This window comes from Saccopteryx leptura, chromosome 4 (genome assembly GCF_036850995.1).
Source record: "Saccopteryx leptura isolate mSacLep1 chromosome 4, mSacLep1_pri_phased_curated, whole genome shotgun sequence".
Lineage (NCBI taxonomy): Eukaryota > Metazoa > Chordata > Mammalia > Chiroptera > Emballonuridae > Saccopteryx > Saccopteryx leptura.
Window position 1 is genome coordinate 155,848,728 of NC_089506.1, and position 72,089 is coordinate 155,920,816.

Genomic DNA, 72,089 nt, shown 5'->3' on the forward strand with positions numbered 1-72,089 from the left:
AATTAAATTATTGGTTAGACAACATTGCTTTAAAAATGTCATTTTTAAATGAAAAAAAAAAAGAAAGTAAATTTAAAATGAAAAAAAAAACTCATATTGGAAGAAAATGCTACTTAAAATTCTACGAAGTCCTTAGAAGCCAGTATCATTCAATATTTTCATTAAAAGCTTGAAGTGAAGATTTTAATACTAATCAAATTTATAAATCATTAGGAGAATTGCAATGTTTTTAAAAATTGGAATTAAAATATGAGCCTGACAAGTTGGAAAAATGGGTTAAAAACAGTTTGTTCAACAAAGGAAAAAATGTGAAGTGGTTCACAGAGAAAACAGGAAGTACTATAAAAAACTAATGAGAACAGAACAGCAAATGGCAAAAGAGAAAATGAAATGTGTCAATAATACAAAAACTCTGTAATACATTTTATGCTTCATTAAATATAGTGTTTAACACAATTGAGTGAATTCCATTTTATTGTTTTCACTTAGTAGCAAATAAAGTTTACTCTAGCAGTATTATGTAATAAAAGAGACAGAAATTATATCATTCAGAAGAGAAGAATGAATAAAAGGTTTTAAAAGAAATCCTTTCACTGCAAAAGTTACAGAGGGAAAAAAGAAGGGAAAGCAAAAATGTTGGAACTCTTGTATAATATATAAACGGAAAGTAGTACCAGGTATAACGGTTGAAACTTTAAGTCTTAGACCTTGGTTTAAATCCTACTTCTTCACCTTTCTTCTGTCCACAAAAATAAATAAATAATGAATAAATAAGCATGATTTGGTAAGGCACTTCACCTTCTAAATTTCCTCATCTGCACAATGTAGAAAATAATGATATCTAGGATTATCAGATTGTAGTGAGAATTAAGTAAGATAATAGTGCAGTTTACATTGGTTTCTGAGCTCATTTCTTCCATTAGGAGAATTTAGTTACAATTATGCTTTTTGAAAGTCCCAAATGGGTAATACTAAAATAGATCTTAGCAGTGGATTATTTTAAAACTAAGTCATCCTTACACAACAATTAAGGAAATGGTCTAAATCAGATTCCCAAACCGGCAAACAGAGTTTGTGTATAATATTTTATTCCATTTCACAAGGAGAGCCTTTGTCCTTGAGCAAAACTACAGTTTGTTCTCACTCCTTTTATCTTTTGTGCCTTAAATTTAACTTCTGAGGTTTCTAAACTCAACATGTTCTTTCCTACCTAAACCTGTATATCCTCACTTATTTCTCATTCTAAGTACACACAGATAATTTGCAGTCTACTTTTCTCTAGTATCTTCGCCCAAAGGCCTACATTTTTTATCACTTGTCTGACTGCTTTGATCAAAATTTGGCTGTCCTATTTTGCATATAAAATGTGAGGCACTCTGAGAGATGTTGGTAGGACATCTGGGGAAAAAGTAGACCAATAACCTGTAAAACTACAACTAAGTGCACTGTGTCACATATTTTAATATATACATTTATCAAAAAGGTTTTCATGTAGCCTTAGGCAAATTTACTAAAGAAAGGTACAATTTTTCCAATTTACTGGCCATCTTCATGCCTAAAAGAGAACAAACATATGATACACGTGGGTGGGTGTGCATGTAAATCAATCATGGCGGGCACCCAGCAGTCTTTCATGATTCCTGAATTCTATGACTGAGACACGGATTATCTGAAGTGTCAGAGGAAGAAAAACCTGGTTCCATGTTATTCAAAATAGATCATTTAGTAATATGAAGGCTGTTAACAAAAATATTTATATAAGAAAAAAGAAAATAATCCAGACTTCATCTGCAAATAAATGAAATTGATTCTTCAAAATACATTTTTATGTGCAATGTGAGATTTCAGGGCTGGAGACAGCAAACATCTTGATATCAGGCAAGAAAATGATGAAGGAATTTTCACTAGGAAATTTAACAGAAGTAAGTCCAAACCTAAATCTATTAAATCCAACACTAAGTTCTTCCTTTTCCCCCCAGACAAGATATAGATTTGGGGGAGCCCTCTGCTAACCACAAAGCCCCACCTTGCCCTCAAATATTTCAATGCTCACCTTCGCCCTTCCTCAAACTCAGCTAAGAGCTCTCTCCATTCTTCCCCAGGACTCCCCTAAGATGACCTGATGACTTGCTTGCCTACCTGCCTCTCCCCCAAGGCCGCCATTTTTCTCTGAGGTGGTCCTCACTAATGAACTTTCTCCCTATCCCAACAGACAATAAAATCATCTCCTTAATTGTCTGTCGCATTTGGGGATTTTCACCCATCAAAAACCTGTTCTAACTCATTTCTCAATTGGTGACAATCCATCGGGACAATGGCTCAGGCCAAAAGCCTTCGAGTGACCTTTGTCCCTTCTCTTTCCTCTCAGTCATCCCCATTGGATCTTTTAAGAAATCCTTTTCATTCAAACATTAAAATATATCCAGAATCTAACCAGTTCTAAGCAATTTCTCTGCTACTATCATTGGTCTGAGCTACTGTCATCTCTTACATTAATTGTTAAAATAACCCTCCCCCTAGCTCTTGGCACCACCCTTCCCTGGCTGTAGTGGATTCTCAACAAGCGACACGATGAACTCCTAAAACTCAGATCATGTCACTCCTCTGCTCAAAATTCTCCAAAGTGTCTTTACATACCAAAATTTTCAAGTTTTTTGGATAGATACCCAGTAGAGGGATCACTGGATCATATGGTAGTTCTATTCTTAGTTTTTTGAGGAACACCATGTCACCCTGTTAAATTTATTTTTCTAAATTAAAAAAAAAAAACTTTTTAAACAAAATTCTCCAAAGGTTCCTAAAATCAGTAAAAATCCTTAAAATGGCCTTTAAGTTCTCTGTGATCTGGACCCTCATAATGTCTCTAAACTCCTACAACCTGCCCCTCCCTCTGGTCACTCTGTTCTGACAAACCCGGCCTCTTTCTCCTTCTTGGATTTGCCAATCACACTCCCACCTCGGGATCTTTGTACTGACTGCTGCCTTTTCCTTGAACTCCCTTCCTTCCGAGAGCTCCATAGGTCACTCAACTCCGTCAAGTGTTTGTTCAGATGTCACCATCTCAGTGAAGCCCAGAATGTAAGTAGGAAATAAGACTCTTCAGCTCTCTGTACTATTGAGGATAGAGTCTTGATTAGGCTAGAAGAGGACCACAGATTTAACTTAAATTTTCTAAAAGTAATTCTTAAGTATTTCTTTCACAACTAGTTCATTTTGAATTCCTCTATTACACTCATTTTATTTATCAGTGACTCAAAACCTTTATGGTGAATCTCTGTATTCTAATTCCAGAACTTTATAATAAATAATATGGAGCAGTGAAGTCTAAGGAACAACTGGACTTTAGAATCAGAAAGACTCAGTTCAAGTCCTGTACCAGCCATCTTTTATGTAACTTTGATCAGGTTTTAAAATCTTTCAACCTAAATTTCGGCCTTTATAAAAAGAGAACTATGATCTGTGCTTTAGAGAAAATTGTGAGGGTACAGTTAAATTTTCTTCCCACTACTCCCCAGAGAGACACCAGGTGTTGCTCCTAATAGTAATTAAATGAATGCTACTTCTTTTTCTTGCCTTCCAGAGGTTTGGGAACAACCAAGAAATCTCCTTTATTCAAACACCAAGTGGGAATTAAAGAACTCTGCCTTAGCTTGCTAAAAATGCTCACAGAAGGTGCTTTCTGCCACAACATCTTTTTTTATGTGAGAGGTAGGGAGGCTGAGAGACAGACCCCCACACGTGCCCGACTAGGATCCACCCAGCAAGCCCCTTATATGGGTATGCTCTGCGCATCTGGGGTCCCTACTCTGTTGCTCGGCAACTGAGCTATTTCAGCACCTGAGGCAAAGCCATGGAGCCATCCTCAGCACCCGGGGCCAACTTGCTTGAATCATTTGTGCCATCACCCCATAGCTGTGGGAGGAGAAGAGAGAGAGAAAGAGAGGTGGAGGAGGGATGCAGAAGCAGATGGTTGCTTCTCCTGTGTGCCCTGACCAGGAATTGAACCTGGGATGTTCACAAGCTGGGCTGATGCTCTACTACAGAGCCAACTGTCCAGGGCCAATTTTTTCTGTTCCTTGAACACTCAAATATTGTTCATATTATTAAAAACAATCACAAATGGAGACCAGACTTGAAAATTCCCCAAGCAGAAAAAAAAACGAAAAGAGTTTAGTCATACAAGCAAAGCTTAATCTAACTTATTTTGGAAGACAAGGGAAGCTAACCTGACCTGAGTCATTTCTTGCTTATACCTCTGAAAATCATAAGCAGAAATTTAAATTGTTCCCCAAAATTGACACAAGGTAACCACTAACCAATTCTCTTTCATGTAAGAAAATTCTAATATTGTAACCAATCACTGTGAAGAATAAACAGTCACTGCTTTCATACTATATAAGCTGCTTTATGACAGTATACCTCTGAGTCTCAATTCCTTTCAGGTTTTTTTGAGTGTTCCTGGTTTTCTGTCTTTCTGGTATATGCACAATATATTTTTTACCAATTATTACTTAAGTGATTCATTGATTTTGTTATATTATCTTCTGAACTGTTGACAATACCTTGAGACCTTTACCTCTGCCTGCAGCCCTTACCCCATTTCACAGGCCTTAGCATGCTATCTCGGAAAGGCCTCCCCATTAATGCTTTTTTCTTGTTTGTTTTTCACTACCATGAGCCCCTATGCCTTAAACTTTATACCATTATTATAGTTACTTTGTTTATTGACTTGTCCACCTATTTATTTTCCTACCACTAGTATGTACATTCTGAAGAGTGTTTTTCTGAACTGTTTACAACAGTATCCCCAGGACTTAGAGACTGCAAGGCTCAGTGGAGGGTGCACAAAAATTTGCTTAACAAAAGAATTAAACGAAAAGATTCTAGAATGGGTCAATATCAGATCCTTTCTGTCAACAAGCAAGCATCTTGGATGCTGACTGCTTACCGGGAGGTCTGGGGGTTGTGCACCTCCATCTCCCTCAGGGGGCCCCCCACATGGGACAAGGGAAAAGGAAGCTTCATCTATTTCACATAGAGCCCTGCACCAGTCATGCATTCCTCACATTCTTTGTTGACGGACAGTCCCAGCTGGGACAGCTGAAGAGCACATTAACAACTCCACCGCGAGAGCCTAGCCTCTGAGAATCCTTTTTTAATACACTATGTTACTCTTCTTCTGAAAAAAAGCCCCACTCTTAAATTCAGCCACATTTGTTTCATTCAAACTTCTGATGAACATGAACTGTTTTCATCTCTGGGTTCATCTTCAGGCTGGAATTTCAACTTGCTTCTGGCATAAACACTCCCTGGGCCTCTGTATGTGGCTTGGGCAATTCGAAATGATAGGATGAGAAAACACGAGAAGAAAAATAAAATACTTTTTATTTTTGTAACTGTGCTTATTTGAACACTGGTTTCTTTAATCTCATTATTTCACTTTATTAAAATGAGTTAAAGTATATCTCCTTGGAATTTTCTCTAATATTGCTAAGATATAAACATATCATTTATATATTAGAATTCACCTAATTGTTTTACTATTTAAATTTTTAATTGGTAGTATTTGCTATTAAAATTGAGGGTATCCAACTTCCCAAATAGCTTAGATTTTGTGGAATTTTAGAGATTGTAGTGTATTCCATTCTGTCATGTTTTAATAATGTTCTTGCCTCTGTGTATACAAATGAGTACGGGGATAGAGTTTTTGCCTCCAAGAGAAACTATAAATTACTATGGTAGGTCTAAATTGTTTCACAGAAGAGTAACTTCATGGTTATTTATCTCTCTAAAAAGGTTCTTTTTCAGTTTCTTAAGTTTATTTTTATAGAGCAAATGCAATGTAAAAAAGTGACTATTTTAGGGATATTTTTTTTTATTTTTTTTATTTTTTTTATTTTAGAGAGGAGAGGGAGGGAGGGAGGGAGGGAGGGAGAGAGAGAGAGAGAGAGAGAGAGAGAGAAGTGGGGGAGGAGCTGGAAGCATCAACTCCCATATGTGCCTTGACCAGGCAAACCCAGGGTTTCGAACCGGCGACCTCAGCATTTCCAGGTCAATGCTTTATCCACTGCGCCAGGGGGATATATTTTGCCTCTTAAAACTTCTATAACAAGATCTAAAAAAGATAGTGTGTGTCTGTGTGCATGTGTGTGTGTGTGTCTACAATGACTGCAACTGAAATAGCAAATACAATAGGGAAAAAGGCGTGTTCTACTATTTTATACTGTCCTAAATGGCTAAAAGATTCATGACAATAGCTTTTCTAATAGCAAGCAGACAAAACAATAGCTTTTCCTCTGGCACATCAAGGAGATTATTATCTCTTTTCCTTTTTATCACATATTTTTTCATATTGGCTTTATTAATATAATATGCATTTATTTACCTATTTTATTGTGTACACACATAGGAATATTTTGGAATTGCAGGATTTCTCTATAACATCAGGCTTTCATTGCTGATAAAATATAATAGTTTTCATTTTCTAAAAAATATTCTTTTTTAAAATTGTCCTTGCTATTAGCTATGTGTCCAGAGGTATCATTTTTAAAATGCACATTTTACCAGAATTCTTTACCTTTATCACCATATGAACTAATGGTTCAAGACAGCTATTTTACTTATTTTATAAAGATTTCATTCCTTAATAACCTTATAATCAGTACTACTAATAGTTAAAATAGTGTATTTTGTTAGCAATAATAATTTTCAGACATTATGAATACATAAAGGAATTATTAAATCGGGTATCAATCTGAAAGTAGAGAAGAATTTTAACAGAACATGCAAAAAAATCAAAATAAAAAATACTAGAAAATGAATCCATATGCTGCTTAATAATTTAGTTGACACCCCCAATTTACAAAAGGAGAAACTTAGAAACATCAAAAGTAAGCAAACAGCCCTGGTAGGTGGTTTAGTGGATAAAGCATCTTCCTGGTACACAGAGGTCACAGGTTTCATACCTGGTCAGGGCACGTATGAGAAGCAATCAGTGAGTACACAACTAAAAAAAATGGTACAACTAAATAGAGCAGGGGTCCCTAAACTACGGGCCCGCGGGCCACATGTGGCCCCCTGAGGCCATTTATCCGGCCCCCGCCGCACTTCCGGAAGGGGCACCTCTTTCATTGGTGGTCAGTGAGAGGAGCATAGTTCCCATTAAAATACTGGTCAGTTTGTTGATTTAAATTTACTTGTTCTTTATTTTAAATATTATATTTGTTCCCGTTTTTTTTTTGTTGTTTTTTTTTTACTTTAAAATAAGATATGTGCAGTGTGCATAGGGATTTGTTCATAGTTTTTTTTATAGTCCGGCCCTCCAATGGTCTGAGGGACAGTGAACTGGCCCCCTGTGTAAAAAGTTTGGGGACCCCTGAAATAGAGCAACGAGTTGGTGCTTCTTTCTCTCTCTCAATCAATCAGCGAGGAGGGGAAAAAAGCAATGCAAAGAAAAGTAGCAAACTGCCGTGGCCCAGTGCTCTGGTGCTTAAAGTGTTCTCCTGACATGCCAAGGTTGCAGTCCCGTCAGGGCACATACAGGAAGCAACCAATAAATGTACAACTAAGAGCAACAAATCAATGTTTCTCTCTCTCTTTCTTCCTCTCTCTCTCTCTTCAAATCAATAAATAATTTATAAAATACTTTTTTAAGTAGCAAACTATGACCTTGACAACTGGAGAGTTGGATGTATACATTAGCTAAACATTTTTTTTTTTTTTGTATTTTTCTGAAACTGGAAACGGGGAGAGACAGACAGAGTCCCGCATGCGCCCGACCAGGATCCACCCAGCACGCCCACCAGGGGCGAAGCTCTGCCCACCAGGGGGCGATGCTCTGCCCCTCCGGGGGCGTCGCTCTGCCGCGAGCAGAGCCACTCTAGCACCTGGGGCAGAGGCCAAGGAACCATCCCCAGCGCCCGGGCCATCTTTGCTCCAATGGAGCCTTGGCTGCAGGGAGGGGAAGAGAGAGACAAAGAGGAAGGGGGGGGGGGGGGTAGAGAAGCAAATGGGCGCTTCTCCTATGTGCCCTGGCCGGGAATCGAACCTGGGTCCCCCGCACGCCAGGCCGACGCTCTACCGCTGAGCCAACCAGCCAGGGCTTAGCTAAACATTTTAATAGCTCAAGTTCTTTCACCTTTGAGTGGAAAATCAGAAGATGGTGTGAAGACACATTGTATAATCAGAAGGTTTCTTTGCAGTCAACAGAGAAATGTGAAGTCAGTTATACTGAAAAGTGATTTCTTGTTCTTTTTCTATCCCCATCTTCGGTTTATTTTGGTTGGTGTGAAAAAAAAAAAGAAAGATAAAAATGAGATAAGAGAAGAAGTTATGAAGCATTGAGCAAGACAAAGAATTTTGGGAGGAAAATATTAGCCACACATTTTTACAAATGGAACATCTAGGGCCTAATATAAACATTTTTAGCATATATCAATGGTGTAGTGTGTGTGGCGGGGGGGTGGGGGATTACAGATTGATACAAATGAAAACAACATAATTAGACTAGCTCAAAATATGTATTTCTCCCTACTATGGTTTGAAGAAACATTTTTTCCCCAACGAAAGTATACTTAAGAATTCCCTGTAAAGGGCAATTTTTTAAAGGGTGCATTGCTATAAAAACTAAACATTTCTAAAATTATTTTCTTGAAATTGAAGAACTAAGAGATTTGTAGCTTAAAAATTCATACTTCATTATGAAATATCGACCTTTTTTGTCTTGGTTGCAGAAAAGATGCCACAAAAAACAGTGAATGTTATCTATAGGAAGAAATAAAGCTCAAGCTTCTAAAGTATTATAAATAGTTAACTAAATCCTGGAAAGTATCATAATGCTAAGAAAATATTAAAAATATTGAATTAATTCATTTACATGATGACTGAAAAGATATCATCCAGGTTCCACTGCCCATTTTTACGGGAAGGGGTGGGGACATGGGAGGTTCTGGTATCTTTTGCCTGCTAGTTATGTTCTGTCCAAAGCCAGCTTAGCCCTGGAGTGGCGAAGGAACCAGGCTGCATCAGAAAACATCCTCCAGGCTGGCTCTCTAGGCTTGCTTTGAACTCTTGCTCATCATTATTTTATGTGGCAGCTTGGCTTTATGTTGGTGAAAGGGAAAAGAAAAACAAGAGATTGCCTTTAGGTTCTAAATCAAAGTGCTGCTCTGGAGATTGATGGGGTGGCTTTTCAAAGGCAAAGCAAGTGGGGACATTACAGTCCCTTGTTCCTGTGGACCAGGAGCTGAGGGGTTTTATTTTTTTAATTCTCAGTAGCGAAAAGCATTTTTCAACATATCTAACATTAGTCCCAAAACATCCCCAGTATTTTTTTTTTCAATTTGATTGGCACTTGGAGAAGATAAAGCAAATGGGAAAACAGTTTAAAAGGAAATTTCCAAAGGGTGCGGGGAGGCGTCCCTTGTCATAGAATTTCAGAACCGGGAGGAACCTCAGCATTGCCCCTAACACACTTGGTTTTGTTAGTGACTTCAAGGTCCAACTACGTTAAATCAGTTGCCTAAGCCCTCGCTGGAGTCCCACTATCCTCTCTACACTGCCCTATGCTGCCTCTAGCGTTGGGCCAAGAAACTATAAGGAAGAGTGAGAGGGACGGAAAGCAAAGAAAAAAGCTGGAGAGGGTCAGGAGATACTCCAAAGATGGCAAAAAGTGAAATACCTACATCAAAGTGCTTGCACATTGGCCTGGATAAAGAGAAGCGGCCTGCTGGTCCCCGGCGATGTACGCACGGAACAATAGCTACCGCTGAATGCCTAGGGTGTTTATTTTCAACTTTGGAGGATCAGCCTAGGAAAGAAAACTAATCCTTTTTCCTTTCGTCCTCCACGCCTTCTACTTTTATCCAGGTGATTATCGTTCCTCGAATATTTTGTGGACTTGTTCTTTATAACACATTTCCTCACCTGTGTCTTAGGTGTCTTTCAATCCTCTCTAGACCCCTCATAATTCCCAAATCATTGTCCTGGGATTTGTAAAAGTGTAAAAACTCAAACCACATTGGCACCTTAGGTGGACAGGAAAGATCGCTAGATTCCTTATTTCAGTGGAAGTCCAGAAGACCATTCCTGCCACCCACCCACCCCCATGTAAACACACTTGGAAGAACCCTCAAAGATAATTTATGGAGAAGGAGTGCGCGTGTAGCTGCTGCTGGATGGCCAGAGAAAGTGATGGAAAGGGGGCAGGGAATCGTACTGTGCCTGTACTGACGCGCGGAGTGAGTCTAGTCTGCGTGCGTCCGCTGCCTTCCTGCCCCGGCGACAGCCACGGCTGGCACGATCACCAACCGGGAATTCGTGGTGCCGCGGGTGGGCATAGGCAACGGGGCAGCCTGAAGGGCGGCGCGGAGGGTGGCGCTGGTAATGTGAAAAGCGTCTTTGTGTAGGACTTGGTGGGGTGAAGGGGTGGTGAGAGAATCCTGAGCCGGTACTTGGAGGCTGGGGCTCTGGAACGCCGTTACTCGCCACTCTCTAGCCGCGCTGGAAAGATCCGGGTAGTGCCGGCAGGTGGCGGTATGGTGCTGGAGGGATGGGGTGGAGTCTCCTAGATTTGGTCTTTGCCACTGGAAGGGAGAGAAAGCAGGATGGAATTGAAGGGTTTGCCTCCCCGCCCCCTCCCCTAGGTGGCAGAGAGTTCGCGCTGGCTGGAAGGGTACAGCCCCTCGCCTCCCGTCGCGTTGGGGAGTGGGGAGAGCGGCCTCCAAGGCGGCGACTCCCTCCAGCTCCGGAGTACCGCTGCCCCCACCTGGAGCGGAGAGGCGGGCGCCGGGCTGCCCTCCCTCTGCGCCCCAGCCGCGTGGCTTGCGGCTTATTTTCCCAGCTGGCAAGCGTCGCGCTGCAGACAAGGGAATGCCTGTGGTGAGTTGTTTATTTTGTTGAAGTTTGCGGTGGGCCAGGGGGACATGGGGGGCAAGCGGCAGGCAACGGCAGGGACTGTTTTGTTTAGGTCTCAGTCCACCTGTGTGGTATAAATCTGCCAGCCTCTGGACGGCAGGGGGCCAGGGTGAGAAAAACCCAGCTGCTCCAAAAGGCCCCTCTTTGCCACTTGCAGATCTAGAACCGCGTCTAATTCTCCACCAGTAAAGTCTGCTAGATACTAGCTTACACTACCCCCAATGCCCTGAATCAGTGGGGACAGGGCTGGCGCTCCTAAGAGCAGTCAGCAACCACGACCTGGGGACAACTGGCATGGAATTTCCTCCCCTTGAGGACGGGGGAGCTGGGGTTTTCATATGAGGAGCAGGAACTTGTTTTGGCTGCTTGTGGCATGAAGTCCGTTCAGGGTCTGCCCAGTACTACAAACAGGGATCCGAGTTGGCCAGAGTTTCCTAGACTTGAGGCTGCAGGGAGGTCGGCGGTTGCATTTGCCTGAAGAAAAGCCTAAATACATTAGCAAGCTGGTAAAGCTTTTAAGGCCTTTTCGGGAATGAGTGGCTGGCTAATGAGAGGTTAATTTTGTTTCGAAGGGAAGGCTGCGCTTGTTTCCTGAGATAAATGGACAGGAAGCGCATTACCTCCGCGCGCTGGCAAGGGGCTCCCAAATGCTTTTTGCACCTGCCGCTTTGAGCAGTACGAGCCGCAGCGGAACCCGCAGGGATCGCCGGGGCCTGCTGTGTATGCTCGGGTGATGATCCTCCCGCACGCCCGGGGCCCTCTCATTCCGGGGGCGCAGCGCTCACGCTGGGCTCTGGGGCTCTTCTCTCACACCCAGGTCCTGCGTGTTCCGGAGCTCGGCGGCCCCCTGATCCCGCCAAGCCCCCTCCAGGAGCGGAAAGGTTAAGAATGATGTAAGTACAATCCAGGAGCTGCTTGCATCTAGGCTGTCCGACTCCCGGACTATTTCAGCCCGTTTTTCGTACACTGTGCACTCGAGAGCGACGAGGGAGCTCTTACTTAGAATGGGTTGCACAAACCGCAACCCCAGCACAGATTTCTGGGTCCTCTGTCCTAGTTGATCTGTTAAACAGATAGAGACCCTCGTATTATAATTCTGGAAATGAAAATGTATTGAGGGGACAGGAAAAGAAACCGCATCTTGTTTAGAATCCATAAATGTTGGCATGTGTTTATTCTATCCATTGCACATTCATACCATTGCTTTGCTGAGTCCTCTAATTGTACTGTTCTGGCCTCATCTTTCCTTCTTGAAAACAAAGATGAAAGGAGAAAGAGTACAAGTAGCAAGAAACAGTGTGTATGTAGGTTGTACAAGCTGTCACTTCATGATATTTTTTCTTATTAAAATGCAAAACTTTTATAAGTCATCGATTTTATGTTTGTGTCCCAGCTCCTCCTCAGCTTTCTTTGTGGAGTCTTAAAATCCTGCTTAACTTGCAGCATAGGAGCTGGAGGAGTGGATGATCTATAAACGACCATTCACCACATTCTTGCTTCCAAGCGGATTCAGGATCTTGCTAGCAGTCCGAATTTACCCAGCAAGTGTGTCAACTGACCTAAAATCTTGAAAATAGGAACCAACTTGTGCTTTAATTGTGAAAATTAACATTTTCCTTTAGCCAACTGAACACTTATGCAGCAATAAAAAGTGAATTGTTAGGCTTATAAATCTTGAGCTTGTCAAATTTTACAACAGAGGAGCAATAAAGCTCCTTTGAAGAAATGAAGTTTTTCCTCTAGAGCAGTTCCATTTCACACCAGGATTCGCAGTGACTGGAGGGCGCCCTCTATTGATAAGAAAATAGAGAGCACCCGTGTACTTAACAGGATGGGGGAGGGGTGTGGGGAGAAGACGAGGAAGGAAAAAAATCAAAGAAAGTCACGGAAAACACAAACTAAACTGAATGTTATCCTTATACCTTGCTTGTGTGTTTTTAAGTATGTTCAATTAAATGAGACGGTTCTCTCATAGCGGTGGAATTAAATCGGGTTAAAGAAAAAGAAGCATTTTACTTTTGGTCTTTGTTAGCAGAATACTTTGAAAAAGTTCACATTTGATTACTTTTAAAAGACGTTTACCAATAGTTCATTAACTTTATTTCATTGATAATATGTCGTAATTGCAAGAGAGTAAATTTTTCGTCCACAGTATTATCCAAAAATCTATCTGATAACCCCCTCAAAAAAGTCATTTCTCCAGGCAACGCTGTAGCTATTATTAAGCATATTATGGATGTATGCAAGGCTTGGAACATATGGGCAGTGGAAGGTGTGTTTACCAAATCATAGTATGTGATAAGTAATGAAAAGTTACAGTAAAAATATAGGCATCCTTCATTAGGGATCTAGTGGTTTGTAAAATCTATAGTGTTTCTATTAAGTAAAATGGAGTGATAGAAGATTTGCCCTCAATTATCCTGGTCCATTGATTAGCACATTGTAACATGTGGAATATTTACGTGCCGTGGTTGATAACGAAATTCCTAATTAGAGATTCTGAGTAATGTAGCGAGTAGAGTTGCCTATTGCGATTTGGATATACTATAAGTGAACTTAAAATGGTAACGTTGAGCTATTTGAGGAGCGGCAAAGGCGAGGGCAGTCTGAAGTGGCTCCCAGCCTTTGAGGCCATTTTAGAGATTAGATACCGCTTCACACCTACTGATAACAAATTGGAACCTATTATCAACCTTTTTTCTGACAATTAGTTTTTCCCCTTGTTTTTTGGATCCATCCAATCACAAAAGTAGAAACTGACCAGTCATTGAATTAATCTGCTATTAGACTATGAAAATTTGTGGAAAAGCCTCTGAGCAACAACAAATCATGGCATAATTACTCTACACTGCGTTAAAAGCTGACTATCCTCATTAATCTAATTACACTGTAACCGAACACGCTGAAGTTCTCCCACTCTCAGACCCCTCCTGGCTGCTTTCCGGAAGGGAAATGTCAAAGGAACAAGAACGCCAGAGCCTCGCACAGCTGCCTTTGAATTCCGCCGGGAGCTGGCAAATACCTTCCCAGCCCATCTGATCTGCTCCGGACCACATTCTGAATCCCAGTCTGATTCCCAAAGTGGCTGGATACTAGCTTTACCAAACGTCCGCGATAAGTTCTGCAGATGTGATGGGACTTGCCGCAGGGTAAAAGCCCGGCTTCCTCCGAAGAGCCGGAGACCAAGCTGGAGGTGGAAGGACAGAGTGGGGTGATAACAAAAAGTAAACAAAAAAGACTTGGATGAAAAGTTGAACCCATAAACATTAATTCAAGGGAAGGCCAACGGCCGGTTCCTTTGTAACGCCGGCCAGAGACCGTGGCCATCGCCTGTTTCTGTTTGGCTCAAGGAAACAGTAAATCGCGGGTGGATGGGAGAAAAGAGAGCAAGAGAGAGGCTGGGCTCCGGCGCTGCAGACAGGACCTGCAGCAGGCGGACACGGAACTCGAATTACACTGAACACGCAGAGGGGGCAGGAGGCAGAAGAAGGCGCGGGGAGGGGGGGGGGCATTTTGGGCCCTGCGAGTGCCGGGTTGAGCCCAGCGGACTCACGCTCACAGCCAATGGAGCGGGAGGGCGGGGGGTGGGGACAACGCGGATTGGCGGGCGAAGGGCGGGCGGGGCGGCAGTGCGGAGCTGAGATTGACTGACCCGGAGGCCGCTGTGCAGATATCCGGGCGGCGGGCCGCTGCTCGGTACAGCTGGGTCCACACCCGCAGAGCCCACGCTGGCCGGGGCCAGGGCGCCCGCGCGCTTGGGGCAGGAGTCGGCACTCGCTCACAGTCTTTGTGTCTTCTCTCCCTCCCTCTCTCTTCCGCTCGCCGCCTCCGGCCACTGCGATGCCGCCTCACCCCGCTGCCGTCGCTGCCGGCTCGCTCCGCCCGCGGCACGCTGTTCGCTGCGGCGGTGGCGGCGGCCCATCTCCGGTGCGGGCCTGAAGGAGGAAGAAGAGGAAGCGAGGCGCGTCCCCCGGCCCATGCCGCAGCCACGGCCCCGGACCCGCCACGGCGCCCGCGCCGCCGCCCTCGCCGGAGCCCACGAGACCTGCATGGACGGGCATGGGCTTGAGAGCAGCACTTTCCTGCGCCGCCGCCGACGCCTCCGCCACCGTCTCCGGGGCTGAGCAGCGCCGCCGCCCCCGGCTCTGCCCGCCTCCCCTGGCGCTGCTGTTGCTGCTGCTGCTCAGCCTCGGGCTGCTCCACGCAGGTACGAGGCGCGTGCGCGAAGGGGCCAGCCCCAGGGCCGAGTGCTTTGTTCCCAGACACCCCGGTTCCCAAGGCTCTAACCGGGCGGGAGGGCGGTGTGGCTCGACGGGAAAGGTCTCTGGAGCCCTTGACTTGCACCTTAGCCGGGCTCGCGGCGCAGCAGCGGGAACACACCCGCCGACAGTGGGGCGCGCCCCGGACGCGGAGAGGCCTCTCCCCCTCCCTCCCTCTGGCCTTCCCCGCCTTCTGCTCAGACCGTTGATCAATCCCCCCCCCCCCAACAGCCGCTTATCAGAGATTTAGGGGGGCGGAGATGCAGGGGGCTGCGCGCCCGAGACAAACGTTCCCAGTGCGGTACTGCTCCCCGCATCGGTGTTTACTGCAAGTCAGGCTGAGATCAGGTTTCCGCCGCCGCCGCCTCGGAAGAGAGACAAGGAGCCTTGTGCTGCTGCTCCGGAGTTGGGGGTGGCGGCGAGGCGTAGAAATCGCACCAGATGGAAAGATTTTCACCAGAGTTTGTAAACTAGAAGGTTAACTACGAAGTAACTTAACCTTCCTTTAATTAACCTTCCTTATCCTTAAACAGGAATTTCTTTCGTATTTGCGAAAGCTGTTTTCTAGCTTTCAGTCTCTTTGGGAAAACTCATGCTTTGTGGCTAGCCGCGTGTTCCAGGAGGGGTTGACAGATACTCAACTTTCTGGGTGTCGGTGCTTCCCCTATGGAAGTAGCAAACTGTTCTTAGCGAAGTAAGCCTGAAAATGAACCTTCTAGCCTGTGACACTATTTTGTTGTTTAAAATACTTTCATTAACAGTGTTAAATGGCAAGTTTACTATCTCAGTAAAGCTGGGAGAGGGTGATCTAGGATGCTTTTTACAAACAAGACCACTTCTAGGAGTTTGTCTAGACAAAGGGTTTTTTTTAAATCCCAACTTGAAAGATAAATTATCTTTTAGTTTGAGAACTACAGAGTTAGATAAATTTCCTCCCAGATCATTTTGTCCTGTATGTGTATGACAGCAGTCACAATGCTTTGCCTTGGAGAATCCTAAACTTGAATGCCTCCAGATGTGAGGAGTAATTTTCATTTGTCATTCATACCAGTCCGTGCTAAAAATCTGGGAGGTCTTTAATTAATGGGGGGGAAACGTGGCATTTGAGGAGAAGGCTTCATTTACTTTGTGTAACAGCATTGTGATGTGACAGCTGCATTTTAACACTGTCACTTGGGAAAATGTAAACTGGGGTCTTAATAAAGAGCGTACTGGCTAGATTTAGAATGATTCAGGCTTTCAGTTAGTGACTTAAAGCCTTAGAAAGTTAGTCTGCTTTCGGTTACATGGAGAATTTTTTATGACTTGTGAAAAGATATATTTGGGATTGTTTTGTGTGAATAATGTGTCCATAATGTCCAAGGGTAAATTTCTTGAAATGGAAATTGAACTGCTAGGCAGGACTGTGTTCCTCTAGACTGCTTGGGTATTGTTTCCTGTAGTTGCCGTGGGGTCCCATGACAAGATTGGAATGTGGTTCTTGAAGATTTCTTTGCTGGCCCTTGAAAGACCTAAGAAATTGTTTTAAAGGTTTAGAAAATTAAGGTGCCTTAGTTCAAGAACTTGGAATATGAAACTCTTCTGTGTCTTAGTGTCCCCTCACTAAAGTCACCAAATTCTTCCCCCAGTTGCTGTGGTGAGGGATTTCTGCAGACAACTTGTTGGAATGGAGCAGTTAATCTGGTTATAGAGAAGAGGGCTCTTTTTGAGAGATTTCTTTGAAGAGCAATGCTATTGAAATGCAGAAGTTGTTTCCCAGAGTGGGGAGCCTAACAGAGTGCTCTTTGCAGATGGGCTACCATATGTTTTATGCCTGGATCCATATAATTTTCCTTAGAACCCCATATGGCTCCACATTTCACATAATTCAGCCTTAGCATATCTTGCTTCCTTCATTGTAAACTGGTGATTGTGCTGCAAATTCACACGTGTGGTCCTGGCATTGAAAAAACTATCTTAAATGGTGAGGTCTTTAGGTCTGAATCTTTAACAAAAGCTCTAGACCCGAAAATCCTTTAGCACTTTCGTTAAGTGGAATGAGAATACTATCACATTGATCATAGATGACCTGACTCAGAAAGATAGAGATCTGTAACTGCAGGTTTTGAATTCTGCTTTTGAGAAATGAAGAGTACTTTTATTTGCTTTTTTTTCTCTTAAACAAACCTCTGCACTTCCTGACTGTAGGTCCAATATGGGAGTTACTTGCTTACTCACACACTTCATGGTCTTTCTTCTTGGCTACATCCTTGACATTGTTTCTGCTCCGCATTGTCTTGGCATTTTGACAGGAGGTTTATTTTACTGCCTGTAGCAGGCAAAGTGTGCATTGTCTTTATAAATTCGTGAAACCAGGAGATTTCTGGGTGTATAAAGCAAATTAGTCGTTCTACAGGAGCCTGCAGTAGGGCTGAAACTGTACTTTTTCTCTAGTTAGCTTTCCTCCCTCGCATCATCTCTACTCCAAAAGGCTGTTAGAAACTTGATCCAAAACGAACCCAGGGAGTTCTGTTTTATGTGATATTTCTCAGAGGGATCAGCACCTACTTGCTACAAATAAAGGAAGGGGGTGAGAGGATAAGGAAGGAACAGAAAAGGAGCTGGAATCTAAATTCTGCTTCTCTTCCCTCCCAAACAATTGCATCTGCATTTCCATACTGTTCTGACTTTTGATATTTTATGACTATTTGAAATAATTATAAGTAAATGTATGTTCAGATAGATTTTATAGACCATAAAAAGAACAAATAGGCACTGCAATTTTAGCGGAAAGTTCTTGTGCTGCCATCTAATTGTAGTCTGAGGGCTGTTTGTTACTAAGTGATTTTGACCCGGTTTTTGTTTCTTTGCTTTCTGCTTGCTGTGAATCTGATCTAGAAGGGAAGGAAAATTGAAACAGTAGTTACTTAAGTCCTTTTTTAAGCTATCAAGTACCATTTTGAGAGGAATTTAGATGTCATGTGTGTGAGGGGAAGGAAAAAGGATTGGAGGAAAGGCACGATTTCCTGGGCTTTATACCAACTGTGTACGATCAGCCAGGACAAGGCCTTAAAATCCCTTTGCCTGACTTTTCCTATCTGTTAAATGGGTTTAATGACTTTGGCAGCTGGGGCGGGGGGTGTTGATTGATTTTATTTTTATTCCTACATTTATTATTCTTTTGTTTTTGATTTTTTGAGTAAAAATAATTGAAAATGACTTGATCTACTTCGTAGAGAGAAATTCTATAAATTTCAGAGCTGCTTTTGTTAACTTTGCAATGAGAAAACATAAAATAGGCCAAACACATGAAGATGTTTTCATGATTAATGTTTTAATTTTCTCTTTTATTCAAGTTCAAGTGAATATCTAATCAAGACTACACACAACATTGTTCCCTTTTTGTAGCTCAAAAAGTGGTCATCTACCCTTTTCTCTCCAGCTAAAGCCAGCTATTTAATTTAGATTTAAAAGCAGTTTACTACTGAAAAGATTAAAATATCTTCTAAAATTATCTTTATTTAAAAATCATTCTTAATAAGTCTTTATTGGATGAAGTTCTAAATCTTGATATTGTCCTGAAGTTTATTATGCCCATATCTTTAAATAATTACATATTTAATAGTACTCCACTGACTTGACGTTTCTCTTACCTAGAATAGGAATTGTAAGATTTTATGCCTGAAAAAGGTTACAAAGTTCAATTTAGAACAACCTCCTTATATCTCAGATGAAGAACCTTAGACTTGAAGAGATGGTTTAGAGACATATAAAGAATGTGTAACAAAAATACATGTTACCTAGTTCATGTCTATAAAATTTGATGATAAAGGTTTTTTTCCCTCCAGTAATTCTGGTGTTCCCACTTTATGGAACAGAATAAAAAATGATTTAGTGCACATGACCAGCCTAGTATTGACAATTCTTATGATTTTTGTGCTTTGAGAGGTTCTATAAATTTTTATGTGAGAAGCTAGTGACAAAACATCATTTGAAAACTGACTTTTTAAATATGCAGTAAGGTAGTAATACTTGGTTTTTCATTATTTCATTACTTTGCTTTAGTCATTAAGTTTATATGAATTGTTGATTTAAGGGAAAAATCATTTATATATACTGTAAGAATTCTGTTGTGTTTTTTAAAAAATATAGTTGGAATCATCTGTGTTACATACAGCGTGGTTTCAGTGTCATTTTTGGCTTAATGTGCTTTTACAGATGAACTGTTTGGGAGCTGGGCCCCTCAGGTGATATATGGTAGGGGAGCAGTAAATGCATAGCGTGGTCAAATTGCCACTTGATTTTTTTAAGAGAACATTTACACTTTGTAAAAATCAGTCTCTATACAATTTGTTGATAAACATCTGTCAGGAAATACAGAATAACGTAGTGCTTGGATTTTTCTTTCTTGTTATTCTTCCTGGTAGCTGTACTGGAATCAGGTAAAGGTGTTTTAACCAATCATGCTATAATTTAGGGGTTTCCCCTACCTGAGTTGTGGAAGCTGTAATTGTGGTTTTGTGCACAGACAGTGCTTTCCAAAGCAAATTACTTATGCAGTTTTCAGAATCAAAACAAAGAGTTCACATCTTTGGCTTGGCCTTAGAGCAAAGAAATCTTTTTCAAAATCCATAAACAATAGCAAAGTTGATAAAATATGTCATTTACCATTTTCTTGTATTATTAGCCTAAGAACACTTCACTAGGCTCATGTTCATTTACCATGGCCCATGCTTTAAAGTTTTAAGTTAACTGATTGCATGTACTTTTTTTCCCAGTGGCTTAATTTGTGAAAGACACAGAAGCACAATGCAACCATATTTCTGAAGGCCTTCTTAAAATAGGAGTATATGAAATAGAACAAACAGTCCCCAGAGGAGAATGTCATTTTCTCATGTAGCTCAGGAAGTTATGAAGCATTTAAAAAAATGTGTGGTCTTATCTTCTTTCCCGTAGGTGACTGCCAACAACCAGCCCAGTGTCGAATCCAGAAATGTACTACGGACTTTGTGTCCCTGACTTCACACCTGAACTCTGCCATTGACGGCTTTGACTCTGAGTTTTGCAAAGCCCTGCGTGCCTATGCTGGCTGCACCCAGCGAACTTCAAAAGCCTGCCGTGGCAACCTGGTATACCATTCTGCTGTGTTGGGTATCAGTGACCTCATGAGCCAGAGGAACTGTTCCAAGGATGGCCCCACATCCTCTACCAACCCTGAAATAACTCATGACCCTTGTAACTATCACAGCCATGCAGGAGCCAGAGAACACAGAGGAGAGGACCCGAACCCTCCTAATTACCTTTTTTGTGGCTTGTTCGGAGATCCTCACCTTAGAACTTTCAAGGATCACTTCCAGACATGCAAAGTGGAAGGGGCCTGGCCACTCATAGATAATAATTATCTTTCAGTTCAAGTGACGAATGTGCCCGTGGTCCCTGGATCCAGTGCTACTGCTACAAATAAGGCAAGAATACTCTTTTTCTTCTTATACCTTTCAGGTATCTTTTCAAACAACTTTGGAAGTGTGATACAAAAGACCTAGTTTAAAAGTAGCTTTGCTCTGTCTTCTTGGCAAGCAATATTAACAGAGTGGATGAAGGATTAAATGAAAATTAGTAAGGAATTTCTTGGTGGAATTTAGGGCTTATAAAAAATGTGGGTGTAAATTTAAATAGTGCATATGTGTTTGCCTCTTGAGGAAATCCTTGTTTCAGATTTATCAGATGACTGATTGATGTAGGAGTCCCAAAGGCAGGAAGCTATGGAGCCTGAGGGCAGCCACCTGGAAGCTTGCGTTACTGGAAATTTGGAAGCTATAGTAAGAGGTAATGACTAAAAGTCCGCTTCCCGATGGCAAACGTTCAAGTCTTTTAGTTACTATCCTTGTGATGACCAAGGGTATTAGAATTGAATATTGCAGAGCAGTGATGTGTAACCCCCAAGTAATCTCAGGATGACAATTTTAGTGAGAAGCTGAGGAGAAAACTGATCAAACTAAATGACCATGCCTGCCTACCAGTGTCTGGTTTTTTGATTGGTTGGTTGGTTGGTTGGTTGGTTGATTTTAAAGAAACTAATACTGAATACTCTAAGCCAACATTAAGGAACCAGTGTCTTCATGCAGTCATTTTCAACCTTTTTCATCTCATGGTACATGTAAACTAATTACTAAAATTCTGTGGCATGTAAAAAAATATAGTATATTTTTTGCCAATCTGACCTATAATTTTGATTCATTCACACCAGACAGTTGTTGTTGTGTTGGATGTTGTCATTTTTTTTAACAATCTAAGGGAAAACAGGTCAGCGCCCCTGACTAAGTAGTCAGGTATTCCATGATTTAAAAATTCTTGCAGCACACCTGTTGAAAATCGTTGTCCTTAGTGCAAGTGGGTGGACAAAGAGCTGTGAACTGGGTTTGCAACTGCCATTCAGCACTAACTTTATCATTAGTAAATAAAGAGGTCAAAAGGGTTTTCCACAATAATAGTGTCCCAAGTAACCAGCTTCTTCCCTGTCTCCAACAGTCACAAAATCACATGCAGAGACTGTCTCATCTTGTTTAGTTTCCTTTGTTTATTTTATCTATTCATTAGTTGGTTTAGATTAAAATGTAATTGACAGCCTGATCATGCAGTGGTGCAGTGGATAGAGCATAGGACTGGGATGCGGAGGACCCAGGGTCGAGACCCCGAGGTCACCAGCTTGAGCGCGAGCTCACCTGGTTTGAGCAAAGCTCACCAGCTTGGACACAAGGTCGCTGGCTTGAGCAAAGGGGTTACTTGGTCTGCTGTTGCCCCCTGGTCAAGGCACATATGAGAAAGCAATCAATGAACAACTAAGGTGTCGCAACAAAAAACTGATGATTGATGCTTCTCATCTCTCTTCGTTCCTGTCTGTCTGTCCCTATCTGTCCCTATCTCTCCCTCTCTCCGACTCTCTCTCTGTCACTGTTTAAAAAAAAAATGTGTGTGTGTGTGTGTGTGTATAAAATTGACAAGGATTAAGTTTTTGTAACACTTTGACTGTTCTTTTGATTCCAGGCCACCCTCCCTTGACCCCAAATGCATGTGGCATATTTTTTAAGTAAATTTAAATTATTTTACTTGGCATTTTATGGTGGAGAGAGTTTTACACACCTCTGGAGATAACTTGAGATACCTGGGCTGTCACAAATCTAAGATTATAAGTCATTGCTCTGAACAAAGATTATTACAGTGGTGTAAACAACTTAGGGGAACTCCAAAATGTTTACTCTTGAACCCCAGGACAAGCCCAAGGTGGCCTTTCCAAATCTGCCATCTCAAATAAACTTTTCTTTCTCTGGTTTGTGTAAGTATGCAAGTCATTTTTCTGTCTATATATTAAAATATGCATTTGCTACGTTATGATGTAAAGTTATATAATTATGAAGTTTTAAGACAAACTGTGGCCATAAATCCATCATTGCTGCAGAGTCAGGTCACAGATCTTCAGATGAATCTTTGGGAAAACCTAACACTGGAAATTGAAGAAGACAGTTCCATTGGGAAGGGAAAATATCATCTTCGATTATGCAAATAATTGAGGTTTTAGAGGGGTAGCCTTCAAACAGTACTATCAAGATTTTAAGTGTTGTGTGCATGGGAGAGTGTTGGTTCAATGGAGCAGTTGACACTCAAGTATTTTATTTATGTAGATCATTCCATATGAGTGTGGTTGAGTATCATAGATCTCAGCAAATAAATAAATAAAAGGTACAACTTTGTTTTCTCTCTGTCAGGGATCAGAGGTTTTACTTACTCCAGAAAGGGAGGGTGGGGTTCTTGCCTTCTAACATAAATTCAAGCCAGTGATGAGAATGCGTGGTCTTTAATTGCACTGTTGGAAAGTATTTCCCAACATCTGGTGACCATGCTGTTCAGCAACAAATTACTCTATGGCTTCCCGACCTCTAGTAGTTGGGTTTTTTCCTTTTCGTTGTAACTCTCTGCAGAGCCCTAAGAAGCACCTGGAAGGTTGAAGCTCTATCTCCCTGCTGGTATGACCTGTGCTGATGAAACCAAGAAAAGGCCTAGAATTTTGCAGTGCAATTTCCTTTTACCTACCCAGGGCCAAAAGAAAACCTTTTAAAAATTCTAAGCAATGAAAAAATGATGGTAATAAAAATAAAAACAATATGAGGCAAAAGTACTTAAGAAATAAGTTCAAACAAAAATCTGATATTTTCCCCCTTGAGGTCCATGTAACACTTTAAAAAAATCTTTCAGAAGACCTTTTTGTATGAACCCCAGCTTTACTGAAACCCTAGACACACATACGTAGACCAGCTATTGGATAAGCTAGCACTGCACATTGCAGATACTGTATCACCCTGTGATAAGCATCTCTAATGACCCATGTGCTCAGAGTCAATAGCTTTAAAGACTGACCAGTGGTATTGATGAGGCTGGCCAGCTGTGGTACTGAAATTGAGCTTAAACGTTTGTTTATTTCTCTGCCTTCAGCACTGAAGTAAAGCACTACCTTGGGTGTTGGGTCATTGAGGTCCCTAAAACAATTTGTCCTGGGGACCCGGCTTCTTGAGCAGGTCACCCTCAAGTTTATCTTTGTGAGCATTACCTACCCCTAAGTGGGTACTTACCTTTCCCTCATTACAAAATACAAAACTTGAGGGGGAAAACATCTAAACCAGTGGTCCCCAACCCCCGGACCAGGGACCGGTATCGGTCCGAGGGCCATTTGGTACCGATCCACAGAGAAAGAATAAATAACTTACATTATTTTTGTTTTATTTATATTTAAGTCTGAACGATGTTTTATTTTTAAAAAATGACCAGATTCTATCTGTTACATCCATCTAAGACTCACTCTTGACGCTTGTCTCGGTCACCTGATACATTTATCCGTCCCACCCTAAAGGCCGGTCCGTGAAAATATATATTTTCTGACATTAAACCGGTCCATGGCCCAAAAAAAGGTTGGGGACCACTGATCTAAACAACAAAATGAAAGAAAAGTGAAGTCATCTGTACTCAAAGGGCCATTTATTACCTAAGTCTTTTCCTGTTCCACACACCGGCAGTGAGTTCAGGGCCGCTAGGCCTGCCGTGCTTGGACAGTGTGGCCCATCTCCCCTTCTCTGCTTCCGCTGCTGCCTCCCTGGGAGATGCAGGCTGGCTGTGCATTTGTCGTGGGGAGTGTCTGTGTGCTTTCTCAGAGCCTCCGGTTTTTGTGCCCTCTGCCAGCCTGTTAGGCTCCTTCTCTTCGGAGTAATCTGTGTGGTTAGCCACTTTGCCAGGTAGGTGTGTTCTGAGGCCAGGGCTGGCTTTTCATCTCTGCAGCCCAGGGGCTGCAGGGGTTTCTGGCACACCTACACACCCGGGCTGAGATCCACATCAGCTCTGAGCCATCTTCCCCACCTTTGGCTGTGAGAGGCGCTTCAGACCTGCAGGCTCTCGGGTAGAGAGACAGAGGACAAGCTTAGAACTGGCAGAGTTGGCTACCTGGAAAAGAAAAGCAGTTTTTGTTTGGGAAGAGGAGGTAGCTCAAACTAGGCCCCAGAGAGGACACAACTCAGTAGCTCTCGTGGGCCTCACAGATAAATAAACCAGGTCACATGTGGCAATGCTTGACCTCTGTGCCGTCTTTTCCACATTCTCTCTGCCAGCCCAGTCTCAGCTCCTGGGTACTTATTTCTGTATCTATGATCTCAGCTTAAGAGGGCTCAACAAAGATTGGTTTGTGCCATGATTACAGAAAGTGATTTTGATATAAATTATTTTATGAAAGGATTCTATACTTTGTAAATATGCTGTATTCCTAATAGCATATATTAAAATCACCTGTTTCTAAAGTTCGTTTAAAATTATTCCTTTTCCAAAAAATTTCAGGAATGCACTTATTACACGCCTAAACAATGGCAATATTTTTAAACTATTTTCTATAAGTAATTTGCATACCTTTGCTCTACTTGTCCTTGTATTTTAATGTAGTCATGTCCTTTCCCATCAGTGCAGCTTTCATATTGTATCCTTAAATCTCAGTGAGACAGAATGGCGAGTCACGGGGGTCAAGTGGGAATGACAGCAGATTCTCTGCTCCATATGAGCGAAGGTGGTTTATCGTAAGGCAGTTCATATTTGGGGAAGAGTTGTGTTCTTTTTGCTTGATCAAGCCCCTGGCTGTTGGCCAGGTGTATGGACACTCAGAGGTGCCTCATGTTCTTGCTGCTGCCATGGGCCACCAGCTCCTGGTCATCCCTTGGGCTGTAGCACTCAGCTATCCAATACATGGGGAAAAGGCTCTACCCATCAGGTATCTATATGTATTTAAAAGTTCATAATTATCCCTAATTCTTAAACTGTAGCTACTTCCTGGAAATACCTGAAAACTTCACTGGATGATGATACTGGAAATGTAGGAAGACTTAGTTCGTTTGGTTCATCAAACAGTAAACTCAAGCTGCTCCCCTGTTTGCGTGTAGGGTCCTAGAGCTTGTGTTGGGTTCTCCCTCTCTCCCTCATGCCTCTTAGCGTGTAGCTATTGTTCTACAACAGGATGTGGGCATGTAAACCTGTGTTGTGGGTCATCCTGTTGGTTACAAAATCAGAGACAGACATGCCTGCATTGCAAAGGCTTTCAACTGTCATTTTAAGCATATCTCGGGATCAAGATTTAGAAATCTGTCCTCTTGACCCCAGGCCTAGGGCATAGTTTTTGTAGCCAAGTTTTTGTAACCCATTATGTTTTTGTGTCTTTATGGAGACAATGTGTGCTACCCTGTGAACTAAGAAAGATGCTCCATCCTCCCATTGACAGGATTGTGTTTTGAATATTTGGATACTGTCCTTGCATGCAGTGTTTTAGAGGGGACACATGGCATTTTCTTGGGTAATAGAGAGCCCTTTCAGAGAGCACAACTGCTTTGCAGCTACAATGTAACCAGTCTTTAAATCTGAGATCACCCTTTTTTTGTTATGACTTATCTTTTACACAGGTACAGTAATTCTTGGCATCTCTGTAAGAGTTGCTCCTTGTCATGATCCTGCTTGTTTTGCAGAAATTACCGAAAGAAAGTTACAAGACCCATTGAGGTATATTGGGGAACAGATGGGAAAGAAGTTTGCAATTTGTAGCTCCCTGCTCAACTGTATAATCTCTCTGATAAAGTGTATGATTAATTTTGTGCTGCATTTCAACCAACAAGCATTAAAGGACCTAATGTGTGGGGGAAATGCAGAGATGAATGCAGTCTCTGCCTCACTCTAAATGCATTAACTAAAATTTGCAGCAGTCAGTGAATTGTCAGGCTTACGTGTAAAACCAGCCATTTTCAGGGTCTCTTTTTTTGAACATTAGTATCCTAAATTCATAAGCAGGTTCCAAATACTGCTACGTAGCAATTTGTTGCAGGTGTCAAAAAGGGTCAGAGAGGAGGATTGCTGGGCCCAGGGCACACTGCTCTGCCCTGGTCGCTTGTCATGGGTCACTTTTTTAACTCCTAGACTTTGACAGTCTCTCTTTCCCTCCAGCAATGTCAAAGCAACCCCTCATTTATGCCCTTGTTTCCTCACACCCCTTCAATCTAATAGGGTCTAGAACCCTGACTGTCGCTTTGGAAAGGTTGTTGATCTTTGATTTAATCCAAAAAGCTTTCTAGAATTTGACTAGCAGAGTTACCAGTTTTTAAATTTATTTTTCAGGACCCTATCTCATCTTTAAAAACTCATAAAAACATGTCTTAGATATCCTTATCCTCCCTGAATCTATTTATTGTAGAAGCTATCGAAACGTTAAAGAATAGTTTTGAGAAGAGCAAAAATCAACTATAATTTCAGGTGGTAGTGTTCTTATTTGTCCATTTCTGTTTCCTGCATAGCCCTTTGTGTACTGGATTATAAGGTTTTAGGCCCAGGAACTACTGAATTTTGTTTTATGCTGTTTGAGAAAATTGCCTAGAGGTAAAAGGATTTTCAAGAGTGTGTGGGAAAGGAAAGTAGAAAAAAGAGGAGGCATTATTAGCTGTATGGCATACACATAAGTATAAAAGATGATGAATGGACCCTGGCCGGTTGGCTCAGTGATAGAATGTCGGCCTGGCATGCGGGAGTCCTGGGTTCAATTCCTGACTAGGGCACACAGGAGAGGCACCCATCTGCTTCTCCACCCTTCCCCCTCTCCTTCCTCTCTGTCTCTCTCTTCCCCTCCCGCAGCCAAGGCTCCATTGGAGCAAAGTTGGCCCTGGCGCTGAGGATGGCTCTATTGCCTCTGCCTCAGGCGCTAGAATGGCTCTGGTAGCAGCAGAGCAACGCCCCAGATGGCCAGAGCATCGCCCCCTGGTGGGCGTGCTGGGTGGATCCCGGTCAGGCGCATGCGGGAGTCTGTCTGACTGCCTCCCCGTTTCCAACTTCAGAAAAATACAAAAAAAAAAAAGATGATGAATGGACCTACCTTGGTTATTCTTTGTGCTATATTTTCTGAACAAGGTTCACCTATATATATTGTCCACATGCATTAAAATATTCTCGATAGTGAGTCTTTTACCATCTTTCTATTCTTTGGAATGAAGAGACAAAGCAGATATTAGTAGAAACTGTCTAAAAATGCATAAAATTTGTATCTGTGTATCTTTTAAGACCTGTATTTTGAATCTTCTGGTCTGTGCCTCTCTGTCTCAAATGGGGTTTGAAAGCAGGAAAGGACCTTCAGAATCCCGTTTGTAAGTGAAATGAACTGAGTGCCTGCCCTGCCCTCGCCAGGCAGGATCCCATGCGGTGCTGTGGGCCTCTGCTGCTTTAAAACCAATCTGCACTCCTCCGTAGTTTAAACCGGAGGCACAAGGCCAAGTCTGATACACGGCTGAGAGTTAGAACTTGTTTTTCTGTCACATTTCCAAATGTCTCTTTCTGCCCTGGTAAATTTTCTTTGAGTCAACATTTTGAGAGGAAGGGGCAAGAAGGAGACATTTGATGGTTGGTGCTTTTTTTGTTGGCTTCAGTTAACGCTAACCAAACAGTTTCTGCCCGTGTGGAATGTGGCGTGTACAGAGACTTACCTACAGTGGTGAATAATGAAAAATGCTACCTTACCCATTTTTGTCTTTATTTGTTTTGTCTGCAGTAGAACTTGCTCTTCCACTGTTTTGAATTTTGTGTTCTTGTTGGTGGGGTAACTTAAGGACTTTTTAAACTACTCAACTTGTCAGTAAGTGATAACTAACAGGACTAGCAACACCCACCTGAGATACAGATTTTAACTAGACAGCTGTGCCATGAAAACGCAGTGCTGCTGGGTCTAGAAGGAACTTCGGGTGGGCTTGGTTCTGTGGAGAGAGAAGTTTTTCATGTTCTTGTCATCTGGTTATTTTAAGAATTGGAGCCAAAAGAACATCTGACTAATTCTGTTGGGGTCCTTCGGTGTTGGAACATAGTATTGTACACTGTGGATAGAATCGATATGACAGCATTTAAACAGTAACTTTTATAAACCCTGAAATGGGGGTCAGGGTTTAATCTTTCCATTTTAGGATATGTGTGAGCACATATATGCTCATGTGTTAGAGTGGGTAGCCAGTTATAAAGGAAGGGAGTTAATAGAAGCAGATATGAAGCCTAATCTCCTAGGGCTGAATAGGGCATTATGCCTGCTTCCTTAGGAAGTCACAGCATCCACAGGCTCCCCAGGCGACCGCCACAACCCTCCGCCCTCGCCTTCCTACTTATTCCCAGAAATCTCAGAGCAGTCTGGAGCAGGCAGGAAAGGCCTCCCCGGGGACCAGCCAGCCAACACCAGGACTGTTGGAGTTGTGGGGGAATTCCTCTGCTCGGCACATGCTGAGGAGAAGTCGAGATGGTGCAGGGGAAGATCCTTCTCCTTGGAAGCATACCCAGCCTGGGAAAAGGATCAGATTGGACGAGGACAGAGAACCAGAAAGGTCTAGGAGTTCGATTGATTGGGGGCACGGCCTAGCACAAGCCAGCAAAAGATTAGGAAAGAGATTGGTCAATTTGAAAGCCTGAGGTAATAAAATCAAAGCTTAACAAAGGCCTCTTGCTCAGTAACACACGTTTGTGCACTCGTGTATTATCTCTGTAGCAGCCATGTGGGCCCCACGCACTGGCTCCATGTGGGTGTCTGCGTGGGCAGCACAGCACTGGCCTGAGCACAGCTGGGCGTGGAGACGAAGCTGGCAGGCTGGGGACAGAGACTAAGCTTTGGCATGGACTGAACCAATGGCACAGAATTCCTGGGCCCTGGTCCTTCTGCTGGGCTTGATGAAGTCAAGGCTGAACTTCTTCCACAGCTGGACAAAGGGAGATGAGGGAACCTGGGGGCAGCACTTTGTTTCTATTCCAGTAAATCTGGACCACTACATCTCATCCTACCATAGGGAGTCCCCAAAATGCTTTTCTTATGACTGTGTAGAAGGACCCCATTTCAGCCAGGAACACACGCATGCGCTTACGTGGTGTTGTGTCTTCCCCTCTCCCCACCTCGGGATTGAAGACAGAAGAATATTGTTTTTGTAGTGTTCCAGTTAACTGGCTTCTTGAAATATATGGTCATGGTCTCTAACCATCTCATTCCCGAGTGTGCTTTTTTTAAAATAGCCCTGAGAACTTGAACCAGAAGTGATAGAGTGTAAGTGTATTGTGAACATCTTCAAGCCCTTTTACTTTTTTAATCACCTCCCAAAACTGATAAAATGATTAAAAAGGCTGTGACTTCCTAATCCCCATTGGTTTAGGAAACAGCTGTGCTGAACCTAGGCCTAGAGCATTCGCCCAGGGCCCAGCTGGGGCCAGGGCCTTGTGGCCCTGCCCCCACACCCCGTGAGGGGAAGATCAGACCTGCCAGAGCAGATTCCTACCCCGCTGGCCCTGGCTCTCAGCTTTCAAAATACTTTTAGCCTCTGGTCTGAAGCTGCATGGTAGCCTAGGCTTGTAATACCGTCCATACTTGCCTAACCTCACATCTAGAAACTTAGTGAATTCCTACATTTGCAGGGCCTCTTGTAATGCAACGTATGAACACAGCAAACGAGAAGTTCCCTGTGGAGTTCTCTGAGTGGCTAAGGCTTGAAGGACCAGAGGCCTTTTCCTCCTCGTGCTGGGCACAGCCTTGCTCTGGTCTGTACGGGGAAGGTAGCCAATTTCCCTGTCTCTGAGCCTATTTATACTTCCAGCCTTCCTTGTTTTAAGTGTACAGAAATTACTCTTTGGAAGTCAACATTTTTGTGCCTGTCCCTTTTATGTGTCATCCTGGGCCTACTTCCCTTTCCCTCAGGCATGCTCTTTCCAGCCTCTGAGCCGAAGGCTTCTCCCTGGACCACCCTAGCAGCCTCAGCTGTGGGTGTCCTTCCCTGTGGTTTGGTTTCTTCTTTCGCCATCTGCTGCCAAGAGCCCCTCTAGCAGCCAAGGCAGCCCTTGTTCCTGCATGCATTACCTGGGGCAACACTGAAGAATAAATACGGGGGAGCCGTGCCATTCCTCTGGATTCCTGTCAGGGTTCCTAGCACAGAGCTCTGTGCATGGAGAGAGACTGGAAGGGTAGAGAATTCATCTTGATCTCTTTTGAAGGGAGCAGATTCTTAGACTCAGTCAAGCGTCAAGCCCTAAAAGGAGTGTAGGGAAAGGTTTTTATCTGCCACCCTCTTAAACAATGTGCTGTCTTCCTGTTAGTATCTTGTCTTAGTCCAATTATTTAACAGAATATACCATTGTAGGTCTTACATTCAGTCTTCCTGTAGGTAGATATTTGATATATAGGCTGAGCAGTGATTGTAAAAGTTCATTTCAGATCATTGAGTTCACATTTTCTTAGCAAATTTTTTTCTTTAATTTAAAGGAAAATTATCAGTGATATCGATTATTAAGCAACCAAACATTTTTTATTAAATATGATACATATAAATACCCTCCTGGGTTTGTTCAAAATTATTCAAACAAAGTTATTTTAGGTATGCTCTTTATTCACCCCTGCTCCTAAAAATGGGGGAGATGGTTTTCCCATCTTTTACAAGGAAAGGACAGGCACCTCCCTCCCAGCCTGTGCGGGTGGCACAGCTCCCGCTGTGGCTCATGCTTCCCAGGTTCCCTGTCAGGTGGGGGAGGCGGTGAAACACTGGAAGGATGGGGCCTTCCAAGGCCTCTACTTCCATTTGGTGATTCCAGGTTTCCTAGGCTTTGACTCCATCAGTGAAGACTGGGCATTGAAGAGCTGAGATAGAGCATGCGTCTTTCTTGGAAGCATGTCCTCTTGTTTGCTCCCTCCAGAGGCCTGAACATAGAGGCTGTGTCTACTTAACCTGTGTACGCGGCAGAGGCTGTGAGCAGTGATCTCTTATCCTCCCTCAGAGTCACCCATGTTTTCAACTTGTACTGCACCCAGGGGATCAGCTGAAGGGCACATACTAGCTAATTATATGAAATAAAATTCATTTAGATTCCTTTAACACAGGCCAGATTTTAACTAGGTACAAATCAGAATTGTTTCCCTGTGTTCCAAGCTAATTTCCGTGACCATTTCACTTTAGTTTGCTGGCCCATTTTAATCCAAGAGAAATGAGTCCCTTGATCTGAAAGTCCAGTTCTGGTATTTGAGGATTCCGGTAAGGTCCTGCACTTCTGGTGCCAAATATCCTGATTAAACACTGATAAATGTTTCTTCCAAAATGCAATAAGCGCAGATAGTTAAGTGCACAGCCTTTGGGGAATTCTGCTGTTTGAAAACCTATGCCCAGCACTTTACAAGGCTATTGAGCTTGGGGGAAGATACATCTGTATCTTGGCAAGACAGTGCCTGGGTTTTCCTTTTTGTTGGCTACCTCACTTTCTTCTAATGTACTTTCTTCTTTTTTTCTTTTTGTTGTTTGCCCTATCCCCATGGAAAGGATATGCAGATGCTTCTAAATTTTGATATTTCACAGCAAACCTTAAATCGTATTGCCTTTCATGTGTGGAAAGGTTGATTTGTAGCATCTATCTTTCTCTTACTAATAGACCTTGTGGGTGGTAAAGATCTCAGGGAGTGAAACATTAAAAATGAATGAGGAGAACTGAAGTGGTTTGTCTGAGGTAGGGTTTGAGAGGGACTGGGTGGGGGAGGTTTAACAAAAGGCATTGATGTTTTAAATGCACAGAAATGGCATCCATCAATAATAAATGGTGTGGCGCAGAACAGACGTGCCAAACTGAGTTATTACGGCATATGGGTCTGTTCATAGAGAAAAGAAAACAGCATAGCTGGTGTTTTTAAATTATCTGTTTCAGAGCTTTGGAATACATTTTTTTTTTTTTTTTTTTTTTTTTTTTTTTGGTTTGTGTTGTTGATTTTTACAGAGACAGAGTCAGAGAGAGGGATAGTTAGGGACAGACAGATGGGAACGGAGAGAGATGAGAATCATCAATCTTTAGTTTTTTGTTGCGACACCTTAGTTGTTCATTGATTGCTTTCTCATATGTGCCTTGACCGCGGGCCTTCAGCAGACCGAGTAACCCCTTGCTCAAGCCAGCGACCTTGGGTCCAAGCTGGTGAGCCTTGCTCAAACCAGATGAGCCCGTGCTCAAGCTGGCGACCTCGGGGTCTCGAACCTGGGTCTTCCGCATCCCAGTCTGATGCTCTATCCACTGCGCCACCACCTGGTCAGGCTGGAATACAATTTTGAATACCCTCTTTTTATAATGCTCTGATAAAGTAAGAATTATTAAGAAAGAATACATTTTTTCTGAAGAGGAAGACAATCTGAGAAAGAATATCTGGCCTTTTATGACAGAGTGGGTGCTGTTTAAGAGCTTGTTTTGTAGTTATATGAGGAATGAAATTACATTACAAAACTTAAGTCATGTGAAACTGTTACCTAGAGTTTTCTGCATTTACACTGATAGTGTTTCTAGATACAGGAGACCCCTCTCATGCTGTGAGATTGATTCATCAGCCTCAGCAGTTTGATTCTTGAGCTAATTATCTACATAGGCTCTGTGAGATTTTACTCAAAAGAAATACAAGAGAACATCAGCTTCATTGCCTCATGGAGAAACTCACTCCCAGGAAATTAGACAGGCAGATAAAAATCTGTTAGTTCAACTGGAGTATTTTGTAAGTGTAGATACCAGTGCAGAGATCAAGCTTTGAGTTGTACTTGCTCTCAAGGTGTGTCCCAGGCAGCAGAGGACAGTAATGTGTGAGGGTTTGAAATGAGTCCTGGGTTGAAGTTAGTGTGCTTACTGAAAACAAGAGACTTAGTAAGAAGACATGTGGAATGCTTCCACTTTTTTTAATTGAATTTATTGGAGTGACATTGGTTAATAAAATTATAGGTTTCAGGTATGGAGAAAAGGATGCTAAGTGTAATAAACCAGTCAGAGAAAGACAAGTACCATATGATCTCACTTATAGTGGAATCTAATAATTACACTCATCTTAATACTGACCCTTGCTTGCCTCTTTGAAACTTGTGTGAAATTGAATCCTCCCAACAAAACTTAATTCTTCTTTGTTTTTCCTAAAGTGGACAGAAAGTACTTAATTCTTGAAAATAATGTCAAGTTGGTTTAGAGTTGATGTTTGTTAGACTAGAAAGACCAATTACTTAGCTGTTGTAGAAGAGTTCTTGGAATCTTTGGGTATGTTCTAGTTGAAAATGAGGATGATGATTATATGAAAAGTCTATTACTAGCTCTGACTTAGCCCTTTGTATTAACCTTTCTGCTCTCAGCTGCTGAATTTATTTGAATTAATCTTTTCACCTCCAAGGGATCCTAGCTTGCCTTAAAAAAAAAAACTTGTCAAACTGTCTTTAGAGCCACCAAATAAATCTATTTTATAGTCCCATTAGATATCTAGCTCAAAATCCCATAGTTGGATGCACAGCAAATTTCCTGAAATCATCTCTGGTACACCACCTCTGGGTTGTTAAGAAGGTGTTGAAATGTGAGAAGGCTGGTAGTGAAATTAAATTGTGGCTCAGGATAATTAGGAAGGGAGAAATCCAAGCATTTTCATAGTACATTGTCTGGCCTTTAGTTGCAGCTGCAAACAACGGATATGAATTTAACCAGTTGTTACAGTGCAGCTGGTTCAGATCTGGCTTTATAACTGGCTGAAGTAAAATGAAATGGCTGGAAAATTCCAGTCAAGTAACACCAGTGGGAACATGTGGAATTAAATAGTTGTGAGCAAATGCTGGCTGAGTGGAGGAAAAAAACTTCAGACATAAACTTGAGGGTGGTGGTGAGGACTTGTAGAGAGAGGGGTGGGGAGGGGCCGGGCCATTTTCTGGCCTTTTTAACAAGGGTCTATTGTTTTGATTAGTCCCCTTGCAGGAGGTGGTTTCCTCCATCCAGAGTAATTTGTAGAGTGTTTGGCCTGTCTACCTTCCTCCTTGACTGAAGTCACCTGATACTTTTTTTTCCCCTCCAAGAAGAAAGAAAAATAAGCTGTTACCTCAGTTACTCACAATAACACAAATCTCAAAATGTAGTCTCTTTTTTCTTCGGGACAGTTTTCCCACCTGGTGTGAGCCAGGAAGCCCTGTCTCCTCAGTCCTCTTCCTTACACCACCTGCACCAGCTGTGGAGGCCAAGGTGCTCAAAGGGTCCGGGTTTTTTTCTTGTTAATATTGTTCTAATTAAGGAAAGAAAGTGGGTTCACTAAAAGGGAGCTTCTGTATTGTTGGTTGTTTTTTCCTCCATGAATTGTCTGCTTAATTTGGAGAGTAGAGTTGACTGGTGAAAAAAAACTAAATTCTGAGAAACTGAAGGGCCATGTGCTGTTTGGGGAAAACATTTGCTGTAACTAGGTCTAGGGGATTTCTTCTTTGCCAGTGCTCGGGAGCGGTATTTGCCAAGTGATTTCCCTGTCACAGGGATTAGGCAGTCATGTGAAACATTTGATTAAAAGACTTAGAGAAATCTTTCCTGAGGCCCAGGCTTGGGAGCTGCTGCGGGGACGGCCCCTCCTCGCCTCTCTGCTCCGTCCCCTCCATGTGTATAACTAAGTTTGTGCGATTAGTCATAGGATATTTGTTTTACCGTCCAGTGAAGAAACTTTTTAGGAATCAAAGTTGTGGTAGGTACATTGTTAAACAGGCCCCTTAAAAATCTCTACATAAATAGCAAATGCTGGAGAGGCTGTGGAGAAAAAGGAACCCTCATTCACTGTTGGTGGGACTGTAAAGTAGTACAACCATTATGGAAGAAAGTATGGTGGTTCCTCAAAAAACTGAAAATAGAACTACCTTATGACCCAGCAATCCCTCTACTGGGTATATACCCCAAAACCTCAGAGACATTGATACGTAAAGACACATGTAGCCCCATGTTCATTGCAGCATTGTTCAGAGTGGCCAAGACATGGAAACAACCAAAAAGCCCTTCAATAGAAGGCTGGATAAAGAAGATGTGGCACATATATATTATGAAATACTACTCAGCCATAAGAAATGTTGACATCGAATCATTTACAACAAAATGGTGGGATCTGGATAACATTATATGGAGTGAAATTAGTAAATCAGAAAAATAAAAGAACTACATGATTCCATACATTGGTGGGACATAAAAACGAGACTAAGAAACATGGACAAGAGTGTGGTGGTTACCGGGGGTGGGAGGGGTGAGGGGGGTGTGGGAGGGAAGAAGGAGGGGGGGAGGGGGAGGGGCACAAAGAAAACTAGATAAAAGGTGATGGAGGACAATCTGACTTTGGGTGATGGGTATGCAACATAAGTGAATGACAAGATAATCTGGACATGTTTTCTTTGAATATATGTACCCTGATTTATTGATGCCACCCCATTAACATTAATAAAAATTTATAAAAAAAAATCTCTACATAACTTAGAACAGAACCATTTTCCCCCCAGCTATCTGCTTGCTGCTCATCTGTTTTTGGAAAGAGACAAGATAGAAATAATGAATAAAAATCGCCTCTATCTCAACAGCTATAGTGTTCAGTCTCAGCACAGTACAGACCAGTTTTTTCCCGATGCATGTGCCCTGGACTTGTGCTGAGGTTTCATTCTCCATCCCTAGGACCTGTTATTCCCTCCCAGCAGCACCATGCATCTGTGAGGCGGGCGCAGAGGGGCTCAGTAGGGGACTCTTTCTCCAGCCAGCCAGCTCCAGGTCTGAGGGAAGCTCTTGCTACACAGGGATGCTTCGTCCTGTTTCCCTCCTGTTAAACTTTGTACACGTTCCTTCCCACAGATCACGATCATCTTCAAAGCCCACCGTGAGTGTACAGATCAGAAAGTATACCAAGCTGTGACCGATGACCTGCCCGCTGCCTTTGTGGATGGCAGCACCAGCGGTGGGGACGGTGACACTAAGAGCCTGCATATTGTGGAAAGGGAGAGTGGCCACTACGTGGAGATGCACGCCCGCTACATAGGGACCACGGTGTTTGTGCGGCAGCTGGGTCGCTACCTGACCCTCGCCATCCGCATGCCCGAAGACCTGGCGATGTCCTACGAGGAAAGCCAGGACCTGCAGCTGTGCGTGAACGGCTGCCCCCTGAGCGAGCGCATCGATGATGGGCAGGACCAGGTGTCGGCCATTGTGGGGCACAGCCTGCCTCACACCTCCCTGGCGCAGGCCTGGCCTGGCTACACACTGGAGACGGCCAACGCCCAATGCCACGAGAAGATGCCAGTGAAGGACATCTATTTCCAGTCCTGTGTCTTCGACCTGCTCACCACTGGTGACGCCAACTTCACCGCAGCAGCCCACAGTGCCTTGGAGGACGTGGCGGCGCTGCACCCGCGGAAGGAGCGCTGGCACATCTTCCCCAGCAGTGGGCACGACACTCCCCAGGGCGGCGGCCGATTGTCTCTCAGTGTGGAGCTCATGTGCTTGATCCTTATTGTGTTTTTGTAGGGGTTGTCTTTTATTTTTTTTGTCTATAACAAAATTTTAAAATATATATTGTCATAATATATTGAGTAAAAGAGTATATATGTATATACCATGTATATGACAGGATGTTTGTCCTGAGACACCCACCAGATGTACATATTGTGTTTGACTGTTTTCACGTATGTTGGATGTAGTGTTCTTTGATTGTATCGATTTTATTTTGCAGTTTTGTGAAATGTTTTATAATGTCCCTACCTGGGGACCTGTTAGAAAGCACTTTATTTTTTATATATTAAATATTTATGTGTGTACCTGGTTAGTATGTATAGTACATATACACAGACACCATACACGGTGACCCTTTGCATATGACCAGTGACGCTGTTTGTAGCTGTTCTCGGCTGGTCCCCCCTGCCCGGTCCCATGGCTGATTTCCATGCTGTGCAGCTTGCACTTGCCTCCTGGTGGAGCCTTCTCAGACTTTGAGCTTCTCACTTCTTCCGTCCTCACTTGATTAGGAAGGACAGTTAACTCCTCCTTCCAGGTGCTTTTGGCTCTGTCAAACACTGCCATCTAGGAAGCCTTCACCCTCTTTAAGAGCTGTCACTTTTCCATAGGGTAGGGAGAATATGACAACACTTATTAAACTAGGATTGTTATAGCTGGACACTGTCGGTATGTTAAGTTCAACTACATGTTTTAATAGCTCAGAAGGGGCTAACGATGGCAATTTCATAGATGAATACCAGGCATGTTGCTAGACTCCTGTAGCTTGGTCTTATTCTTATCCCATGTCCCTGTGTAAACTAGTTTTTTTCTCCCTTTTAGCTCTATTTGGTATTGAACAAACACAAAAAACATGCATTTAGTGATGAAGCCTTGCTGACTTGTGCAAGCCCCTTTTCTTAGCCTTCCCTCCTTGGCTCGGGGCCCAGAAACACACTGCTCCCTGTCCCCACCCGCAGGGAGCCTTCCTCACCTCGCCTGATGAGCCCAGGCACTGGGGATTGTCAGAGTCTTGACTGAGGCCTAGATCTCATCACACACAGTTTTCCCCTTGTCCTCCGTACCAGGATCTCACTGCAGCCTTTGCCATGTCTTTATGTGTGATGGGACAGACTAGGGTGTCGGTGACTAAAGCTTCCTCGGCTGACTCTGGGTGCGGCTAATTCTGGGTGCTACACGTTCTCATTAAGCAGCGTTGCTCCCCAGGTGGTCTCCTTTTAATCTGATATTCTCCCTTTTAACCTCTGTAGATAAATATTATTTAGTCAGTTGCTCATGTAACCTGGTAAAATCCCTATAGAGAAAATCATCTTACCTCTTCAGTTCCATGGTCAGCACTCCCCTGCAAAAGGAAAAAAACACCACCACCAACAGGCAAGCAGGGTAACTGAGAAAGGAAACTTACAAAGGTAATACTGTTATGCCAAAAACTTAATTGTTTGGTTTCAAGAAAACATGATAGGATTTGTGCTTTACCTTAAGTTTACATTGATGGAAGCAAAAGTTAATGCACTTTAAGTACCATGGTAATTTTGGTCAAGATTGTGCTAGGTTTCAGTTGGTCAAGTAACTTTGTCCTTTATGTCAGTGATTAGAGCACTGCCAGAGGCCCCTACCGACGGGGAAGACGATGTCATTCTGTGAGGTTCTTTTTCTTAGGGAACTGATCTGTCATCCAGTCACAGGAGGGAACGGTGGGTTCATCCAGGGGTGGCAAGCCTCCTCTCAACCTTCTGGCATATGAGAGAAGAATCTGGCCAGTCTGGGAAATAATGAAGACATCCTGCTACTTAATATTCAACACTGGGGAGTTGAAACTAAACCCGTCATTCTCTATAAAAACTGGACCAGGTGCCCACCTACCATCAGCTCTAAACTGTGGCTGCTTTTGTTCACCTATGAAACTGTGCCAGTTTCGGAAGCTATAACTAGCTAATGATTTTGTTTTGGTACTGAGTAAGGGAGAGAAGATAGGGTACTCCTAACCACTGTGTTTATGTGAATAGTGTAAAAGTGAAGTAAAAATGAGTAGAAACTTACATAGTGTCTGGGTTTGGAGTGTATATGATTGTCCTTTCTAGGGAAAGCAACCACCTCTAACAGTTGGAAAGAGAAAATTGGGTCATTTTGCCATATCATTTTACTGATCCTACATCACTAAGATCAGAACCAGTGTATTTAGGTATTCTCCCTTAATAACCAGTGTCCCTGTACAACATTTGAAATGATTGCAGATAACTTGCAGATATGCAGGTATTTCTCTAGGGAGGGGCCAGCTTTATTTTCTCCTGTTTCTTTTCTAGGATTTGTAGAGAAAATGCTACTTGCACATGTTGGTTCTTGAAATCCTCCTTAACCGGAAGAGTTTTGGGTCATCAACACGTGAATAGGCCGTAGCTGTTCAAAGGTCTCCTGGGGAGCTTAAACCAGAAAACACTGGTTTCACTGGTGATCCACATGGCTGTCTTTAAAAGACTCAAAACATTTTTTGTCCCCTTTTTATGCTTGGAAACCCCACAGTGTGTCAAGTCTTTAGATGTGGTTCATAGGTATATGAATAAGTATCTGTGTAAAACAGTGAGTGTGCAGTGTGTAAATACTTTAAATTATTATGCTAGAAAAATAAAGTTACATACCATGCTGTGGAATGTTTGGTCTGTGATTATAGTGACACCTGCTGGAAGAGCTGAGAAACAGGAGGCAAAGAAAGGAAGAGTGCAAAATTCTTTATGGTTACTGACAATAGGTTGTACCACCTGTCCACAAACTCATTTTCAGAACTATATCACTACGGTAGCCTTTTTCCTTTTTTAATTTTAAGAAATTTCAAATAAGTATCTGTGAGACGTCTACTGGTGTTATCCCAAAAGTCTGTCTTGACTAATACTGTAGTTTTGGTCCCTTGCAGACATGGGACCTGCACTTTAGTTCTATAAAGGTACTGTGGACTGCAACACCTTACTCCTAATGGGAAGATGTTTTCCCTCGTGGGAAAACAAAGCAAGATTTTCTAGCTTTGTTAATCACAAGATTAACAAGTTTAAAAAACATGCCAAAGGGTAGAAAAGCTTGGAAAAGAATGAAACCCAAACTGAAGACACATGAAAGCATGTTAGAATACTGCTGGGTAGAATGCTAGTGGAGCTGATTGATTGCGATTGGGGGAAATACGCACGTATTTCTGAACTGAAAAGCCATTTAGACCTGTTCAGAACAAGTGAAACAGGAAAGCTGTCAGCTGAACCACACAAGGATCGCAGTGATATAGCCACTGGGTACCTAGTACATGCATCTGTACAGAGTGAACACTAAGAAATAATCTACATCACAATAAAGTCTGTGCTTAAAAGGCAAAAATTCGTCAACATATTCTATGTCCAGACCTCCAGCTTTTCAAAGATTGAAACCTGAGCAACTGTCCAAAAACCTAAAAAGGAGGAATTTAGCTGTTGCCTGCAATCAGCTGGAATAACTGTCTTGAACTGCTTCAGTCCTTTCTGAGCAAAAGGTACCTTGAACAGTTTTGTCCCCTGTTCCCTTAAATTTGTATGTGAACCAAGGAACACCTTGCACACACACACACAAACAGGAGGTAATCAAGACGTTGAAGAAAGAGGAAGCAGTTCATGGTAGTTTCACTGCCTCACTCACTGTATTGTTTCTGCTTCCATACATTTTCTGTGTTTCTTCCAAATGGACAAGTCATACTCATCCTATTATTAAATGACATTTTCCTTTGAATTTACTGCTCTTCTTCCCCTAAGTACCTCTAGTAAGCAAGATGTTTGAGACTATCAACTAAATAGAAAATACAGTCCCTTATACCTAACGCGATGTCTGTGAGATCTGTGCTTGGAGTGGGGATGTCTTTGTGCCTCCCCTCCTTGTGCAGATTTACAGGGAGAACAGGCAGCCAGTGCCCAGGAGAGTGTACACGCAGATCCTACAGAGGGATGCACACCCCTATCCAGATTAGAATGATGTTTAACCAAGTGAACAAACTACTTCTGTCACCTAGAGTGTATTAAAGTCAGTCCATCAACCTCCAGCAGGAAGAAAGCAACAGGGCAGTGTTTCCTAATGGAGATCTCTTCATGGATAACAGTTCCACGACCCCTTTTTTTATTTCAACTTCAGAAGAAGAAAAAATATAAGGATTCTGCTACCAGATTGAATATATAAGACCAACCACATGCAAAGTAACCAAGTAGAAATTGCACCTTCTACAAATGACATTTTAAAAACCATTGTGCTATTGGACGGCACAAAGGGATTCCAAAGCTGCCTAACAGGAAGCAATAAGGTAGGAGTCACTGAGGGGCAGAATGAGGGGGACAACAAATTTATTTTCTAGAAGGACTGTGTTTTGAGCTGCCAAAGAGCAATGCCATTAATACATCACTAGCCACTGGTGCATTGAGGTCTGTGGGGACAGCTATTGATTGATTGGCTCGCTCTAAGTACACAGGAAGGATTCTGGGCCAAAGTCACCACAAGCGTTCATCTTCCTTCTTGGGAAGGAAAAGGGAGGCATTGTGAAATAACTTGGGATGGCACAAAATATAAAATTCTCGGCATCCTATCAAACTGGAAATTTGAGTGGCATTTAGAGGTTGAGAAAGAAGTGAAAGTATGCATGGGGCACTGGGAGGAAGTGTCACCAGGACAAGGAGCACTCCCAAACCAGAATGACAAATACGGAATGCAGACTGATTACATTTTGGGCCACAAGACCATTGTCAAGGGTTCATTTGGATGTTAAATGTATTTTCTACTTTAGAGGAGGCAGCATAGCACGGTGGTTAAGATGACTAAGCAATCGTAGTTACAGTTTAAAGCTGCCCGCTTACCGGTCGTGCAGCCTTAGACATGCTGAGCCATATCTCTGTCTTTACAGAGGGGTCCTAGTAAATCTTCACACCTCAAGCATTTGTTGTGAGGGTTAAATGTGTTACGTATCTTAACTTTTTAGCGTAGTACCTAACTCAGACCTAGCACTGAACACGCGCTCCTCAAAATTGTACCTGAGATAGAGAACTCGATGTTCACTTGGAGGAACTAGAAAACCCTTGGCCCCTTGGCACCTCCTAGAACAATATTTGCATTTCTGCCCCTGTGTACATTCTAGAATTTAGGGCTGGGCCACAGTTCTGTGGGCCCCTGAGTTTAGACATCTCCATGAGGGGGATGCGCTCTGCACCACGGCACCTAGGAGAACGGCTAAGACCAATGCAGACGCTGCACACCAGGTGCCTGCTGCGGGCCCCTCCCGGCAGCCACCCCAGGGTCTCAGCACAAAGTCCTTAAGGGCCCTACAAAGACAGAAGTCCTGACTTGTGAGCAACCTTTTGCTCCAGACAGAACTTCATGGATTAAGGGTGGCGTGGGGACAGGAAGAACTCCGAAGAGACGCTGCTACCAGTGAAATGAACGCTAACGATTTCTGGTCATGTATCACACACCTCAGCAAATGAAAGTCCCAGTGGAGAGATATCCAACTTTGGGAAAGGATGCTCTGAAGTGCTTGTATAGGGTGGGGTGCGTGTAAAAGGGTCGGAAACCGGGCCTCCAGTGCTCGCACCACAACCTCCGTGCTCACCCATAGATCGCCCAGTTGGTTGCAATAGGCCAGTTATAGCATTCCTATCCTATCAGAATTGCTTGTAGCAGAAAATGAAGAAAGTTAAGAGGGCTGCCTACCACTGCCGCTGACAGACAGACTTGCTCAATGGAACAAAACCCTTCCTCTATGTGATCTTGAGAATTTTCCAATGTAAGAAATGAGAGGAGTTGTAAGAAATTGTCACAGGCACTCAATAAAAAGGCAGCGTGGCGCCCTGGCCGGTTGGCTCAGCGGTAGAGCGTCGGCCTGGCGTGCGGGGGACCCGGGTTCGATTCCCGGCCAGGGCACATAGGAGAAGCGCCCATTTGCTTCTCCACCCCCCCCCCCTTCCTCTCTGTCTCTCTCTTCCCCTCCCGCAGCCAAGGCTCCATTGGAGCAGAGATGGCCCGGGCGCTGGGGATGGCTCCTTGGCCTCTGCCCCAGGCGCTAGAGTGGCTCTGGTCCCGACAGAGCCACGCCCCGGAGGGGCAGAGCATCGCCCCCTGGTGGGAAGAGCATCGCCCCTGGTGGGCGTGCCGGGTGGATCCCAGTCGGGCGCATGCGGGAGTCTGTCTGACTGTCTCTCCCCGTTTCCAGCTTCAGAAAGGTGCAAAAAAAAAATTAAAAAATTAAAAAAAAAAAAAAAGGCAGCGTGGCATGAAAGTTAATGAAAAGATATTGAAAAAGACTACAAAAATAATAGAAATACTGTAGAGAGCCCTGGCTGATGGCACAGTTGGTAGCCACCTCAGAGCCCCATTCTCCTGTTCCAGGCCCAGTCAGGGCCCCACCCCGAGCCCGGTCAGGGTACATATGAGAAGCAGTCAGTCACAACTAAGTGGAACGAGTTGATGCCTCTCTCCCTCTCTCTCTCTCTCTCTCTCTTTCTCTCTCTCTCTCTCTCTCCCTCTTCCTCTCTTTCCCTCTCTCAAAATAATAATAGTAATAAGAAGAAGAAGAAGAAGAAGAAGAAGAGGAAGAAGAAGAAGAAGAAAAGAGGAAGAGAAAAGTAAAAGGCAAAGAAAGAATGTTTGAGAAAAATAAATGTATACAGCTAATACACACGGAATAGACATGTGAAGATACAGGCAATGCTTGAGATATTTGTGGAGAAAAGCAGTGGCACCAAGGAATCAGGTTATTCTCTGGTTCTCCACAGAAATAGAGCCAATAGAATGTAGACATAAATACACGGTTGTTCATATGGAAAAATACAAATTATTAAATAGTACTACAAGAATAAACTTTCACATACTCATAACTGTAAACCTACTTTTGCCTACCCTGTATGAATATGTGTATATATATATATGTGTGTGTGTGTGTATGTATATATACATTATATTCTTTTTTTTCCAGTTATATTTTTTCCATTATATTTCTTTTTTTCATCCTTCGTAACCACACGAGCCAGAGCCTATAACAAGAGTTGTTACAGGATGTTGATTGAAGTCCCAGAGTTTGAAGGTCGAAGAACCAGGAGTGATCTGAGGACAGAAGATGGATATCTGGGCTCAAGAAGAGAGAGAGCCTGACCGGTGGTTTAGTGAATAAAGCATCAACCTGGGATGCTGAGGTTGCCAGTTTGAAACTCTGGGCTTGCCCGATCAAGGCACATACAAGAAGCAACTATTATGAGTTGATGCTTCCTGCTCTTCCCCATTCCCCTTTCTGTCTCTCCTCTCTCTAAAATCAATAAATAAAATCTTTTAATAAATAAATAAATAAACCTTGTGCCATTTGAAAAAAGAAGAAGGGAGGAGAAAATTTTCCCATCCTTCTTTTCCATTCAGGCCCCGGCGGGTTAGATGATGCCCGCCCACCTCACCCACACTGGTGAGAGCAATCTCTTTATTCAGTCTACTGAATCAAATACTAATCTCTTCCAGAAACATCCTCACAGACACACCTGGAAACAGTATTTACCAGCTATCTGGGCATCCTTTGGCCCAGTCAATTTGACACCTAAAATTAATCATCACATTCTCCTTTTATATGTTTCTTTCTAAAAAAATGATTATACATCCCTCAGGCACTGAAGGGCCAATACTTTTCAAGACTTTGTTATTTCATCAAGTCTAGTTTAAACTTCCACAACACAAAGCAGAAAAGGAAAGAATGAAAGGTCACAGAGGTACCTTCAGGAACCCAAAGGCAGGAATGGAGGCAGGCCCACAGGCTAGAAACAGCCTGGGAAGCCGGCAGAGTCTCAGGGCTGTTTCTAACTTACAAGCACTTTCTTCTCTCTTACTTTGCAGGCTGATTTCTCTACCTCACAAGTACTCTTGATGGAATATGACCACCTCACAAAGTTATAGTCCCATCCACCTACAGAGAGTTCACACTCCTGGTGGGACTGGAAGGATTCCTTTGACCTAGCTTAGGCCAGATAAGTGAGCATAATACAAAATGGGCAGTGGGTATACTTCTCACTTCACCACAGGTTGTCATGAATTTTGGGCTTTTTGGAGCTATAGGATGTTGGTGTTGTGGCCTACTTTAATTGCTCTCTGAGAGGCCCGCCATTACCATCCTATCTAAAGTGACATTTCTATAACATTTGAACTGTTGATTATGTTGTGTACCCATCACCCAAAGTCAAATAATTTTTTGTCACTTTATATTTGTCCCTCTTTACACCCCTTCCCCCTACCCCCTACTCCTACCCATTCACTCAAGTCCCCTTCTCCCTTCCCCAAGTTCCCTCCCCCTGGTAACCGCTTCACTTTTATCTATGTCCATAAGTCTCAGTTTTATATCCCACCTATGTGTGAAATCATACAGTTCTTAGCTTTTTCTGATTTACTTATTTCACTCAATATAATGTTCTCAAGGTCCATCCATGTTGTTGTAAATGTCACTATGTCATCATTTCTTATGGCTGAGTAGTATTCCATAGTATATATGTACCACATCTTCTTTATACAATCTTCTATCCAGGGACACTTAGGTTGTTTCCATGTCTTGACCACTAATAATGCTGCGATGAATATGGAGGTGCATGTGTCTTTATGTACCAATGTTTTCAAGTTTTGGGGGTAGATACCCAGTAGAGAGATTGCTGGGTCATATGATAATTCTATTCTCAACTTTTTGAGGAACCACCATACTTTCTTCCATAATGGTTGTACCAATTTACATTCTCACCAGCAGTGAATGAGGGTTCCTTTTTCTCCACAGCTCCCCTCCCTCACTTTCTATGTCCAAACCCTGCTTCATTTGTTTCTTCACTGTCTTACAATATACTGCATTTCATGTGTATGTGTTTACTGTCTATCTCTCTTGCTGGCATGTAAACTCCATAAGAACAGAGACTTATTATTTACTGTTTTGTCCTCAGAGAAGACAATGGTGCCAATCTCTATCAATAGAGTATCTGCAGAAGGAAGGGAGGAAGGAAGGAAGGAAGGAAGGAAGGAAGGAAGGAAGGAAGGAAGGAAGGAAGGAAGGAAGGAAGGAAGGAAGGGAGGGAGGGAGGGAGGGAGGGAGGGAGGGAGGGAGGGAGGGAAGGAGGGAGGGAGGGAGGGAGGGAGGCTGAAATTAAACTTAAAAGGATGTCTAAGAAGTAGAACAAGGACTGAAGCTGGAAGAAACAAAGAAAAGGAGAGTTAAGAATTAGCTTACTAATGTGATTATTATAATCTGGAAGACTTCAAACTCAGGGTAACCACTGACATATGCATTAATACTATCAAGATGGATGCTGTGTGAGAGGAAACCAGTTGATTCTACTAGAACTAGATTGATCCTGCATGGAATAGAGAGGAAGCAAAGAGATCTAATATTTGTTGATCATCTACTAGGTCCTAGACATAATGCAAGCAATTTGCAAATTCTATGAGACTTGAGGAAATTAAGCAGAGAGGTTGAGTAATTAGACTGTGATCATCAAGCAATGAGGGGTGGAGTTGACATTAAAATCCAGACCCAATGGGACTGGATTTTTTGTAAAACCTATGCTTGCCACATGAGACTGTGCTCTATCTAGTTCAGTAATGTATTGCTGTATCATTTACATTAAATTATAGTAACTTCTTGAAAGAAAATGCTGACAAAGTCTGGATAAATAGCCCTATTAAACCTTTTTTTTTAATTTTTAAATTTTACTTATAAAATTAACTTCAACAAGGTGACATTGATCAATAAGGGTACATAGGTTTCAGGTGAACATTTCTATAACATTTGAACTGTTGATTATGAGGGTTCCCTTTTCTCCACAGCCTCTCCAACACTTGTTACTACCTGTCTTGTTGAGAATAGCCAATCTAACAGGCGTGAGGTGGTAGCTCATTGTAGTTTTGATTTGCAATTCTCTAATAGCTAGTGAAGATGTGCATCTTTTCATATACCTGTGGGCCATTTGTATGACCTCTTGGGAGAAGTGTCTATTTGGGTCCTCTCCCCATTTTCTAATTAGATTGTATGCTTGTTTGTTGCTGAGCTTTGTGAGTTTTTTATATATTTTGGATAGTAATTCCTTATCAGAACTGTTGTTTGCAAATATCATCTCCCATTTAGTTGGCTGCCTATTTGTTTTGTTGTCAGTTTCTATTGATGTGCAGTAATTTGTAGTTTGATATAGTCCCATTCATTTATTTTTGCCTTTACTTCCCTTGCCTTTGGGGTCAAATTCATAAATTGTTCTGTATAGCCAAGGTCCATGAGTTTAGTACCTATCTTTTCTTCTATGTAATTTATTGTTTTGGATCTTATATTTAGATCTTTGATCCATTTTGAATTAATTTTTGTGCAGGGGGACAAACTGTAGTCAAGTTTCATTCTTTTTACATGTGGTTTTCCAATTTTCCCAGCACCATTTATTGAAAAGACTTTCTTTTCTCTATTGTGTGTTTTCGTCTCCTTTGTCAAAGATGATTTGTCCATATATATGTGGTTTTATTTCTGGGCTATTGATTCCATTCCATTGGTCTCTATGTCTGTTTTTCTACCAAAACCATGCTGTTTTGATTATCGTGGCTCTAAGGTATAATTTGAAGTCAGGTAGTGTGATACCTCCGGCTTTATTCTTCTTTCTGAAGGTTCCTTTGGCTATTTGGGGTTTTTTACAGTTCCGTACAAACCTGGTAATTTTTTCTTCTATTTCTTTAAAAAATGACTTTGGGATATTGATGGGTATTGCATTATATTTGTATGTTGCTTTGGGTAATATCGCCATTTTAACTATGTTGATTCTTTCAATCCATGAACATGAAATATTTTTCCATTTCATTGTGTCTTTTTCAATTCCTTCCAATAATGTTTCGTAGTTTTCAGTATATAGGTCCTTCACATCCTTTGTTAAGTTTACTCCTAGGTTCTTTCTTTTTGTTTTTGGTGGTGGTGGTGGTGGTGCAATTATAAAAAGAATTGTTTTCTGAGTTTATTTTCCAAAGTTTTATTATTGGCATATAGAAAAGCAGTAGATTTTTCATATATTAATTTTGTATCCTGTGACTTGACTGTACTGGTTTATTGTTCCTAATAGTTTTTTGGTGGAGTCTTTGGGGTTTTCTATATACAGGATCATGTCATCTGCAAAAAGTGACACCTTTACTTCTTTTTTCCTGATATTAATGCCTTTTCTTTCTTTCTCTTGCCTGATCTCTCTGGCTAAAACTTCTAGAACTATGTTGAAGAAGAGTGGAGAGAGTGGACAGCCTTGTCTCATTCCTGATTTTAGAGAAAAAGTCATCATTTTTTCACCATTTAGTATGATATTAGCTGATGGTTTGTCATATATGGCCTTTATTATGTTGAGGTACTTTTCTTCTATTCCAACTTTACTGAGTTATTTAAACATAAAGGGGTGTTGTATCTTATTGAATGCCTTTTCTGCATCTATTGAGAAGACCATGTGATTTTGGGGCTTTGTTTTCTTGATATGGTGTATTACATTGATCAATTTCTGTATGTTGAACTATCTTGTGTTCCTGGAGTGAATCTCACTTGATTGTGAGGTATTATTTTTTTAATGTGTTGTTATATTGGATTTGCTAATATTTTGTTTAGGGTTTTTGCATCTGTATTCATTAGAGATATTGGTCTATAGTTTTCTTTTTTTGTGTTGTCTTTGCCAGGTTTTGGTATGAGGGTTATGTTGGCCTCATAAAATGTGCTGAGGGATTATTGTTTCTTCTTTTATTCTTTGGAAGACTGAGAAGGATAGGTACCAAATCTTTGAATGTTTGGTAGAATTCACTAGTATAACCATCTAGTCCTGGAGTTTTGTTTGGGGGAGGTTTTTGATAGTTGTTTCTATTTTCTCCCTACTTATAGGTCTATTTAGGGTTTCCATGTCTTCATGGCTTAGTCTAAGAAGATTGTATAGTTCTAGGAATTTATCCATTTCCTCTTGGTTGTTGAATTTGGTGGCATATAATCTTTCATAATATTCTACTATAACATTTTGTATATCTATTATGTCTGGGGTAATTTCTCCTCCTTGATTTCAGATTTTGTTTATACGAGTCTTCCTCTTTTTTTCTTAGTGAGTCTAGCCAGTGGTGTGTCAATTTTATTGTTCTTGTCAAACCAGCTCTTTATTATATTAATTTTTCTATAATTTTTAGGTTCTTTATTTCATTTAGTTCTGCTCTAATTTTTACTATTTTCTTTCTTCTGCTGACTTTGGGTTGCCTTTGTTCTTCTTTTTCTAATTCCTTAAGGTGTGGTGTTGGGTTGTTTATTTGGGATCTCTCTTTTTTCTTGATATAAGCCTGTAATGATTTAAATTTCCCTCTTATCACTGCTTTCGCTGCATCTCAGAAATTTTAATATGTTGTCATTTTCATTCATCTGTATATATCTTTTGATTTCTTTTATTTCTACTTTGAAATATTTTAGAAATATGTTAATTTCCACATTTTTCAAGGTTTCTTTACTTATTTTTTGCAGTTGATTTCTGATTTCAAAGCCTTATGGTGAGAAAATATGCTTGGTATAATTTCAATCTGCCTGAATTTATTGATGTTAGTTTTGTGGTCTACCAATGTATGATCTATCCTTGAGAATGTTCAGGACAACACTGGAGAAGAATGTATAATCTGATGTTTTGGGATGAAATGTCCTATAAATGTCTGTTATATCCATTTGGTCCAGAGTGTCATTTAAGGCTGATATTTATTGATTGATTTTCTATTTGGATGATCTATCTAAAGCCATCAATGGTGTGTTGAAATCTTCAAGTATGATTGTATTTCTGTCTGTTTCTATTTTTAGATCATTTAGTAGAGTCTTATATATTTTGGTGCTCCCTGGTTTGGTGCATATATATTAAGAAGAGTAAGAGTTATGTCTGCCTGATACAATGTCCCCTTTATCATTATGAAATGTCCATCTTTGTCTCTAATTACCTTTGTTGTCCTGAAGTCAGCATTGCCTGATATAGTATGGCTACACCTGCTTTTCTTTGGATATTATTTGTTTGGAGAAATGTTTTCCAACCTTTCACTTTAAACCTACTTTTGTTCTTGCTGCTTAGATGTATCTCTAAAAGGCAGCATATGGTTGCATTTTGCTTTTTGATCCAATCTGCTACTCTGTGACTCTTTATTGGTGAATTCAGTCCATTTACATTTATGGTAATAATTGACACTTGGGGAATTCCTACAGCCATTTTATGTTTTGTTTTCTGGTAGCTCTGTGTCTTCTTTTGTTCTTCTGTTTCTTGTTTCTGTCAGTTGTATTTGTTGGTGGTATTCTATATTTCTTAACTATGTTTCTTCTTTTTTAAGCTGTTTGTTTTAGTAGTAGCTTTTTCCGGGTTAGTTGCCATTAGGTTAAGAAAAAAGTGTTCATATGTACAAGAGTCCTTTGTCATATGAGTGCTTCTGTACTCCATCCTCCTTTGCTACTGCAGATCTTCATCCTCTCCCCTTTTATGTTATTGTTGTCACAAATTACCCTTGTTTTTACTGTGACTTGTTGGAGCTTTTACTTGTATCTTTGATTTGTTTTGTATTTTTGTGTCTGCCTGAATAACCCCCTCGAGTATTTCCTGCAATAGGGGTTTTCTGATGATAAGTTCCCTCAGCTTCTGTATGTCTGTAAAAGTTTTTACCTCTCCTTCATATCTGAAAGATAACTCTGATAAATATGGTATTCTTGGCTGGTAATTCCTCTGTTTCAGTTCTTTGAATGTTTGGATCCACTCTTTTATGGTTTGTAGCATTTCTTCTGAGAAGTCTGATGATAAACTAATGGGCTTTCCTTTATATATTTTGGTCTTCTTTTCCCTAGCTGCCTTTAGGATTCTGCTTTTAGGATTCTGCCTTTGTCATTGATTACTGACAGTTTTATTATGATGTACCTTTGAGTAGGTCTGTTTGGGTTGCAGTAACTCGCCATTCTGTTTGCTTACTGGATTCAAGGCTCTAACTCCATAGGTTTGGGAAACTCATCAATTATTTGTTTGAATAGGTTCTCCATTCATTTTCCCCTCTCTTCTTCTTCTGATATACCCATTATTCTTATATTGCTCTTTCTGATAAAGTCAGACAATTCTTGTAGAGCTCTCTCAGTTTTTTTAATTTTGGGGTCTCTCTCCTCTTCTCTTTGTAGCATCTCTAATTGCTTGTCTTCAATGTCACTGATTATTTCTTCTATCTGGCTTGCTTTTTAGCTAAACTTATTACCTCAGTCTTCAGTTCACGTATTGAGTTCTTCATCTGTTTTTAAAGTTTCAATCTCCTTGGTGAGGTATTCATCTTGCTCATTAATTTGTTTTCTGAGCTAATTAGGTCGCCTATTGGTGTAGAGGAATGGTTGTTGTTAAAGTTCCCCATGGCTGTCCTTTTGCGGACTGTGGGCTGGTTGATTTTTACAGCTCTGTGTGAGGAAACTGAGGGAGCTATGAAAGAGGCTTCTCAAGGCCTGCAAACCAAGCAGCAGAAGGAATTGGAATGGCCATGGGAGAAAGAGATGCAGGTCCTGGAACTGGAGCAAGTGCTAGAGAAGGAGGATGGCCAGGTTCATGAGTTGCACCTGGAAATGGAGCAGTCTCTGAAGAAGGAATTATGAGTTCATGAGTTGCAATTTGCCCTGGAAGTTGCTGAGAGCCAGCAGCCGCAGGAGATGGAATTACAGTTTTCCCTGAAAGTTGTGGAGAGCTGGCAGCCGTGGGAGCATAAGATGGAACTGTGCTAGCAGAGTGGATCTGAGTTGGTGGGAGCTGGCATTTTCAGCTCCTTTTCAGAGGATGAGGAGAATCTGGCTGAAGTTACCATCCGCAGACTTCAGAAGGTAAAAGCTCAGCAGCAAAGAGGTTTGCTGCAATTTTGTAAAATAGGGGTGGATGGCAACATGCTCTCTGGAGCAGAGGTGGAAATGCTGGCCACCATTGCCACATGCTCCCCCTTGGGACAGCGTCTTAAGATCTGCCAGGACAGCAGAGATGAGGGGGGAGGCCTGAGGCCCCATGTGCATGGACTGACTCTTGGACTGCGACCAGAGGGGGCACCAGCTCCCATGTTGAATGAACTTGCAGATTTTGGACAAGAAGAGAGAACCTGATCATTTACAACAAAATGGTGGGATCTTGATAACATTATATGAAGTGAAATAAGTAAATCAGAAAAAAACAAGAACTGTATTATTCCACATGTAGGTGGGACATAAAAATGAGACTAAGAGACATTGATAAGAGTATGGTGGTTACGGGGCGGGGGGAGGAAAAGGGGAGGGGGAGGGGCACAAGAAAACTAGATAGAAGGTGACAGAGGACAATCTGACTTTGGGTGATGGGTATGCAACATAATTGATTGACAAGATAACCTGGACATGTATCTTTGAACATATGTACCCTGATTTATTGATGTCACCCTAGTAAAATTAATAAAAAAAAAAGAGAGAGACCCTGATGACGGTTTGGGAGGCAGCTCTGCTGGAGGCCCCCCTGCACTGGGAAGCTTTTCATTTGGTTATAGAGAAGCCCCTAGGACATTTTGGCTTTGGCAAAGTGCTCAGGGAGACTGGTGAAGGGCACCTTTGTAATTGTTGAAATTGTATTATTTGTGCTGTTGCTGTAATTTGTTTGTGTGATGTGCCTAAATCCCTGCACAGGAATGCCTGTGGTGTAGAATGTGGATTGCAAAGTGAGCAAAAGAGTTGTAATGTTGAGCAAATAATTTTGTAAGATTTGTGTTGTTTGGGTTTGCTCATTTTTATTGTTATAAATGGCTTCCCAGGTATGTGATCTGTTAAACTGCTAATTACCTTCCTGCTTGGGAATGGCCATTGTTATGCTAATGTTGCTGGAGGAGGGGTTTTCACACCAAGAAAAGTTTGTGAGGAAGAAGAAAGAAGAAGCCAAGATAGAGGGGAAGGAGAGAGAAGCCAGTTTGTGCAGAGAGTAAGAAGCCCTGTTGGCAGATGGGGAACCAGAGGTGACTTAGACTCATGGGGGGCCTTTGATTCTAGTAAAACCTGGACATGTCAGTATCTTTGTGAGTGCTGAATGAGTGGGTTTTGGAGCCCTGTGTGTTTCAGTTGCCTGCGGGTGCAAGGCTAGAATAAAAGAATGGCCCACCAGTTTTTGGCTCTGCAGTTTCTCTACCATCTGTCCGAATCTAATGGGAACCTGCACGTGCCTGGCTGTGATGGCCATGGCTACTGGTCATACATATGGTATTTGATTTATTTATTCCTTGATGGCATTTGTGAGTGGTATTTTTAAGCACCTTAACAAGTCTGACCAGGCTGTGGCACCGTCGACAGACTGTCAGAACTGGATGCAGAGGACCCAGGTTCAAAACCCTGAGGTCACTGGCTTGAGCGTTGGCTCATCTGGCTTGAGCATGAGTTCACTAGTTTGAGTGTGAATCATAGTCATGATCCCATGATTGCTGGCTTGAGCCCAAAGGTCACAGATTAGAAGCCCAAGGTCACTGGCTTGAGCCCAAGATCACTGGCCTGAGCAAGAAGTCACTCATTCTTCCCCCAGTCAAGGCACATATGAGAAAGCAAGCAATGAATAACTAAGGTGCCCAACAAAGAATTGATGCTTCTCATCTCTCTCCTTTCCTGTCCATTTGTCCCTATCTGTTTCTCTCTGTCTTTGTAACAAAAAAAGACCCTATTAAAAAAAAAAAACTAAAGCCTGACCAGGCGGTGGTGCAGTGGATAGAGCGTTGGACTGGGATGCAGAGGACCCAGGTTCAAGACCCCGAGGTTGCCAACTTGAGCACGGGCTCATCTGGTATAAGCAAAAGCCCACCAGCTTGAACCCAAGGTCGCTGGCTTCAGCAAGGGTTTACTTGGTCTGCTGAAGGCCTGCAGTCAAGGCACATATGAGAAAGCAATCAATGAACAACTAAGGTGTTGCAACGCGCAATGAAAAACTAATGATTGATGCTTCTCATCTCTCTCCGTTCCTGTCTGTCTGTCCCTGTCTATCCCTCTCTCTGACTCTCTCTCTGTCTCTGTAAAAAAAATTAATTAATTAATTAAAAAAACTAAAATAATGAAAAAATTTTAAAAATACAATAAAAATATAAAATTTAAAAATTATGACAAGGAAGAAAAACTACAAGGACAAATAGTGAATTCAAAGAAATAAATCAAAAACAATACACCCACAAAAAAATTTTAAAAATATATAAAAATTAAAGAAAATAAAATTCAAAAATGAAAAAGAGAAAAAAGAATTAGAAGAAAAGAGAAAAATGGGGGGAAAGAAAGAAAATCAAATTTTGGTTTTGAGTGGTTTCTTCCAGTAGGTGTCACTCTATTACCACTTTTAGCTCTGTGAAGTTCCTGGGCTGTCCACTGAGATGTTGCTGTGGCAATGGGGTGTGCTGTGAGGGCTTTCTGGCTTCTTTAGGCTTTGGCTTTGCAGCTTCAGTTTTCCTGCTTTATGGCTCTAACAATGGCAATCTCAAACTTCCAGGTGCTCCTTCCTACATCTCAACAAACCTGGAGGCCAGACCTGGATCACCTCTGTTCTTCAGAGGAGAGAATGGCATTGAAGAGCTAGCCGTGGGGTTTGTCTCTGCCACTCTCTGTTCCATGAGGTGAGGGAGTTGGGATCTGGGAGGCTGGGTGCTACACGTTAGCTTTCTCTGTCTCTGCTGAGTGCAAGCTACAGGCAGACTGCACTGCACGGGAACACTGGCCTTGACTCTGCCCTCTGACTGCTTTGGTTTATCTCTCCCTCTGGCCCTCTGCCTCACTGCCCCTCCTGGCAGAAGGAGACCCAATCACTCTCAGTTTTCTTCTCTGTACCCCTCAGACAAAATCCAGGCAGCCCGAACTTCCCTCCTCCCCATAGACTAGCAGAAAAAACAACAACAACAAAAAAAACCCAATCACTCCAGGTTTGTCTTTTCACCTCTCCAAAGCCCACTAAAATTGTGTTTTATCTTCCACCCCCCTTTTTTACCTCATCCCTGTTGTCTATTCAGTGCATGGATCTTTCAGGCACAGCTGCGAGTCCAGCTGGGGATCCTTTGCTGAGTTATAGTTGTTCAAGTTGTTGAAATTTCAAGGAGAGAGATCAGGAGGATCTTTCACACTGCCATTACTACAATTATACTACTAACAGTTTTTATATTAAGCATATAACTTATGATCTTATAATCTTATTCCTTAAGGTGTCTGTACAAGGATAATACTTATAGCACAATTTTTACCAACAGGGTGTTGAAATGTTAGTTTAGTTTCCAACTTGAGGGGAATGGATAAGCAATAATGTGTACATATTACAGAATTAACTTCCAAAGATAGAAGTCAAGCCCATTAAAATATGTTCCTGTAAAAAGGAGTATCAAGAAGGAACTGGTTGATCAGAGGTAAAGAGAAAATCATGTTTAATAAAATGATTTCAAGTGGTTTTTTAACCAGGCAAGTGAGTAAGAAGAATTAGTAACTCAATAGTAAATAATATTTAAATATTAAAAAAAGAATAATCTTTCCCAAAAATAAAATGGCTCAGATTAGATCTAGATCTGAGAGAAAGAATTGTTCTAAAGATTCCTTACTGTATTAGTATCCTATTGCTGTTATAACTAATTACCACAAACTCTGTGGCTTAAAATAAAAATGCATTATCTAATATTTCTGAGGTCAGAAGTTCAATGTGGGTTTTAAAGCCCCCAAACAATGCATCAGCAGGATTGGTTCCATCTGTAACTGTAGGAAAAAAATCTGTTCCCTTGCTCTGTCAACATGCAAGAGGCCGCCTGCATTCCTTGGCTCTTGTTCTCTTCCTTCATCTTCAAAGCACATCACTGCACCATCTGCTCCCATTGTTATATCTCCACTCTGTCAGTCTCCTGTCTTCCTGTCATGTAGATGCCTATGTTTACCCTGACCCCACACAGGTAGTCCAGGATAATCCTCCCATTTCAAAATCCTTACTCTTATCTGCAAAGGCTCTTTTGCTATTTAACACAGGTTTGGGGAATAGACTGACATATTTTTGAGGGAGACTTGGGAAGAGTGAATTTTTCAGCTGTTTCACACTGAGACAGAAAGAGAGGGTGTCAGAGTCAGTTTACCTGCAGTAGAGTACCGGAGGCTGAAAGGAGAAAATGCAAATAAACAACAGCAATAGGAGAAAAGGATGCAGCAGTTATGTAAATTATTGAATAAAATAAAGCAGAATGAAAAAATAAATACCGCAGTCTGACATGAAACATGGTCCCATGAACAGAATAACAATTACATGAGAATTCTGCTTTAGGTTTAGGCAAGGAACATGTCAGTTAACTGTTCAGATGCCTAATTCTAACACACTTGAAGTGGTAGACTTGTAAAAAGCCTAAAGCCAGAATCGTTTTAAACTTCTTTTGATTATACAACTGGAGTTGCACTTACACCCGAGAGCCTTCTTTCATGTTTTCATAAAGTCTCTGTGCACCCCTACCAACTTCATTTCATTTATTATTTGCATTTACTATGTCATTTTCTTAATGTTTAATGCACAATAACATGTGTGAATGTGTGTGTGTGTGGGGGGGTGTCTTTCTGGTCATCTCTAGTTTCACAGATACATTAGTAAATATAATATATTTATCTTTAAAGAGTGGCTTTGCTGGTTAGGACAAAAAAAGATGAAATTTAGGGACTCATACTCCCATTTTATCTGTACTACAAGTCTTATTATTTATTATTTTAAAAAATTATTTTTCATGAGAGGAGGAGGCAGAGACAGACACCCCCCCCACCCCACCCCCTCGCATGTGCATCTACTGGGATCCACCCCGTGAGCCCACCAGGGGGCAATGTTCTACGCATCTGGGGCCCTTGCTCCGTTACAACTGGAGCCATTTTGAGCGCCTGTGGCAGAGGCCATGGAGGCATCCTCAGCACCTGGGCCAACTCACTCCAGTTGAGCCCTGGCTACGGGAGGGGAAGCGGAGAGAAAAGGGGGGGAGGATGGATGGAGAAGCAGGTGGGCACTTCTGTGGGCCCTGAACGGAATCTGACCGGGACAGCCACATGCTTGCGGAGGCTCTACCACTGAGACCACCTGCCAGCGGCCTACGTAAGTCTTATTTATTTCTATAGTGGCCCTTTACTCTGGTCATTTACAGTGCTTTTGAAGGGGTGAACGCCCTGTGCCTGGATCCCGAGACTGGACCCCTCCGCATGCCGCCCCCAGGCTCTCGCGTGGCGTCCCCCGTGTGCCTCTAACTGCTGCTTGCCACCCACTAGGTTAGTTCATCCCTGCTGGGCCGCCTTCTTTATTTCTATCTGCACACATTGCTATTCCTTATCTCCACGTCTGTTCCTAAAGCAAATAGGACTGCAGGTATGGTGGAGGGTCTGGTAATGAATGACATTGATTTGTTCTTGTTGTTAAGGATAATGAAATTATTATAGTTAAACATTCCAGTTTGTGAAATTTTGAAGTGTTTTTTGCTAAACTGCTATTTATTAAAGTTGGAGAGAAATTTAGTCCATTGGTTGTTTGCACGTAATCTCTCTCAAAAATAGTTAAGAAATTGTTCATGTTCACCTGTGAGACTCCATTTAACCTTTATTTAAATAAATGTTTACCATATAAAAAATCAAACAGAATGGCACCATGAGCCCCGCGCACCCACCGCTCAGTGCCAGCAACCTTCAACTTCGCCAGTCCCGCCCACCACACCCCGCCTCCCCTCCTCCACACATCACGGGCAAGGTCATGACCTCACATTAGTTCCCTAGTAAATACTGCAGCATGCATTGCTATAACAAAAGGATTCTCTTTTTAAAACTTTAATAATATACTTTATATTCAAAATTTAACAATAATGCTTTATAACTTCAAATAACTGACCTGTGTTCAAAATATTAATAACTTCATAAATGTCAGTTTTAAAATATCACAATTGAATTAAAATTTATACATCCAAATTGACTAATATGTTTCTTAATTCTTAAAAATAATCTTTATTTTAGAACACTTGGATTTACAGAAAAATTTCAAAGATATTACTGATAATTCCTGTAATGGTTAATTATACATATATGAGTTAACTTCACCAGTTGTGGGGAGCCCAAATTATACATTGTTTCTGTGACTATGTGTCTGTGACTGCGATTGTCTGGCTTCTGGATGACATCAGCATTTGAATCAGTAAACTCAGTAGATCACCCTGCCCAATATGAGTGGGCATCATCTAGTTTCCTGAGGGTTTTAAAAAGAACAAAAAGTAGAAGGAGGAACTCAACCTTCCTTCCTTTCTTCCTTCCTTTCTTCCTTCCTTCCTTCCTTCCTTCCTTTCTTCCTTTCTTCCTTCCTTCCTTCCTTCCTTTCCTTCCTTCCTTCCTTCCTTCCTTCCTTCCTTCCTTCCTTCCTTCCTTCCTTCCGAGCTGCTCTGTCATTTTCTAATTAAATTCCAGTCTTTGGACTTGCAGCTTCCAAAGTCGTTTTCTAGTGGTCTAGTTTTATTTTCATCCTGCTTCCTACCTCCTTACCTGAGATAGCATTTGAAATTTACTGTTTAAAAATCACTGCTGTTGAGTATGTTTTTTTTCTTTTTTCTTATTCTTTACAACAGAAAAACAAAAGACTAGTGCCACAGCTACAAATAATACAGAACGTAATTTAAAAGTTGAACTATTTTTACCCTTCTCCTCTATAATTTTGTGAAGTGTAAATACCGATACTACATTTTTATTTTTATTTAAGTTTCTGAGCCTTTGAAGATGCCAGAGTGACAAAAATTAAAATGTATCTTTAAAAAGGTACCAAGTTAACAAGTATAAATGATAGGCAAATAAACATTCAAATTGTGTTTTTCAAAGTTGATAGCTATTACCCTTATGAAGTTATTAAGCTTTAAACTTCACTGTGGCATTGTGGACCCCTGTATGGATACATGTGAGATTATCACGAGGCTTTTATTTTGTGTACCATCCTTCCCCATGGATGTGCGCGTATACAAGTGTGTATGCACCTGTTGTCCACAAGTTCGCGGAAGCTAAGAGGTGGATCATAGTTGCTTGCCTTTCATTCCTGCTCCTCTCTCAATAGTAAGAATGTCTGTCCTCCAGTCAGACTGGGTGGGTGAGGATATTAGAGGGAGCTATGGAAAGAAGCATATATTTTTTAAAGAAAAGGATATAGAAAAATATGCAAGGTTGTTAACAAAGTTCATTTTCAAGGATATGTGGGGTGAATACTAGGGAGGGGAATTATAATCTGTACTATTTAAATTCTATAGAATTTTACTCTTGCTGAAGCACGTATTCATGGACATTGTATGTAGGGGTGTAATAAGTTGGATAGAGAATAAAGCAGCATTTGGGGTGTTGTGGCTACCTTCTTCAGAAAAATGATGGATAGTGTTAAAAAGGGGTTGTCTGCTCATATTGGTGCTATGGCAGTAGAGAAGGGGTAACATAAAAAGGTGTAGCATAAAAAGATGGGTACTTTTGCTGCTAAAAAAAGTGCAGCCCCTCAGTAGAGTCTAACCTGCTCCACTTCCTGTCTTTTAGGGGCTGAAGAATAGTCTGTTTAGTTAAAAGAGGTTGTCTTAATGCCAAGATGTTCTTCCTTCTGGCATCTACCTGTCTCCTTCCTGAGTTTCCTGTTCTCTTCTTGACACTTTTTGCGGTTCAGACGGGCCTTGGCACGGTGGAAAGCATGGCAGCTGAAGCCCTCAGTGACCCCGTACTCCACGTGCTCCTGCAGGACCTGTAAGCTGGGGAACACCCGGCAGCAGGCCATGCACTTGAAGCCACGGTCCGGGGCCACCAGCCACTCAGGCGTCTTGACCCTGGGATAATCGTCCAGACCTGGAGGCTCTGCTAGAGTCTCAGCCTTCTTTCTTTTCCCTTGGGCTCTGGTGTCTAAGCTGGGCTCGTGGTCAGTTAGGGGTCTCTTCCGAGACAAGTGAGAAAGGGACATTTTTATGGACCTTTTCAATATGGGTCATTTCCTCCATTTTTATCTTTTTTGAGGGACACACCAAGCCTTCCTGTGTATCCCATAACACACTAGCACCATTTCTCCTTTGGACAGGCATGTAGTAAATGACCCTTTCCTCTGTGCCACGTCCTGAGGACATAAAGGGCTTGTTCTTATCAGTCGAATGGAGTGGACAGGCAGCAGGTGGACAGAGGGGGGAAATCTCTGATTGCTCCCAAATCCCGGGATACAGGCGTCTGAAGGAATTCTAGGAAAGAAAATTTCAAACATGGGAAAACTAGGATGTGTGCTCGAGTAGGTAGGGTTAAACTAGCCAGGCCCTGTGTGAGCATGTGGAGTGAATGCTCATGTGTGTGTGATAGTTCAGAATTCCCTGTGTGGTGTGCATTAACTGAGTTGTTTACATGGTATGACTGTGTTAGAAGGAGGATGTAGCATAAGATATATATTCTGGTGGAGTTGTGTGTACATTCTGGAACATATCTGGTGCGTGTTGCTGATGTTGGTGAAAGGGGACGGCGGATGAGTATGGCATGTTTATTATGTGGTGTGACAGCACACGTGAGCAGTGCAGGAGCGAGACCTGTTCTCAGAGTGAGATGGTAAGGTTCAGAGTGTTAGAGGCGAGTGTGTAGCTCTCAGAATGGGCATCTCTATGAAGGTCTGAGACTTCGAGGCTGCAGTGAGATACAGATTAGAAAGACAACAGATGGGAGTTCATTTCCATCAGGGCATGTGAGTTTTTTTGGTTCAGAATGAGGGGTTTAAACAGGTTGTCTGTGTGATGGAATGTGGATGATTTGTGGAACTAGTGTGTAAATGGGTGAGCCTGAATTGATTGTATGAAGGAATGAAGGTAGGGTGCACCTATGAGATGCTGCAAGAGAAGGAGAAAGATAGATGGGGACGAAGGCTTGTGTATAGAGATAAAGTGAAAGGAAAGAGAAACATTAAGATGAGACATTTTATAGGGTCTGTGTCAATTCAAGAAGTAACATATTAAGTGGACACTATATGTCAGTCATCAGTACCACACAAAACACCAGCTCTCATGGAAATTAAGGTTACTTTCCCAAATGCAGGTTCATTTATTCAAAATATAAATAAAAACATTTAAATTTTGTGTATTCTGGATATCAGTAGAATTACTTATCTTGTATGTGATATTTCAGGAGGTCTATAGAGATCATAGAAAGTTAGAACCGTGCCTGAAAAATAGTTCACTGGCACTAAAAGTTGGGTCAAGGACAGGATATCTTGCACACTACCTAAAGTTCTGTGCTTTAGGACCCAACCACACTGGGCCTTTTTTTTTTTTTTTTTTAAGTCATTAGTGCTTTCCCATCTTCCTGGTAATGTGACATGTTCTTGTTTGACTCATACTAACACAATCTTCCATTTTTTTTCATTAAACACTCATCCCCCTTAGTCCCTCGCCCATTGTTTGCACACTGTTCTCTGATCTCCTTGGGCTTTCTCCAGTCTTGTAGGTGTTTTCCCCTTGGAATTTATTGTTTCCACTGCTGTTCAGATGAACGAAGATACAAAAGCAGACAAGTTCTTTTTGTCCCGGGCAGCTTTGTATCAACTAATGGACAGAATCAATTACTCAGCTCATCTCTGGACTCTGTCTGGGTCCCCACATCCCTGTGCATTCTATTAAGTAGTTGCTCCTTACCAGCACCTGTTAGTTCATCTTCAAAAGAAATATAGGTGAAGTTACCTGAAGTAGGCAAAATCTCCCAAACTTTCTGGGTTTGAATGGGGACCACTGACTTGTGATAGGTCTGCAAAGCATCTTCTTATAAATTCAACTCTGCTGAGAAATTAAATAATAGTAATAGTGATATGGTCCATGATTATTATTTGTGTATTTATCTGTGCACAAAACAAACAGTAGCGGTCTGCCATGTGACATGTTGATTGAACATACATGGCCTTTATCTTCATGGATAGCATATATAGTTCTATGGAACTTTTTAATGCACAGGGATATTTATTGTGTCAGTGAATATCATTAGTAACTGGATTTGCATTAAGATGCTTTTTTATAAATGGAAAAGAGACTGATGTCTCATTTCTACCTAAAGAAATAGCTATATTGGCCTGACCAGGTGATGGTGCAGTGGATAGAGCGTCGGACTGGGACGCGAAGGACCCAGGTTTGAGACCCCGAGGTCACCAGCTTGAGTGAGGGCTCATCTGGTTTGAGCAAGGCTCACCAGCTGGAGCCCAAGGTCACTGACTTAAGCAAGGGGTCACTCAGTCTGCTGTAGCCCCCTGGTCAAGGCACATATGAGAAAGCCATCAATGAGCAACTAAGGTGCCTCAATGAAGAATTGATGCTTCTCATCTCTCTCCCTTCCTGTTTGTCTGTCCCTCTCTTTGACTCTCCCTGTCTCTGTCACCAAAAAAATAGTAATAATAATAATAACTATATTGTATTTATCAGCTTTCCTTGAAGGTATTTCTTATGATGAGATTGCATTTCTGCAATGGAAAGTGAATCGAATGACATGAGCCACTACTAGCATCACTATACAACCCTCCTATGTATCCCTCTGTGCTCTTGCCTTTTGTAATTGGTGGGAATACAGGGGTATCGGGGATTTCAATACATGAAACATTTTGATGTAATGCTTGGGTTTCTAGGAAAGAAAATTTCAGACAGAAGAAAAATAGACTATGTGTGTAAAGTCTTTAGCAATAAAGAAGGCCATGTCCTGTGTGACCTTGTGGAGTGAAAGTTCATCTGTATGTGATATTTCAGAAGTCTGTGTGTGGTATTCATTATTTTAATTGCTTACATGATATAAGTCTGTAGGAATGAGGATGTAGCATTGTGTGTATGTTCTAGGGAGTTATGTATACGTTCTAAGACATAACTCATGACCTTTTTGATGTTGGTAAAAGGGGATGGCGAAGGAATGTGTGCATGTTTGTTAGTGGTGTGACAGCACATGTGAGCAGTGCAGAAGTGAGACCTGTTCTCAGAGTGAGATGGTAAGCCTTAGTGTATAGAAGACTTAGTGTATAGCTCTTAGAATGGGCATCTCTATGAAGGTCTGAGGCTCCGTGACTGGAGGGGCATATGGATTAGAAATACAACCAAAGGAGGGGACAGGTTATCTGTATAAGGGAATGAATTATGTATGCAATCAGTTTGTAAATGGATGAGTCTGAAATTGACTGAGTGAAGGGATGAAGGTAAGGGTGTACTTATGTGTTGCCACTCGAGAAGGAGAATGACAGGTGATGAATGGAGGCTTGTGTATTGGGAGAAAGGAAAGAGGAGGTGAAATGGGACCATACATAGTTAAAGAGCAGAGATGTGTGAGTGTGTGTGAGGATGTGAGTCTGCACTCATCTGAGGGGCAGGTTCTGATTACATTTCCACTCACACATCAGCACAGTCCACCATGTCACCCACCACAGCTGTCCCAGTGTTCCTATGTTGGAAATTTGTGCTGAGGCACCTTGCCCTGTCCTTGAAGGCACACTTGTGTCCCTCTGCAGAAGCTTTAGTACTAGTCTGTCTTCCCTGTAGGCCTTTCCTGTGTGTGAGGGGACAGTGAAATCAATAGAGACTGGGCTGAGCAACTCAGCTGCATCCCTTGTCCCAGCTCGATCCCACTTGTATATATTTCTTACCGTCCTCAACAGGACAGGGATGCGTGTATGCAGAGGAGACAGAAGAGAAATATTCTGTTGTGAAAGAATTTTCTCCCTAACTAGAGGCTGGGGCCTCTACCTCTGACTTAGGCTGAGAGGCATCCTCTGGAATGTTCCAGAGTCCTGCAGAATGGAATAAAACAAAAGCATTGAGATAAGGCCTTTTCCAGGGTCTGTGTCTATTCAGAACATACATGTTGTATGACATATGTCAGTCATCATTAACACACCTGACACTTTCTCTTACATTAATTGAGGTGACTTTCCCATTTAAATTCCATTTACTGAAAAATATAAGTAAACACTTATTAAAATATTGGGTATGATGGATGTCTGTGGGATTAGATATCTCGTATATGATCTTTCTGTAGATTTTTACAAATTATCAGAAACTTAGAACCATGCCTGAAAGGTAGAATACAGGAACTAAAAGTTGGATATCAACTCAATTTCCTCATGAAAAATTGTACAATTTGGGGATATGTGGTAAAAGTTTTATGAAAATTTCTGCACATGTATATCTATTTATATTGATATCTATGTTAATGTAGATATGTATAGGAAAATGTAAAGGTAAATGTTTTTTGTTCATTATTATGATGTCATCTTCTCTGTTTCAGTGTTAGCCACGCTCACTGGTCACTATTGAAATGTTTAAGATTATCATCGTCTGTCATGAATAGTTTTGACGTATTATTCACATTTGTAGCAAATGGTATGTTGAGCCTGACTAGGTGGTGGCACAGTGGATAGAGTGTTGGCCAGGGATTTTGAGAACACAGGTTTGAAACCCCGAAGTTGCCCACTTGAGCTCATGCTCACCAGCTTGAGCATTGTGGGGTCACCAGTTTGAACATAGATCATAGACATGACCCCATCGTCACTGGCGTGAGCACAAAGGTCACTGGTTTGAAGCCCAAAGATGCCAGCTTGAGCCTAAGGTCACACTGGCCAGAGAAGGGGTCACTCACTCAGCTGGTGCTTCCCAGTCAAGGCATATATGAAAAAGCAATCAATGAACAAGTAAGGTGCTATAACTATGAGTTGATGCTTCTCATCTCCCTTCCTATCTGTCCCTTTCTGTCCCTATCTCTCTCTTGCCAAAAAAAAAAAAAATTGTTATGTTGAATGTAATATGGTTGGTGTTTAAGTTCATAAGATATTGGTTTACTGGGTCAATTTTTAATGTGTGATTGGTTTGTGTTTGTGATTCTGAATATTTATGAGTTTTTGTGATTGAAGGTGGTATGTATGTCTTTTGTCTGTGTGTTAGTTCAGGACATATTTATGTGTATAGAATGTATTTTCTATAACTGGATTTTTGTGTGTTTTATATATTATGTGTTTTAGATATGGAATGTTATTACTGAACATATGCTTATTTTTAGTGAGAGAGAGAAAGAGACAGACAGGAAGGGAGAAAGATGAAAAGCTCATGGTTGTGGCACTTTAGTTGTTCATTAGTTGTTTCTTACTCGTGCCCTACTGGAGGAGAAGTGTTGGGGCTCCAACACAGCCAGTGACCCTTTGCTCAAGCCAGCGACCATGGGGCCATGTCTGTGATCCCATGCTCAAGCCAGTGACCTCACAGAAGCTGGTGAGCCTGTGCTCAAGGCCACAACCTCGGGGTTTTGAACCTGGGACCTCAGCATTTCAGGTCAATGCTCTATCCACTGTGCCACCACTGGTCAGGCCTGAATATATGTTTTCTGAGGCCAGTGCAATTAGTTTATTTATAAATGTAGGGAATAATTAAGGAATGTGAGGATGTGAAAGTTAAGGAGAATAATAGAAAAAATACAAAGGCTTTGAATAAAAAGCCCTTACTGTGTGAGGAACCAAAGTAATGAGAAGGCAGAGAAGAGTGTGTAAGGTTATGAGTACAATAACACATGATTACATTAGAAAATAAAACTATGGAATATTGAGTCCTGAAGGGCAATGTAGAGTACAGAAACTAAGGTCTAGCAATCTAATTCTTAACCATTCATCAAACAGAAATATGTCCATATTGCAAATCAATGTAATAGAATGTTAAGAACATCTTCCCTAGTAAGTCCCAGACTGAAAGCCACCCAAAAATCAGAAAAGTATAATCAGTAAGGAAATTTTATTTATGCATCGCTTTGCATATACCAAGAATGAACACAGTAATTCTACATGCAACTTGGATAAATTACACAATTATGATGATGAGTGAAAGCAACCAGACACAAACAGGGACAACTAATCTAGGGTTTTAGGAGTCAGAGAAATTATTACTCTTTGCATGGTAGGAAAAAAATAAGGTGTGGAGAATTTAGAGGCATGTGGGGAACGCAGGAGGAAATGAATGAGGAGGACAGTTCGTGCTGATGGGGTGATGAGGGATGAAGATGAACGTGAACACTTTGCTCTGAAAATATATAGGTGTGATGGGGTCTTCGACTGGGCATCTCTGTGCTCTTCATCAAGTTTTTTCTTCAGGATCCAACCACTTTTGGCCTTTTAAAATGTATTAGTGCTTTCATACCTTCCTGGTAATATAACATGCCCCCTGTTGACTCCTAGTAACATAGTCTTTCTTGTTTCTCTCAAATAACTCTCATCCCTTAGCCTTCCCATTGTATCCTGAAATATAATGCTATTTTTCTCTGATCTCTTTGGGTGTCCTATTGTTCTTTAAAGTGTCTTTCCCTTAGAATTTATTGCTTCCACTGCTGATCACATGAAAGGAGATGCAGAAGCACTTTGAGGTTCTTTTTGTCCCGGGCAGCCTTGTATTGACTAATGGGCACAATCATTCAGCTCACCTCTGGGTTCTGTCGAGATCCCAACCTCACTTTGCATCCTATGTAGTTACCTCTTACCATCCCCAGTTAGGTTGTCGTTAGAAGAGATGCAGGATAAATCATCTAATGACAAAGAATAAACCTCCCATGCTTCCTCACCCTGTGTTAGGGCCAGGGCCACTGCCATGTGTCTATGCTGCAAATCATCTGCTCATAAAGAGGCTGAGAAATTAAGTAAAAATAATAGAGATGTGTTCCGTGTTTATTATTTGTAGTTATCTGTCCATTAAACAATGAATATGAATTTACTATGTGACATGTTTAGTGAACATACTTGGCCTTCATCTTCATGGATATTGAAATACATTCTCTATGAAACATTTAAATGCACCGTAATATATATCATGTCAATATATATGTAATGACAGGGTTTGCGCAAAGTAGGTTCTTTGTAAATAGAACAGAGACTTCTGTCTCCTTTGTACCTGGACATACAACTATATTTTATTATCAGCTTCCCTTGCAGGTAGTTCTGACTATGTGATTGTCTCTATATTGAAAAATAAATGGAAATGCCATGGTCTACTTTCAGGCATGTCCATATAGACCTCCTTGGTACCCCTCAGCTCTTCTCTTTGTAGATGACTGGGATGTTAATACCCAGGGTCTGTTTGAAAACTGCATGTTAATAATCACCAAGTTTTCATCAACTCAGGCCTATGAATTATCTCATGGAGGCGACTCACCTTAGTGGTCAGTACATATATGCTGATTTGTTATGTAAGTAATAAATAGATTCATTTGTGTATTTGTCACTACAGCCTAGTATACTTTAATGAGCTAGGGGTATGATGTGTTTTTGAGATGCAAATAATTGGACCTGTTCATAATTATTGGACAGTTATATTAGCTGATATCTATCTTTCCCTGGCTTATTTAATGTTCTCTATGTGTGTACATGTGAATAGGTATGGATGTATGTTTACATGACTCATAGTTGATACTCAATTACATCTATAAATATGCATGATTTTTTTTATTTGTTTTGTTCTTTGTGTCTGGCTGAATAACCCTCTCGAGCATCTCGTGCAATAGGCATTTGCTGGTGTTAAATTTCCTCAGTTTCTGTATGTCTGTAAGAGTTTTAATTTCTCCTTCATATCTGAAGGATTACTTTGATGAATACAGCATTCTTGGCTGGTAATTCCTCTCTTTCAGTACTTTGAATGTTTTTTGTTCCACTCTCTTCTGACTTGTAACGTTTTTTTCTGAGAAGTTTGATGATAACCTAATGGGCTCTCTTCTATATGTTATGGTCTTCTTCTCCTTAGCTGCCTTGAGGATTCTGTCTTTGTCATTGGTTATTGACAGTTTTATTATGATGTGCCTTGGAGTAGGTCTGTTTTGGTTGCAGTAACTCAGCATTCTGTTTGTTTCTTGTATTCATGACTCTAACTTCATAGGTTTGGAAAACTCATCAATTATTTGTTTGAATAGGCTCTCCATTCCCTTTCCCTCTGTTCTTCTTCTGATATACCCATTATTCTTATATAGCTCTTTCTGATGGAGTCAGACAATTCTGATAGAGCTCTCTCAGTATTTTTAATTCTTGAGTCTCTCTCCCTTCATCTCTCTGTTGCATCTCTAGTTGCCTGTCTTCAATGCCACTAATTCTTTCTTCTTTCTGGCTTGTTCTCTTAGCTAAACTTGCTATCTCAGTTCAACTCATGTGTTGAGTTCTTCATTTCTATTTTTAAAGTTTCAATCTTTTGGTGAGGTATTCTTTTTGTTCATTAATTTGTTTTCTGAGCTCATTAAGTTGCCTGTTGGTGCCTTCTTGTATCTCATTGAGTATTTTCAGAACTTCAATTTTGAATTCTCTATCATTTAACTGTCTCTGTCTTGTGTAGCCATGGCATTTTATTTTTTCTTCCTTGATGGTATTTGAGAGTGGTATTGTTAGAAACTTTAACAACAAAAAAAAAAAAAAAAAAAAAAATTTGAAAAACTAAAAGAAAATATTATAAAAATATAAAAATTTTAAAAATGATGACAAATAAAGAAGAAAGATCACAGGGAAAAGATCAAAAGCAAAAAAAAATTCAAAAACAAAATACCCACAAACAATAAGAATAAAAATATAAAAATTAAAAGAAACTCAAAAACAAAAAGAGAAAAAAGAATAAGAAGAAAAAAGTGGAGAAAAAAGAAAAAGAAATCTCAGTTTTGAGAGGTTTCTTCCAATAGGCGTCACTGTATCACAACTTTTAGCTCTGTGAAGTTTCTGGGCTGCTCTCTGCTGATGTTGCTGTTGCTGTGATGTTGGCGGGCTGAAGTCATGTTGGTGGGTGCCACGTGTTGTGTGGGCTTCTTATGGCTTCAGCTTTACAGCTTCAGCTTTCCTGCTTTATGTGTCTAACATTGGCAATCTCAGTCTTCTAGGTGCTCCTTCCCACATCTCAACAAACCTGGGGACTGGACGTGGAGTACCTCTTGTTCTTCAGGGAAAAGAGCAGCTCTGGAGAGCAAGGTATGGGGTTTGTCTCTGCCACTTTTAAACTGCGAGGTGAGGGAAGCCGGATCTGGGAATCTGGACATGCACTTTAAATTAGCTTTCTCTGTCTCTACTGAGTGCAGGCTGCTGGCAGACCGCGGGAACACGACCATGTCCCCACACTCTAGACACTTTGGTTTATCTTCCCTTTCTGCCTCTCTGTCTCACTTCTCCTCCTGGCAGAAAGAGACCTAGTCACTCTGATTTCCTCTCTTTTTACCCCTCAGACAAAATCTAGAGAGTCTGAGCTTTCCTCCTCCCTGTAGTACAGCAGAGAAAAAAACCCAGTCACTCTAGGTGTCTCCTCTCTTCTCCAAAACCCACCACAATTGCGTTATATCTTCTGCCCTCGTTTTTACCCAGTCCCATCTTTAGTTCATTTGCTGTGTGGATCCTTCAGGTGTACCTGCGAGCCCAGCTGGGGTTCCTTCGCTGCATCATAGTTGTTCAATTTGTTGAAATTTCAAGGAGAGAGATCAGGAGTATCTCTAGTGTTGCCATTACTCTGACATCACCTAGACTTTCTTTAATGAATAACTAAGTTCTACAAGTTACCATTTTAATTATTTAGTAACAGGCACTTAAAATATTTGTGAATATCATCATAAAAACAAAAATATCACATTTATAATTTTATCAAATAGTGTAGATATATAAATAAACTTCATTATCCTTATCTCAGTCAATGGGGTCAAAATTAAATAATATTTAGTCTGTCTTATGTTTAAATATATACATATACATACATATTTATATAGATAACATTAATAAAACCTTATATAATTTTTAACCTTACTAATCACCTCCCAAATATGTGTTGAAACTTGTCAACTTATCAGAACCATATTCTTTGGCAATCATGGGATAAAATTATGAATTCAATTTTAAAAATAACTCATTGCAATTGAACAAGGATTTCAATGAGTAGTAGGAAAATTGGCCTGAATGTAATGTGAAAGGGAAGAGGTAGTCATTTAACAATCATTTATTGAGTACCTACTAAGTACAAAAAACTGTTGAATACTAGAGATTCAAAGTTGAATAGTCATATTTTCTTAACTGGAGGAATTTATAATCTAGCAATAAGAGATGTTATGTTTAGCCCTTGGAGCTCAACTTTGAAAGGAAATGTTTTTCAATGGGGTAACACAGTTTTTATATATTAAGTATAATTTTTTCTATAATGTCTTATCTACAATTTCAATAAGGTAAAGTTTTTCTCTCTTATGATTCTGTGGATTGGCTGGGCTCAGCTGGGTGGTTCTTTCTTGGGATCTCTCATGCATGGTGGTCAGAGGTCACCTGGGAATGCAATGACGTGAAGGGTCGATTGGGCTGGACAAACTAGGCTCACTCAAATGGCTGACACTCAATAGTGACTGCTGGAAGGTCAGTCACCTGTGACTGTAAACTAGGGCAGTGGTCCCCAACCCCTGGGTCATGGACCAGTATCGGTCCGTGGGCCATTTGGTACCGGTCCACAGAGAAAGAATAAATAACTTACATTATTTCCGTTTTATTTATATTTAAGTCTGAACGATGTTTTATTTTTTAAAAATGACCAGATTCCCTCTGTTACATCTGTCTAAGACTCACTCTTGACACTTGCCTCGGTCACGTGATACATTTATCTGTCCCACCCTAAAGGCCAGTTCGTGAAAATATTTTCTGACATTAAACCGGTCCGTGGCCCAAAAAAGGTTGGGGACTACTGAACTAGAGTAGCAGCACATGACTTTACTATGTGACTTGGACTTGGGTTTCTCCTATGTAGCACAGCTGCTCTGAGAGGGGCATATCCAAATTAAGCATAGTGCAAAAGCAGGTTCTTAATATCCAAGGTAGATAATGCATCAAATGCAGTTAGGGTTACACCAGGAACTAGCACAGCATCACTGCACTGTATTTTATGATGAAAGTAGTCACAGGGCTTATTCAAATTTAAGAAAATAGATAAATAAATTCTATCACTTAATGAGTGAGAATCAAGATCTCATTGTAGAAGATAATATGGGATTAGAGTTATCTTTATATATCTTTGGAAAATGTCACCTGCCACAGATAGTAAAGTCATTGTTTTGAACAATGCTTAGTTTCAAATTATTTTAACTTACTATTAAAATGTTTAACTGTAGCAAATCATCACCTATCTTATAAACAAGGTTATTTTATCTATACTTTCCCAAGGGAAAGATGGTAAAAAAGAAAGAACTCCCCTCAGATGTTTAGAGAGATACTATTTCAGGTTTAACGTGTACACCACACACATCCACATCCCAATAGCACAGAAACAGGCTTTAATATCCAGAGCAAGATAATAAATTCAAATACAGTCTTCAGTGATAATAAATCTAAATGCTTATCTTAGAGTATATTATCCTTTCAGCTCTTCATCAACTCAACAGAAATTAATTTATTGAAGTCATCTATATGATATTATTAAGTGTACAACCTTATAATCCAAAATCATGTCTTCCTAGAATTTACAATCTATGCCAAAAGGCATAAAAATATTGTGTCTTAGTAATGCTGGAGCTGTCCCTTATTATTGAGCTCATTGGGTTTTTTTGTATCCCTCCCCCAAATGGCTACCAGAATGAATTGCTCAAAATATGATTTAACTTTGAGTCAGCTGCCTTTTGTTCTGGATTAATTTAGAAACAGGTTCATGCACTTCTTGTTTGCCCATCAATAGCGATCATTGGAAATGTCTCAACATTTTCCCCTTGTGCTCCATGTAAAAGAGAAATAAATATGAATAACTTAAACAATAACTACCATAAATTTACTTTGGGAAAACTGTTATCAGCACTTTATGTTAGAACAAGATTATTAGGTAGGCTTGTAAAACACTAAAATATTCTCCGATGCTTAAAACTTTCTGGTTCTCTGTATATTTTAGTCTTCTTGAAAAGACAATTTACTTCAGTGGAGTTTAGAAAATTCCAGGTGGTAAATATACAAGTCTGGCATGTCTGGAAGAGAGAAAGGTGTACAAAAGGGTCACAGTGTTTCCTGACAAGAACTTCCTGCTGCCTCACCTTTTGGTACAATGGATAGCAGGGCTTTCTCCACCTCACGTTGTCCAAGAGTAGAGAGATTCAGTCCTCTCTCCCTTCTCCCATCCTCAGTGTCA

The 72,089-nt window shown here is 41.4% G+C and overlaps 1 protein-coding gene across 2 annotated transcripts; it reads left to right on the plus strand.

Annotated features, from left to right (window-relative positions):
* The first annotated feature begins 10,603 nt into the window (after nt 1–10,603).
* Nucleotides 10,604–39,643, plus strand: RGMB (repulsive guidance molecule BMP co-receptor b). 2 transcript variants are annotated; one of them, XM_066381897.1, is made up of 5 exons: nt 10,751–10,878; nt 11,732–11,807; nt 14,856–15,121; nt 20,109–20,617; nt 36,342–39,643. In XM_066381897.1, exons 2-5 carry the CDS (start codon nt 11,803–11,805, stop codon nt 37,008–37,010), a joined length of 1,449 nt encoding a protein of 482 aa, XP_066237994.1. In that variant the 5' UTR covers nt 10,751–10,878; nt 11,732–11,802; the 3' UTR covers nt 37,011–39,643. The 2 variants fall into 2 exon arrangements, with proteins under 2 accessions (XP_066237995.1, XP_066237994.1); XM_066381898.1 differs by lacking the exon at nt 11,732–11,807 and having other exon boundaries at nt 10,604–10,878.
* Nucleotides 39,644–72,089: the final 32,446 nt, after the last annotated feature.

Coding starts and splice junctions, on each gene's coding strand:
- RGMB (XM_066381897.1), top strand. Junction 15,122..20,108: donor CCTCGGGCTGCTCCACGCAG/GTACGAGGCGCG, acceptor TCTTTCCCGTAG/GTGACTGCCAACAACCAGCC. Junction 20,618..36,341: donor GTGCTACTGCTACAAATAAG/GCAAGAATACTC, acceptor TCCTTCCCACAG/ATCACGATCATCTTCAAAGC.